The 72,089-nt window shown below is 38.2% G+C and overlaps 1 protein-coding gene and 1 long non-coding RNA gene across 4 annotated transcripts; one reads left to right on the forward strand and one right to left on the reverse strand.

Moving 5' to 3' along the window:
• The first annotated feature begins 1,022 nt into the window (after positions 1–1,022).
• On the forward strand, positions 1,023–27,053 carry LOC127161554 (stonustoxin subunit beta). Of its 2 annotated transcripts, XM_051104298.1 has the most exons (4): positions 1,023–1,073; positions 13,498–13,671; positions 24,667–24,713; positions 25,416–27,053. In XM_051104298.1, the coding sequence occupies exons 2-4, from the start codon at positions 13,511–13,513 to the stop codon at positions 25,931–25,933; spliced, it is 726 nt and encodes a 241-aa protein (XP_050960255.1). In that variant the 5' UTR covers positions 1,023–1,073; positions 13,498–13,510; the 3' UTR covers positions 25,934–27,053. The 2 variants fall into 2 exon arrangements, with proteins under 2 accessions (XP_050960255.1, XP_050960254.1); XM_051104297.1 differs by lacking the exon at positions 1,023–1,073 and having other exon boundaries at positions 13,496–13,671.
• Positions 27,054–62,250: 35,197 nt separating this feature from the next.
• On the reverse strand, positions 62,251–66,282 carry LOC127161558 (uncharacterized). 2 transcript variants are annotated; one of them, XR_007827086.1, is made up of 3 exons: positions 66,201–66,282; positions 65,930–65,984; positions 62,251–63,633 (listed from the first exon to the last, which is right to left on the reverse strand). It is a non-coding gene; the product is annotated as an uncharacterized LOC127161558 (long non-coding RNA). The 2 variants fall into 2 exon arrangements; XR_007827087.1 differs by having other exon boundaries at positions 65,930–66,016; positions 66,201–66,236.
• Between the last annotated feature and the right edge of the window lie 5,807 nt (positions 66,283–72,089).

Raw genomic sequence — 72,089 nt, forward strand, 5'->3', positions numbered from 1 at the left:
GCTCAATGTGGAGTTATCAAGATTACTCTTTTTCAGAAGAGGCTTAAAAACTGCAGTTTTCAGGGAGTTTGGTATAGTCCCAGAAAGAAGTGAGGTGTTTACCACTTCTAAGAGATCTCCTTCTAGACAGTTAAACACACTTTTGAAAAAAGATGTGGGAAGTGTGTCAAGGTTGCAGGTTTAGGATTTAAGATGCTATAATATAGCTGTCTTGCTGTGGCTAGTTTTAAAGAGGGCAAACAACTCCACCCCCCTTGCTCATTTATGACCCCCTTCCCCCTCTCCCCCTCTCCTCTCCTCTTCTGCATCTCACACTTTTACCCCAAAAGATTCCACTGAAAGTCACCAAGAACATCCATATACTACCTGTGTTACATCTTGTGAATATGTTGCTCTTCCCCTTCATGTTTGGTATCGTTCTAAAGGTCTTTGGGTGATTGGTAAAATGGTCTCACTTTCACAGCAGTCAATTATATTATGTGGAAGATCGAAAACTTTTGTTGAATTGTGTTTTGCTGCTGAAGGGTGTGTTTTCCCCTTAGGGTCGGGTGAGAATCTCCAGCCAGGTGTGACCCTGGGTCACGAGATCTCCTGGCAAACCAAAAGGTCTTTATGTTTTTACAACTGATTTTACATCTGGAGCTTTGCCTCCAAATCTCTCACATGCTGCTGTGTATCTCTCTGTGGTCAGGTATGCATCTCCCACTCTTAGATTTATCCTTGAGTAATTGATGTTATGTATCTATTTGAATTGGAACTGAATTTAATTCTGAATTGGATTGTCATTGTAATTGGCATGATACATTTTTACCTGACAAATAAAATGTTGTATTTGATTTATTCTAATCTCTTCTGAAATCATTATTACTAGTAGAGTATGTGGAGGCTGATGCTACCGCAAATCTATAACCAGGATAGAGCAAACTGCAGGCTCAGGATTGAATGGAGCAGTTGGCACTTCATCTGAGACCTCCTGATTTCTGTCTATCACTGATGTTAGCAAGTTGTACGGGAGAAGACTAAAGCAAACTACACTTTTTGTAAAGGCAAGCAGTTGGCGGCTGGCAAAAAGGGTATTAGTCACCTACATACCTCTGACTCAACATCAGACTGGCGAGTTTGTGATCGTGTGATCCGCGGAAAATGGCCACCGTGAGATATTAAGCGTCCTCGGGTCCCTGACGAACGGATAATTAAAAGTATTGGATTTCCAGAATAATCAAATAATTAATAATTCATATTTAATTGATATTTGTGATCAGCGTAAATTAGAGTAAGCGCCTAAATTTTAACGATCATATGAAATTGGAGTCAGATTAAACATGGAGCTAGATTAAAATTGAAACTAAATTCTGATAAATTAAGTGAATTTTGCAGAAGCACTGTGAAAAGACCAAACATGCATTAAACCTTCAACCAGGCCACTGACATCCGCGTTTGGGCTGGTGGATGGATCCTTACACGAAGGTATTATGACTGTTGCAGAACTTGCAGGGATGCAGTCATTTCACCAACAAATAGAAAAAACCTAACAACGCCAAAGATCAAAGTTTTGACAACCCTCAAATGGCAGCTCCTTATGAATGCAATAAATATTTTAATGAGGTTAAGGATTTTAATCTGCAATAGCATAACAAGGTTATGTGAAAACATTATGGTCAATTTGAAAATAATGTCTGTTTACCTGTAGCAGTTGTTTGTCGCTTGAATTCTGCAATCTCTGCCTTTGCCTGACTTTGCAAAGAATACAAGCGCTTTTCACAGTCATCTTTGCTTCTGGACAAAAGTGGGAAAGCTGCATTTATTTGCACACATATATTTTCCCCCACATCTTTTTTAGTTTTTGAGGTTATCCCAACTCCAAATTTTCCCTTGATTATATCCTTGTTTTCTTGAACAAGTTGGGCAAGAAGTAAGAGTTGTTCTTGCATCCAGTTTGGTTTTCTTTTACGTTTACATGCCTTACTATCAGCCATGATTATTCTACTCTGTTAATTAAAAGGCTGTTAACCCTCTGGGGTCTGAGGGTGTTTTGGGGCCCTGAAGAAGTTTTGACATGCCCTGACATTTGTACTTTTTTCAGTATCTTAAAAACATATTAATAGCTAAAGTCTGGTTACACTGTAATCAGCACAAACTGGGCTACAATAATATGTAAGCAACATGAATGTACATGTTTGTGCTTTTGAGAAAACAACATTTATGCGTGGTTAGTGAAAATCTATTTTTTTAAGTCACTGAAATAAGACCAAGAAACGCATTCAGAACATTTGTTCACAAAACTTTTGAGAACTGGATGTGGTAGGCTAGAGTTTTTTCTACAAAATTATGTGAAAATCATCTCGTTCAGTCCTTCACAAAAAAAAAATATACTTATTTAAATTAAAATTGTTTTGTGATCGAAAGGGAATATGCGAGGGAGTGACAATGGCCATTGAATATTTAGTGATTCACTTCGGCCTCCGGATTTCAGATGGGTCTCTCTCAGCTCTTTGCTGTTCTTCACTTTCCACCTGGGAAGAAACTCCCAATCACCACAGAGTCAGATTAACATCTTTGGAGTTCATCACTCTCAGACCTGGAAGAACGTGATCGCGATTCCAGCACCACCACTGCTTCAAACCATCAAGACTTTCATCCGAGACTGCCTTCGGATGCTCGATCCACGACAATGCAGCCAATGCAAGTATCGTACATTTAACTAAATGAAAAAAGGTTTCCCTTCAGAAACTCGAGCTGCGTCAAAACGCATTAGGAATGCCTTCAGTGTAACCATGCTCTGAAACACGTGTGTAAACAGTATAATAGAGAAGCGAGATGTCATAGGTGGGGTGAAGTAGAGGCCAGAAAGCTATAAAGCATGTGCGGTGAAAGCTTCATGTGTAGGAAGAGAGGCTGTGTGTACTTTACGGGCTGGTGCACCAGGTCCTTGTGTGGTCGCATCCTCTCGCTGAGGGCAGTTCACATCCCTGGGTATCTCAGTATAGAAGCAGACGTCCTGTCGAGGCAGGAGCCAATGCCCAGAGTTTGGAGGCTTCATCCCGAGGTGGTGAAACAGATTTGAAGAGCTTGTGGTCAGGCTCAGGTGGAATTGTTGGCAACTTGAGAGATATCGCACTGTCCCCTCTGGTTCTCTCTGATTCATGTGGCTCCTCTAGACTCGGTGCCATGGTACAGACCTACCTGAGGCTACATCTGTACACCTTTCCCTGAACACTCTGCTCCCAGGATTTCTGTGTTTTTTAATTTGTGTATGGTTACTATATCAACAAACCTTTGTGCTTTTTTAAAATAAGGAAAATATACAGGGTGTCCTTTCAGTCTTCTCAGTGTCGGTGAATATCCTGTTGAAATGCGTCACTAAAATGAACTGAAACTCTGCAAATACATGACACACAGACATGAGAGATACATCTATAGAAAGCTTAAAATGTCTACTTTTAAATGATCTTATCAAAAACAAAGTAATCCATATGAAACCAACGCAATGTCCTCTTTTTCCCCTCTGAGCTCATTACTTCTAATTAGGTCACGCCCATGCGCTGTTCGCACTATTGATATTACAAACATCCACGTGAGAGATGTGCCACATGTAAATGCCCACATTAACTCGTAAACAAAGCAGCAACATTTTCATGTCAAATACTTTCGTTTTTGGAAGAAAGTGCTGAGAGGAATAAGCCTTGTTTTTGACGCGCCGAGAGGAATAGGCTGCTTGTTTATCTTACAAACAGAACGCGAACGTGGCTACAGCCAGCAGAGGATATTCTTTATACAGTGAAAGTAATATTTTTTTACTGGTATTAGATGTGTTGTTTCTGACTAAAATGGATGAAATTGAGTGCAACATTTTAAAATATGACCTTTCAATGCATCTCTAAGGTGTTAGGATGGTTTTATGTTTCATAAACAATACAACACAAAAATTGCCTTAATGTTTAGATGATATAAAAGTAATGTCTAAGAATGCTTTGACCAATCTTTACTGTTGCTCTGTCTGCAAATATCTGCTCAAACGTGTTTAAAATATGCTTAATAATAATTTGTACCAACATCAGATGTTCAACTACACTGATATTCTATGGTAAAACAAGTTCCTTGAATACTGATGAGTTTTGCAAGCACTTGAATACAGTGTTGGGGGTAACGCATTACAAGTAATGCAAGTTATGTAATAATATGAATATAATATAATATCAGTACCAGAACCCATGAAAAATTGACTACTCACAGCTAACACGAACAAAAAGCAATCAACACCTTACATCTGGATTATGTTTATACTGCGGCAACAATGGTCACTTCATCTGAAACTGTCCAGTCAAGCCCCCACACCCCATGAAATATCCAATTTATCCTTAATACCCGTCACTCTCCATTCCTCAAGAAATTCTCTCTCCGTCTCTGCTCTGATCGATTCAGGTTCCTCCGTCAACTTCATATCCCAAGAGTGCTTAGATCAGCTCCAACTTACACAACAATGACATAACCATAAATATGCAGTAAAGACGATACAGGGAAAACCACTGGGGCGTGGTAAAGTGCGGTACTCATCACCCCTCATCACGTTGCAAGTCGGCCTCTTTCACAAGGAACAGTTACGGTTACTGGTACTGGAGGATTCCACTGTCTGCCTCATCCTGGGACACCCGTGGCTCCACCTCCGTACCCCCGTACTCTGTTGGGACCCCTGTGATATCCTCCAATGGGGTAAACTATGTCATGACCAATGTCTGTCTGAACTTCCTCTTCCACGATCCATCTCCATACCTTTAGCATCCACCAAGATTGAAAGTCCTGAACCTGAAATCACTCCTGAAATACCAGCAGAGTACATGGCGTTCCAGGATGTGTTCAGCAAGCAGGCAGCCACTCTGCTACCACCTCATCGGCCATGGGACTGTACCATTGAGCTGCTGCCTGGAGCGCAACTACCTAAAGGGAAAATTTACCCCTTGTCCATCCCGGAGTCCAGGCAATGGAGGAGTACATCGCGGAGGCCCTACAACAAGGTTTCATCCAACCATCCACCTTGCCAGCCGCTTCGAGTTTCTTCTTCGTGGGCAAGAAGGATGGAGGTCTCTGTCCCTGTATCGACTATCGCCAGCTCAACTCACAGATCATTCAGCAGCCGTATCCCCTTCCCCTGGTACCAGCTACGTTAGAGGATCTCCGAGGAGCTCAAGTGTTCTTCAAGTTGGACCTGCGGAGTGCATACAACCTCATTCGTATTCAGGTGGGATACGAGTGGAAGACGGCATTCATTACACCTACCGGGCACTACAAGTACCGTGTCATGCCGTATGGCCTCTCCATCAGTCCCTCGGTCTTCCAAATGTTTATGAATGAGGTGTTCTGGGAGTTCTTCCATTGATTTGTCGTGGTGTACATTGATGACATCCTTATATACACCCGGAACTTGACCGACCATCGCCAGCACGTCCAGCAGGTCCTCGAGAAGCTCCGAGAACATAGTCTCTACTTGAAATTGGAGAAGTGTGAGTTCTATCGATCCTCCGTCCAGTTTCTGGGTTACGTCATCAGTGCTGAAGGAGTGCAAATGGACCAGGACCACCTACCGGCCGGGCACCAAGAACACCAAAGCTGATGCACTCTCTCGTCAGTTCTCTGCAGACTCTCCAGCCGAACCTGAGCCCATCTTACCACCCAGCGTGATCGTTAGTCCCATTATTTGGGACTTAGAAAACAATATCCGTCACGCCACCCTCCAGGAGCCTGCTCCGTCAGGGTGCCCAGAAGGAAAGATCTACGTGCCAAGCTCCCAACGTCTACACCTTCTGGGCACCGTACATGAGTCTCCGGGCTCTGGACATCCAGGCAGCAGACGGACCCTCTCGCTCCTTCAAGGTCATTACTGGTGGCCCAGTATGCACCGCAATGTCACCAGGTTCGTCCTGAGTTGCTCAGTCTGTCCTATGTTTATTACACCTCGTCATCTGCCTACAGGAAAGCTGATACCACTTCCCATTTCTCAGAGGCCCTGGTCCCATATTGGAGTCGACTTTGTCACCGACCTACCCAATTGTGAAGGTAACACCTGCATTCTAGTAACTGTAGACGGATTCTCCAAATCCTGCAAGTTCATTCCGTTAAAGGGACTCCCCACTGCCCTGGAAACTGCTGAACATCTATTCCAACACATCTTTCAGAAGAGATTGTCTCAGACCGGGGTCCTCAATTCATCTCTCATGTATGGACAGCTTTTTTCAAACTCCTCGGCATCTCTGTTAACCTTTCCTCTGGTTATCACCCACAGACTAATGGCCAGACTGAGAGAAAGATCCAAGAGCTCGGACGTTACCTCCGGTCATACTGTCAAGAGGACCAACACAGCTGGAGCAGGTTCCTCCCGTGGGCCGAGTATGCACAGAACTCCCTTCGCCAAGACACTACCGGCTTAACACCCTTCCAGTGCGTACTCGGTTATCAGCCTCCGCTGTTTCCCTGGAAGGAGACCAGCTGTTGACCACTGGTTCCAAGCGAGTGAGAGAGTGTGGGACTCAGCTCATCACCATCTTCAACGAGCCATCCATTGACATAAGAGGTTTGCAGACACCAGAAAGAGGGTCACTCCCCAATACCACCCCGGGGACCTATTCTGGTTGTCCACCCGCGACCTACGTCTTCGGTTACCCTGCCGTAAGCTGAGTCCCCGCTACATTGGTCCTACCCTCGTTAACTGGGAGGGGTATGGACCAGAAGAACGATCCTGGGTGGCCAGAGACGACGTTATCGATCCCGCTCTCTTGCTCGACTTCCATCGTAGCCACCCGGATCGTCTTGCCCCTCGCGGTCGTGGTCGCCTTTGATGTTGTGTTAGGGCCTCGGGAGCTGCCCCTGGAGGAGGGGGTAATGTCAGGCATTCACCTCAGCCACCCTCACTGTCGACGTCACAGCACACTCGCTCGCTCTCACCGGAGTACTGATTGCCAACACCTGTTCCCACTCAGCCCCGCCCTATATAAGGGCCTTGCAGTCAGTACATCATTGTCTGGTCTACCGTTCACAACCTCATGTTAGCTCCAGACCTCTCCTCACTCTTCTCCCCAGATTTCCATCGCTACAACCAAGACTCTGTGCTGTGCTTACTACTTGGACTCTGCTAATATCAACTAATATCTGCCTCTGGTCTCATCCCTCTGATAACGTGACAACTATTTCAAAACTTTGTATTTTATATTTGTTATTAGAAAATAAGAACAAAGATATACATTACAAATACACATATATACAAATAAAACAAACAGTGCTTTCCATAGTATTTTCCCCTCTACTATCAAATGTGTACCAGCTACTGTTTAGTTATCCACATTATTCAAAATATCTTCTTTTGTGTTCAGCACAAGAAAGAAATTAATACAGGTTTGGGGCAACATGTCAGTGAGTAAATAATGACAAATTTTATATTTTGGTGAACTATACCTTTAATGACAAACGGCACCATGTTTAGTTTTGTCGCTTTAAGAGCTGCATGCATCCATTTCTCTCTCAACAGTTTACTTTCATTTTAAGACGTAACCTACTGTGTTTATATGTAAACCCTATGCTTTTTTGACAGTAGTCTGTTAGATGTGGAATCAATCAGATGCGGCAGTAATCAGTTGCTGTTTAACGGGTGTGTGTGTGTGTGTGCTTTAGGTAGGCAAAGCGCAAAAAAGTTCAAGTCAGAACGGCATGTAAATTAAATGTTTAACCGGCATGGCTTTAAAACAGATGCAAATAATGCACTTTTGTGATTGTGAATAAGTGTGAATACGTCCTGTGAGTGTAACTCTACAGCTGAGTTAATATTTGATGTGAACGTATGTTGCGCTATACAGTATATTGAGGTGGATGCGCCAGAACTGCAACTGAATGTGCATTGTAGCACAATACTATGATATTTCTTCAAAAGATTGTGGAAACATTTTAACTGTCCATGATCAAAAATCGTCATATCTTGCTCAAAAAAATGTTGCGGCCTAAACTTAAACTTTAACTAATTCAACTGCATGCAAATTTTCCATCCATTTAGATTACATAGTTTTAGTAAAAACAAATCAATAAACTTAATAACACACAATGTGACATTCAAAAGTTGCATGCTGGCTAACAGGAGAATAGAAAACTCCCCCATGACTCCCAGCATGCAGCTTTTGAATGTCACCATTGTTGAGATTCATATGCTGATTCTTGATGTCTGTGTGTGTCATAGATTTTAAGTTTTGTGCATAAGATGAACATCCATAATAGTTCATACAGTTACTGTGAATATTATGAAACTAAAAGATTAACCCTTTCACACGTGAGCTTAAAATACTCTAGTTGAGCGCCCCAGTGTGAGATTTTTTAGGCAACTGTTATTTTAGAATGTATTGCCTTATTGTTTCCATGGCTACGCATCATGCTTGTCACGTGGCACAACGCTACAATAATATGTAAGCAACATGAATGTACATGTTTGTGTTTTTGAGAAAACGCTTATGCGTGGTTAGTGAAAAACTACATTTTTTCATAAAACTTTTGAGAACTGGATGTGGTAGGCTAAAAATATTTTCTACAAAATGATTTGAAAATCATCTCGTTCACTCTTTCAGAGAAAATAATATATTGGTGTACATTTTCTAAGACATGTTTTGCGATCGAAAAGGAACTTGACGTCAGATCATATTTGTAGGATTATTATTGCCGATTCCATAGACATCAGCATGTGTTTTTACAAAATATAAATTTATGGTTTTGCTAGTACTTATGTCTATTTAAATGTCTGGAACCTAAAATAAGCATTATATGGTTGAAAACAGTGAATAGTTGTGATAATATGACAAGATCAGCACGTCTGATCTGGCTCAGCACCAGCCGAAGCGCGGACACAGATTTGAATTCAGTAGCTGATCACGCAATGTGCTCAACATTCTAATCACACTGGTGTGATTGTAGCTTCAGGGACCAGCCAAGAATGATCACACCAGTGTGATCGTACATGCCAAAGCGTTAATCACTGAGATCAGTGAATCAGGCCACTAGATGATGATTACACCACCAATAATAATTAACCAAAAACCTTTAATCAGACTTTTTTTCTTGGCTTTTTTGCTATAACAAATGTGCTCTACAAACACAATTACAGCAGCCAAAAAAAAATTATAGAAATGTATATAAATAATTACAATTAATTATGATTAATTACAATTATTTATATCAGCTGCCAGTAGTAACTGCAGCAGAATTAATTTTCCATCAACTAATCTGTTCGCCCAGGGAACATTCAGTATCATTTTTATATCAACTTTAAGAAATGGTATTTTCTTGGCCACAGAAAATAACTTTCTTAAAGTAGCATTGCATTAGAGCATGTAGCTTGAATCAGAATCGTAAAGGGACATTAATTTTCAAAGCAGAATCAGAATCAACACTCATGTAATTTGTGCACAAGAGTTTTATTAACGAACACATAACTAATCTAAACAAACAAACATAAAATCACTCATACATGGGAGAAGGGCAAGTGAGAAGCAGTTAGAGAGATGAGAGAATGTAGCTATGAAAAGAGTTAACCACCAGAGTAAAACCATCAGTGCTGTCTACAGCTTATACTAAACCTCTGTTTTGTTTAGTTAAATGTACAATACTTGCATTGCCTTGGTCGGTGAACAAGTGTCCGAATGCAGTCTCGGGTGAAAGTCTTGATGGTTGGAGCAGTGGTGGTTTTGGAATCGTGATCAAGTTCTTCCGGGTCTGAAGAGTGATGAACTCCAAAGATGTTCTGACTCAATGGTGACTGGGAGTTTCTTCCCATATGAAAAGTGAAGAACCAAGAGCTGAGAGGCAGCCAGCTGAAGTCCTGTGATGTTTGGGGAAATGGAAAGACAAGGCCGCAAGGCCTGGCACATGCTTAGGGAAGTCCTGAAGAGTTCTAGCTCATCCTCCTCATCCTTGTAGGTTCTAAAAGAACCACTGACTGACTGAGGCGAGTCATGAAGATGAATTCCAGAGTTGAGTGGAAATGTCTGGCTCTTCGTGGTCAAGAGCCACAGCTCTGAATGCTGGCGCCTGTCGGGCCCGCTGGGCACATCTTGTGCCAGCTCAGGCTCCCCGTTTGTTCCTCTACACGGGCAGCAATCGGAGAGTTTTCCACAAAAGAGTGAAGAGAGAGGAAGGCGATCAATCGTTTGATGCCTTTAAGCTCTCTGGAGGCTGTGCCTCCAGGAGGTCCAAAATGGTAACTTTCACCTTTGGAGGGAAAGTTTATGTCTCTTTGTCTGTGAGCATGGTATTTTGCATATGTAATTCGATTGGGTGTTGATGCAAAAACTACTAAGGTTTCTTAAAACACTAATATGTTGCATAGGTATCAACATCTAATTTACACCATCTTTTAGATCATCAAAATATGAATTCAAAGAGACCAAACATGGCATAGGTGGGTTATACGACTAGTCATCTATCATAACATATGCATAAAGTAGTAGAAAGACAAATACAAGTACAACAGACAAAATTAAAATACAGGGCAGTAATACTGTACATAATGACCTGGGCTATGTGTGATAGGAAGGTCAAAGAAAGGTTTGTCTGTGAATGAATAGGAAAGAGTCCATTTCTATAGGCATTGTGTCTTTCCTACAGGGAAATGTAGTGTGCTCTCTTTGCATTCCTTGAAGCAATAAAACCTGTGATATCAGATGGTCACCCTGGCAACTAAGCCCTTTTGGGGTGTTAGTTGCTTTGGGGGGTTGTCTCCAAAATCCAGCATATAGCTGGGTTGTTGGTTTTAAAGATTATTTGTTAAATGTAACAAATAACTGTATGTCTGATTGGTCCAGATGCTACAGAACTATCTATGGCTGCTGGTTTAAGCTGGTCATGTGCTAGTCCTAAGCTAGTCTTGAGCAGAAGCTAGTTGCTTAGGACTAGCACATGACCAGCTAAGGACCATAAGGAGCTTAAACCAGCAGCCGTTAATAATCAATAAAGCTCCCTACCCTTCACAATTAATCTCTTATTTACAGCCTGTCTATATTTTGTTTTTTAATGAGAGGATTTGTGAGCTTGCATAACTCAGCACTGAAAAAAAATGTTTTGAGCAGTAAGTGGATTCTGATTAACACTGCATTCAGGGACTGAAATATGAGATATGAGAGTTATGTCTGTGATACTTTACCTAATGCTACAAAAACTTGTTTTAAGTAGAAACATTTGAAGCTCCCCTGAGCGCAAACACAAATATGCTGACTGAGTCAGTCGCACTGGTGCTCCTAAATATTTTTACATGGTCACATGCAGTAGTTTATAGTTGTGTAGCGTCTGGACCAATCAGACATACATTAATTGTTACATTTAACAAATAGTCTTCAAATACAACAGGCCAGCTACATGCTGGAGCTCTGGAGACAACCCCCCAAAGCAACTAACACCCCAAAAGGGCTCAGTTGCCAGGACAACGATCTGATATCACAGGTTTTATTGCCTCAAGGAATGCAAACGGAGCACACTGCATTTCTCTATAGGAAAGACACAATGCCTATAGAAATGGACTCTTTCCTATTCATTCACCGACAAACCTTTCTTTGACCTTCCTATCACACATAGCCAAGGTCATTGTGTACAGTATTACTGCATTGTATTTTAATTTTGTCTGTTGTATTTGTATTTGTCTTTCTACTGTTTTATGCATGTGTTATGATAGATGACTAGTAGTATAACCCACCTATGCCATGCTTGGACTCTTTGAGTTCGTATTTTAATGATCTAAAAGATGGTGTGTAAATTAGATGTTGATACCTTTGCAACATGTTAGTGTTTTAAGAAACCTTAGTAGTTTTGCATCAGCACCCAATCGAATTACACATGCAAAATACCATGCTCATGGACAAAGAGTCGTAAACTTTCCCTCCAAAGATGAAAGTTACCATTGGTTCATGGACCTCCTGGAGGCACAGCCTCCAGAGGGCTTAAAGGCTTCAAACGATTGAACGCTCTCCCTGTTCTTTTACTCTTTACTCTCTTCACTCGTCTGCAACATCTTCCGATTGCTGCCCGTGTGGAGGAACCCACGAGCCAGACAGTTCCACTCAAGCCTGGAATTCATCTTCATGACTCGCCTCAGCCAGTCAGTGGTTCTTGGAGAACCCAAGAAGATGAGCTAGAACTCTTCAGGACTTCCCTAAGCGTGCGCCAGGCCTTGCGGCCTTGTCTTTCCATTCCCCAAAGATCACAGGACTTCAGCTGGGTCCCTCTCAGCTCTTGGTTCTTCTTCACTTTTCACATGGGAAGAAACTCCCAGTCACCAACGAGTCAGGACATCTTTGGAATTCATCACTCTTCGGACCCGGAAGAACGTGATTGCAATTCCAAAACCACCACTTCTCCAAACCATCAAGACCTTCACCAGAGACTGCATTTGGACACTTGTTCAACGACTAAGGCAATGCAAGTATTGTACACTTAACTAAACAAACAGAGGTTTAGTATAAGCTGTAGACAGCACTGATGGTTTCACAGCAGGTGGTTAACTGACTCTTTTCATAGCTTCATTTCCTTGTCTCTCTCTAACTGCATCTCACTGACCCTTCCCCCATGTATGAGTGACTTTGTGTTTGTTTGTTTAGATTAGTTATGTGTTAGTCCTTCGTTAATAAACTATTGTGCACAAATTACATGAGTTTTGATTCTGATTCTGCCTTGCAAATTAATGTCCCTTTACGATTCCGATTCGAGCTACATGCTCTAATGCAACGGTACTTTAAGAAAGTTATTTTCTGTGGCCAAGAAAATATCATTTCTTAAAGTTGATATAAAGATTATACTGAATGTTCGCTGGGCGAACAGATTAGTTGATGAAAATTGATTCTGCTACAGTTACTACTGGCAGCTGATATAAATAATTGTAATTAATCCTAATTAATTGTAATTATTTATATACATTTCCGTTTGAGCTAAATCGCGACAGTTGTAAATGAAGTACAAAAGCTCTGTGTTTCTCTTGCATGTGCAATGAGAGAGAGAGAGAGAGAGAGCAAGAGTGTCTTACATACCACATAGAATTGACAATCTACATGTAAATAATATGCACTGTTGCATTTGCATGTCAGAATTACAGCTATTTTGGAATTGTTTAACCTTTAAGAACAAACAGAAACTGAATTCTTCAGTAATGGGTGGAAATAATACACTAACGGCAATTTCACTCTTGCCTATTAGTCCCTGTTTTATGTGATTAATATAAATTATGGTATTATAGTGTAGAAAATGACGTCAAATAGATTAAAACAGAAGTGATGTTAAATTATGTTTTTAAATGATATTTTTCCAGTAACACCAGTGACACAACTCCACTGGACAGCCATTACTATCATCTAAGTTACAATGTGTACATGGCATTTAACATTTTTTTCATATACATTTACCATAAATGAATAATTAATGGCTGAAAATGGTATGAATGTGTGAAAGAGATTTGTCTGATTGTCACGTGGACTATTACTGTGTTTTCAGATTGTCTGGCTGTATGGTGACAAAAAAAGGCTGTTGTTATGTGTCTTCAGCTCTGAGTTCAAACCACTCACACCTGAGAGAGCTGGATCTGAGCTACAATCACCCAGGAGATTCAGGAGTCAAACTACTCACTGAAAAACTGTTGGATTCAACCTGTTCATTGGACAAACTGAAGTATGTCTAGCAAGAAGATTTTACATTTTCCTATTTCAACTACTCAGTGGCTATGTGCTATATACTGTACCGTGATACTCATATATACATATACACACACACACACACACACGCACACACACTGTAAGGAATTAGGTCAAGTTTAAACTGTTCAATTAGGAATTAAATACAAAGGATTCAGAATCAAGTTGATTAAACTGAATCAACTTTTTCAACTATTTGTCCAGCAAAGAGTTTAACTTAGTATATCTTACCAATTCTGGATGTTTCTATTATTTTTGTGGCCTACGATAATAATACAAAATATAGCTGCAAGCAGCAATTGTGGCAGAATGAGGACCTAAGCACGGCAAGGAGCAACAGATCGACTACAACAAGTAACTAAAGTCATTTTAGAATAATATCAGCTGAAATGGCTGAAAAATCATAAATACAACCAATAATATAATTTTATGACTTGTCACTTTTGACCAATATGTGGTGCTGTTTTCAAATTGATGTGATGCATTCTGTGTGAGGTGACAATGACACACAAATTATGGTGTCATTATGCCAAAGCTTTACAGAGATACAGCCTCAGAATTATTTTGGCATCAAGCCTAAAATTTGTAGTGGCGCTGTACGAAAAATTGATTTGTCTATCGACACGAAATCCATAACTTTGAGTCAGGACAGTCTGAAGATGATCTGACTCAATTTTGGTGAAAATCGGACCAACGGTCTAGGAGAAGTTTGAACAAGTAGGTTTTGCACATTAATCAAAATGGTGGAAAGGAAGTTTGGCCAACTATGGTATAAGTGGTATGTATGTTGTTGGCATGACCCAAAAAATATTTTGAGACCAGTTTTATTATATTAGACTAATGCAATCACAAGTTATTAGCATTTTTGAAAATTTCATTATTAATGTTTAATAAATGGTGCATTACTTCTGACCAGTAGGTGGCACTGATACCAAATTGATGTGGCATAGTCAGTGTGACGTGACAATGGCACATATAAAATTTGCTGTCAATATGTCAAAGCTTTGCAGAGATACAGCCTCAGATGTAGTTTGGCATCTTTCCAGCAAATTCGTTGATGCGCTAAGCGAAAAGGGTTTTGTACATTGACACGAAATTCATAACTTTTTGCCAGCATGGTCTGAAGATGATCTGAGTCAAATTTGGTGAAGATCGGACTAATGGTCTAGGAGGAGTTCGAAAAAATAAGTTTTGTACATTAATCAAAATGGCGGACAGGAAGTTTGGCCAATTTTGGCATAATGGGTATCAACGTTCATAAAATATAGCATTTTTGGACAAAATTCAATATGGCCGACACCAAAAATAGCTGACATGGAAAAATTTGTGCATGATACACAGAATCTAAAGAGACCAGTTTCGTGATTTTTGGCCTAACTATTCAGAAGTTATAAGTAAAAATATCCATTTTTCATATCTCCTGACCACTAGGTGGCACTGTGCCGAAACATTGCAGGTAGCCTCAAGTCATCCTTGTTATAACACTCGCCAAGTTTGGCCTCAATACGCCAAACCGTTGAGGAGATATATCCTCACTGTAACGCCAAGCCAGCAGAGGGAGCCCTCACCCTAGTACTGCCTGCACGCTCCCTCTGCTGCTTCTACCGTCACTTCCTGTTTGGGACTATTTAAAGACTGACCATGTGCTCAATACTTTGCGAAGTATTGCCAGTTTCACCTGCCTTACCGAGCGTTCTTAATTACTCTGTTTGATTACCTGTTGCTGTCTTGCTCTGCCTCTGGATTATCGAGTTTACGGATTACCCCTGTTTGGATTGTTTGCCTGTGTGGACTGTTTGCAAGGTTTGACCCTTTATCTGCCTTTTGACTATCGCTCTCTGGATTACCCCTGGTGCTACGGTTGCTCTATTGGACTGTTTGCTCTGTATTTGACCCACTGCCTGCTTAAACTCTCTGCTGCTTGGATTACATTCGTGTTGTGTATGCTATCGGACTGCCTGTCCGGTATTGACCCTCTGCCTGCTTTTGTGTACTCTGCTTCCTTTAATAAACACCCGCATTTGGATTCTACCTTTGCCTCAGCGTCCTCGTTACAGAATACTTCGCCTACCAAGAATCCAGTGGAAATTACAGAACACACGAACTTAAATATGAACCCAGCAGTATCTCGTCTCCTCTGCCTTCGTCAAGGCGACAGGGCGATAGAGGAATATGTGGAGGACTTCTGTGGACTTTACGACCTAGTGGGTTTTAATGACACTGCATTAAAGGACATTTTTCGCAATGGTTTAAATGATCCCATTCGTTTGTGGCTACCTGGAGGAAAGATTCATTGGTCTCTGGAAAAATATATTGATCATGCCCTGCTTTTAAGTGGATCCTCATTTACTCTGGGGATTGCGGATGAGAGACCCCGTGATCCTCCAGTAGTCACCATACCACAGCCTGTTCAAGCCACGTCCACCAAGCCAAAGCCCGCTCAAGTCATGTCTGCCGCTCCAAAGCCTGCTTACGCCATGCCTGCTGCTCCAGGGCCTGCTCACGCCATGCCTGCCCGTCCAGAGTCTGCACCTGTCATGGCCGCCCTCCTACAACCAGTTCACAAGATGGCTGCCATCCCCGAGCCAATCCACAAGATGGCCGCCATCCCCGAGCCGATCCACAAGATGGCCGCCATTCCAGAGCCAGTCCACAAGATGGCCGCCATTCCAGAACCAGTCCACAAGATGGCCGCCATTCCAGAGCCAGTCCACAAGATGGCCGCCTTCCCAAAGCCAGTTCACAAGATGGCCGCCATCCCAGAGCCAGTTCACAAGATGGCGCCGTCTCCAAGCCACTCCACAAGATGGCCGCTGTCTCCAAGCCACTCCACAAGATGGCCACCATTCCAGAACCCGCGGCCAACTTTCGGAAGCCGCTGCCTGCAGTCAGCTCTCGCCTATGGTCATGATGGCCCACGTGCTGGACTCACCCCTAATATCTGTATGGGCAGCTAAAATGGCGCTCCATCATGTCACGGCTGCTACCTCAGGGTCAAGTCAAGCTCCAGGGTCAAGTCAAGCTCCAGGGTCAAGTCAAGCCTCCAAGTCCGGTCAAGCCTCCAAGTCCGGTCAAGCTTCCAAGTCCAGTCAAGCTTCCAAGTCCGGTCAAGCTTCCAAGTCCGGTCAAGCAACAGAGTCAAGTCAAGCAACAGAGTCAAGTCAAGCCAAAGCTGCTGTTCTCCACGAGTCAAGCCAAGACACAGCTGTTCCCCATGAATCAAGCCAAGTCACAGCTGTTTTCCATGAGCCAAGCCAAGATACAGCTGTTGTTCTCCATGAGTCAAGCCAAGATACAGCTGTTGTTCTCCGTGAGTCAAGCCAAGACACAGCTGTTGTTCTCCATGAGTCAAGCAAAGATACAGCTGTGCCCCACGAGTCAAGCCAAGTCACAGCTGTGCCCCACGAGTCAAGCCAAGTCACAGCTGTGCCCCATGAGTCAAGCCAAGTCACAGCTGTGCCCCACGAGTCAAGCCAAGTCACAGCTGTGTCCCACGAGACAAGCCAAGTCACAGCTGTGCCCCACGAGTCAAGCCAAGTCACAGCTGTTCCCCACGAGTCAAGTCACATTACAGCTGTTGTTCCTGAGTCAAGTCACGTTACAGCTGTTATTCCTGAGTCAAGCCATGTTGTTCCTGAGTCAAGTCACGTTACAGCTGTTGTTCCTGAGTCAAGTCAAGTTACAGCTGGGTTGTCTATGTTATGTCAAACCACAGCTGATTTCCATGAACCAAGCCAAGTTACAGCAGATCTTCACGAGTCAAATCAAATTGCTGCTGTCTTCCCTGAGCCAAGCCAAGCCACAGTTGATCTTCATGAGCCAAGTCAAGTTACTGCTGTCATCCATGAGCCAAGCCAAGCCACGGTTGTTCTTCATGAGCCAAGTCAAGTTGCTGCTGTTGTTCCTGAGCCGAGCCAAGCCAAGCCACAGTTGATCTTCATGAGCCAAGTCAAGTTACAGCATATTTTCATGAGCCAAGTCAAGCTGCCGCTGTTATTCCCGAACCAAGTCAAGCCACAGCTGACCTTCATGAACCAAGTCAAGCCACAGCTGATCTCCCTGGGCCAAGTCAAATCACAGCTGACCTTCACGAGTCAAGTCAAGTCACAGCTGGACTGCACGAGCCAGGTCAAGTCACGGCAGGCCTCCCTGAGTCAAGTCAAGTCACGGCAGACCTCTCTGAGTAAAGTCAAGTTACGGCAGATCTCCTTGAGTCAAGGCAAGCCACGGCTGTCCTACCAGAACCTCACCAGGTCCCCACTGACCTTCCTAAGTCTCATCACATATCAACAGAGCCCACGCTCCCAAGCCACGCAGAGCCCACGCTCCCAAGCCACGCAGAGCCCACGCTCCCAAGCCACGCAGAACCCACATTCCCAAACCACAAGTCCACAGCATCCATACCCTCAAGTCCAACAGACATCCCACTATCTACTGTGCTGCCGGTAATGGCCGTTGCCATATTCAGTGTGTGGGCTGCACACTGTGCTCCAGAGGCCTCGCCTGACTGCGAGTCTACCCCAGAGGCCTTATTTGATCACGAGCTTACTCCAGAGGCCTCGTCTGTCCACAAGTCTGCTCCAGAGGCCTCGTCTGTCCGCAACTCTGCTCCAGAGGTCTCGTCTGTCCACGAGTCTACGCCAAAGGCCTCTTCTGTCAATGAGTCTGCGCCAATGCCCCCAGAAGTGGCAGCTCCAGCTGCAGAACCTCCTAAAGGGGCAGCGTTTCCCCACAGACTCTCTGCCTGTCCTGTCACGGCCATGAAGGCCATTTATAACTTCCCTGCCATGCCTGCCCAAGAATCTGTGCCCATGCCCCCAGAGGGTCCCCCGTCCCACCCCCTGTTTTGCCTCTGTTTCCCCACCCACCTGGACTATTGTTTTTTGAGCGCCAGGAGTCACTCCTGGGGGGGGGGATTCTGTAACGCCAAGCCAACAGAGGGAGCCCTCACCCTAGCACTGCCTGCACGCTCCCTCTGCTGCTTCTACTGTCACTTCCTGTTTGGGACTATTTAAAGACTGACCATGTGCTCAATACTTTGCGAAGTATTGCCAGTTTCACCTGCCTTACCGAGCGTTCTTAATTACTCTGTTTGATTACCTGTTGCTGTCTTGCTCTGCCTCTGGATTATCGAGTTTACGGATTACCCCTGTTTGGATTGTTTGCCTGTGTGGACTGTTTGCAAGGTTTGACCCTTTATCTGCCTTTTGACTATCGCTCTCTGGATTCCCCCTGTTGCTACGGTTGCTCTATTGGACTGTTTGCTCGGTATTTGACCCACTGCCTGCTTAAACTCTCTGCTGCTTGGATTACGTTCGTGTTGTGTATGCTATTGGACTGCCTTTCTGGTATTGACCCTCTGCCTGCTTTTGTGTACTCTGCTTCCTTTAATAAACACCCGCATTTAGATTCTACCTTTGCCTCAGCGTCCTCGTTACACTCGCATCCATTTTTGCCTGCTTTTCGTAGAAATCGTTCGCACGTCATTCGAAAACGGTTTGACTAATTGACTTGAATTCCATAACTTTTTGCCAGCATGGTCTGAAGATGATCTGAGCCAATTTTGGTGAAAATCAGATGGACCGTCTAGAACGAGTTCGAAAAAGTAGGTTTTACAAACAAAACTTTATAGAAAAAAACTAAATCTTAGGATTTTGGAATTTTGGACTTCATTCAACTCGGCATCAGCCAAGGATTCAGAAGAAAAAAGAATTTTGATTCTGTGCCTTACAGTTAAAAAGTTATTAGCATAAAATTATTGAAATTTTGGACAGGTGGTGGCGCTAGAGAGTGTGAGTTGGAGACTCCAAACTTGCTATGGTCAATGATGGGACTGTCCTTTATCAGTGTGCCAAATTTCACAACTTTCCCGCAATCGGTTCTATGGGCTGCCATAGACTTCCAGAGCGGAAGAAACGGAAGAATAAATATAGCTGCAACCAGCAATTGCGGGGCCAAGCACTAAAGAGGCAAATTGAGGAGCTAAGCACAGCAAGTAGCAACAGACCGACTACAACAATGAGTAATAAAAGCCATTTTAGGATGATATCAATTGAAATGGCTAAAAAAATCATAAATACAACCAATAATAATACAATATATTGGCTTATCATTTTTGACCAATAGGTGGCCAATAGTTTATCAAATCAATGTGGTGTGTTCAGTGTGAGGTTACAATGACACACACAAAGTTTGGTGTCATTATGTCAAAGCTTCACAGAAATAGAGCCTCAGAGTCAGACTCAGAGCATCAAGTCTAAAATTTGTGGTGGCGCTGTACGAAAACAGTTTTGTCTATCGACACGAAATCCATAACTTTGTGTCAAGACAGTCTCAAGATGATTTGAGTCAAATTTGGTGAAAACTGGACCAACGGTCTAGGAGAAGTTCGAACAAGTAGGTTTTGTACATTAATCAAAATGGTGGAAAGGAAGTTCGACCAACTATCGTATAATTGGTATGTATGTTGTCGGCATGATCCAAGGGATGTTTTGGGACCAGTTTCATTACAATAGGCTAATGCAATCAGAAGTTATTAGCATTTTTGGAAATTTCATTATTAATGTTTAATGAATGGTGTATTACTTCTGACCAATAGGTGGCGCTGTTACCAAATTGAAGTGGTCAGTGTGAGGTGACAATGGCACATACAAAGTTTGGTGTAAATATGTCAAAGCTTTGTGGAGATACAGCCTCAGATGCAGTTTGGCATCTTTCCAACAAATTCGTTGATGTGCTAAATGAAAACCATTTCATCTATTGACATGAAATGCATGGTCGGAAGATGATCCGAGTCAAATTTGGTGAAAATTGGACCAAAGGTCTAGGAGGAGTTTGAAAAAAGTTTTTCAATATTAATCAAAATGGCGGACAGGAAGTTGACCCAATTATGGTATAATTGGTATCAGTGTTCTCGACATGATCCAAGGAATATAACGAGACGAATATAACATTTTTTATTAGAGTAAGCCAATGTACACTAAAGTTATTAGCATTTTTGGAAATTTCATTATTAATGTTTAATAAATGGTGTATTACTTCTGACCAATAGGTGGCACTGTTACCGAATCTATGTGGCATAGTCAGTGTGAGGTGACAATGGCACATACAAAGTTTGGTGCAAATATGTTAAAGTTCTGCAGAGATACAGCCTCAGATGCAGTTTGGCATCCTTCCAGCAAATTCGTTGATGCGCTAAGCGAAAACCGTTTCCTACTAAGCATCGACACGAAATCCATAACTTTTTGTCAGCACGGTCTGAAGATGATCTGAGTCAAATTTGGTGAAAATCGGACAAACAGTTTAGGAGGAGTTCGCAAAAGTAGGTTTTCAACATAAATCAAAATGGCGGACAGGAAGTTCATCCAATTATGGCATAATTGGTATCAATGATCTTGGCATGATCCAAGGAATATATCAAGACTAGTTTCATTAGAATAGGCCAATTAAAACAAAAGTTATAAGCAGATTTCTAAATTTCGTTATAACTTTTGACCACAAGATGGCGCTACATCCAAATTTTTTGAGTACTGTCAGGGCATGGTGCCGAAGACACATACAGAGTTTCGTAATGATATGTCAATGTGTTCATAAAATATAGCATTTTTGGGCAAAATTCAATATGGTCGACACTCAAAATGGCTGACATGGGAAAATTGGATATGGTTGGACTCAGCATGAAAAAAAAGCCATTTTACATATCTCCTGACCACTAGGTGGCACTGTGCCGAAACACTGCAGGTAGCCTCAAGTCATGCTTGTTATTACACACACCAAGTTTGGTCTCAATATGCCAAACTGTTGCAGAGATATAACCTCACATACATTTTTGTGTGCTTTTCAAAGAATTCATTTGCGCTTGCTGTGGTTAATGATGGGACTGTCCTCTATCAGTGTGCCAAATTTCACAACTTTCCCGCAAGTGGTTCTATGGGCTGCCATAGACTTCCAGAGTGGTGCTTGGCCCCTAACTAAAGTGATATTTTATTTTATTAACTGTGAGCTAGGTTAGCTAGATCTGGGCACAGACAGAATTTTATAAGCATAAGATACACAAGACAGTGCTCTTTGCAATTAAACAATGATTTGAATTACTCTAAGATACAAAAACTACAACTATTGAAAACACACATACACACACATTAACGCATACAGTTCAGGGAAGGAGAATTATGGAGTTTGAGCTCTTAAATCGAGAAAATTTACAAAAGCAGAGATTTGCCTTTTAACCCTCGGGGGTCCAAAAACGCTTTGTGACGTTTTTCTGAAAACGCCAAAAAAGACCTTCAATTACTCCGTCATTTTTGATTGTACAGCTAAGAGCAATACATTAATGGAATCTGTAAGGAGTCTCCTTTTATTTGTGTACACTCATAATAACAACAACACTCTGTGGTTTTGTGAAATAAAGCAAACAAACAGGGTATGCAGTCTGCTGCTTTGTTCTCTGTGATCGTCATTAAGAAATGCATCACTAAAATGAACTAAAACTCAGCAAATACTCCACACAGAGACATGAGAGAGATATCTATAGAAAGCCTGATATGTTTACTTTTAAATGAAGGGAAAGGTTCATGAGCTGGGATTCGAACTCAGGACGCCCGCAGTGCAATGGCGCTATATGTCGGCACGCTACCCACGAGGCTATTGGTGCCGAAAATATATTTTTTATATTAAAACACATAACAAGAGACTATGCCACATTAAATTTAAATAAAACGAAGGAATTTCACATTGACCCTGCCTGTCATAACAGCTTGTTGTCTTTCTTATGACGATTAATGTGCCAATCCATGCCTTTGTTTTTTTGTAATTATTCATGAGACTTAACACTTACCAAATGGTTACGCTGAGCCTACCTCATCTGGTATATCTACCTTTAAGGAGGAGCCAAAAAAATTTGGCTGCAAGGGAGAAAGTATTAGAAGAAGAACGTGGTTTATATAGCAGCAGCAGGTTCATGGCACTGAGACAGTTTCTTTCAGATTGCGATAGGGCATTTCAGGAGTGCACCCGTCTGGCTCAAACCCATGATCAGGATGCTATTGAAGCAGAAGTACTTACAAGGTAAGTGCTCTTTTTTTTAACTTAAGAAGCTTTGGACCATATTCACAAAGCATGAGGGCCTATATTCACAAAACATCTTAATGTTAAAGGTAGCTCACAACTTGCCGATTTAAGAGAAACTCTTTAAAATAATGGTTGTGTCAATCCTAATTTTAGGACTCCTTTAGGACTTAACTCCTGTTTTACTCTGTACTGAAGCCTGATTTTGAGTGAATGCTCTATATGATATATATGGGTGGGTGGGTGTGGGTTCATGCTCTATATAATATAAAACAAAATACAATATAAAAGTAATTTGAGTGTTCACTGTAACATGATGACTACTGCGAGTCTAAGAATGTCTAGATCATGTTTATTATTAAGGATACTCTGTTCACAAATAGAGGTTTGTAACATGCTAAACAATAACAATTTGTGTCTCAGATATAAAGTGTTTTACAATAGTACAAAGCATGCAAAATCATTATATAGAGATGCTTCTGAAATTAACATGCTCAGAGAATTTTTCTGTTGCTTGTTTTTTAGTGATCTGATACCTGCATCGCAGATGAATCCTGCTGACTTTCACTCGAGTCTTTCAAACTGTTTTCCTCTGAAAGCGCTCATCAGATGTTCATCTATACTGATATTCTATGATAAAATAAGCTCTGTGACTACTGATGTTTTTTTTTTTTTTTAATCTTGAATCCATGGAAAGAAGCCGCAAACACTTAAATATCAGGTATGGTTTACTAGTTTCACTTGCTTAACAGGAATGATACAAGGTCTGTTCACATCTCTGTGGTTAGGTCAGTGAATACAATAATGTGTCTTTGACCTTCATTATGTATGTTTTGATTATATTGTGTTGTAAATAAAATACAAATGACCAAAACCCCCATTGTCTTACTCTCCTCACATTCTTTGTTTCCTGCCTCATAGTGACAGTCACACTGATGGGCCATTCTCACTTCCTCGCATATTCTCTTTCAATCACAAAACAAATCTATATATTGTTTTCTGTGAAAGAGTAAGCAGGATCATTTTCACATAATTTTGAATTAAATAATCTAGCCTACAAGAGTGGAAAGCCTTGTTCAAGGCTATACATTTTTATGTAGTTTTATGGCCTTATTTCAGCTACATTTATTTTCCCAAAACCTACTAATCAAGCATAATCCTTTTTTTTTTTTTTTTTTTTCTAAAAAATGCAAACATGTACATCCATCTTGCTCACATAATAAGCACAAGTGTCAGGGCAAGTCAAAACATCTAAAGGGACCCAAAATCACCTCAGACCCCAGAGGGTTAAGAACACTTCTCTCTCTTTTTTTTTTTTTTAAAGGTAGAAAGTGTTTTAATTTGTGCAGTGATAACCTACCAACAATGTAAAGATGATTGTATTAATATATTAGCTCAATTGTCTGCTCTGCCTGTAGTTATCACTGATCCTACAGTATTCAGTGTGTAATAAACAGCTGTTTCACTCAATTCTGCTGAAATTCACTGCAGTCCCGTATCCAGATACACAGCCCTACTAGCAATCACACCATGTACCCTAACAACTGCACAGCAACACCCTAGCAACCACCTTGTGTACCTTGGCAACCACATAGCAACAGCCTAGCAACCACCCAGAACACCCTAACCACTACATAGGAACACCCTAGCAACCACACTGAGTGCCTTAGGAACTGCATAGCAACCACCCAGAACATATTATCCACATCACTGCAGCCACGCAAGTACCCTAGCAACTACATTGAATCAGCCTAGCAACCACCCCAAGTCCCTTAGCAACTGCATAGCAGCCACCCAAGTCTGCTAGCAACTAGATAGCAACTCCCTTCCAGCCAACCACCCTCAGTACCTTGGCAACTACATAGCAACAGTATGTTTTCTGACTGAATGTGTCTGTGTTTTCTAGTGTGGATCATGGAGGAGAATCCCGGATTACAGCAGGACTAAAGAAATGTACGTCTCCAAACGCATGCACACACACACACGTCTGGTTTATTATCCTTGTGGGGACTCTCCATAGGTGCAATGGTTTTTATACTCTCCACACTGTATTTTCTATCCCCTTACCCTACCCCTAAACCTAACCCTTACAGAAAACTTTCTGCATTTTTACTTTCTCAAAAAAACTCATTCTGTATGATTTATAAGCTTTTGTACCCATGGGAACCTCAATTTAGGTCCCCATCGTGACATGAGTCCCCATTAGTATATGTGTATTCAGGTTTAAGTCCCCACCAGGATATATAAACCAAAAGCACATACACACACACACACACACACACACACACATTGTTGTTTTTACATGTTTTATGGGGACATTCCATAGGCGTAATGGTTTTTATACTGTGCAAACCCTATTTTCTATCGCCCTACACCTACCCTACACCTAAACCTAGCCCTCACAGGAGACTGTGCACACTTTTACTTTCTCAAAAAAACTCATTCTGCATGATTTATAAGCCTGTTTCCTCATGGGGACCTCACAAATGTCCCCACAAGGTCAAAATTTACTGGTATTACTATCCTTGTGTGGACATTTGGTCCCCATAACGTGATGAATACCAGGTGTGCACACACACACACACACACACACACACACACATGCAGCTGTAGTGATTGTTGTTGTGTTATAAATGTGTCTGTTCTTGTGTTCAGATGCCTGTTTTCTCACACTGGATCCAAACACAGCAAACAAATATGTCAGACTGTCTGAGGAGAACAGAAAGATGACACGAGTGTATGGGAATCAGTGGTATCCTGATCATCCAGACAGATTTGGTAGTGTGTATCAGGTGTTGTGTAGAGAGAGTGTGTGTGGACGCTGTTACTGGGAGATTGAGTGGAGTGGACGTGTGTTATTATCAGTGTCATTTAAGAGCATCAGCAGGAAGGCATTGGGTAATGAGTGTGTGTTTGGATATAATGATCAGTCCTGGAGTTTGTTCTGCTGTGACTCCAGTTACTCATTCATACACAATAATATAGAAACTCGTCTCCCTGTAGAACCCATCAGTCATAGAGTAGGAGTGTATGTGGATGTGAGTGCAGGAACTCTGTCCTTCTACAGCGTCTCTGACACAACAAGACTCATCCACACAGTCCAGACCACATTCACTCAGCAGCTCTATCCTGGGTTTAGAGTCGGTAATAAATCATCATTGAAACTGTGTTGATGAACCAGAATAGACTGATGAGAGATTCTACCCATAATGCTTTGAGCTGCATGATAAATCATTAAGAGTGAGATGTTATTGAGTCTCTTCATGACATTAATACTGCAGCTCAACTTCTGTCAGAACAGTCAGAATAAATGTGTCAGAAATCCTTATAAAGACGGTATGATCAGTGTGTGTGTCCATATTTTTTGTAACATATTAAATGTTATAAATATTATGTTTTTTACAATTTCTAGGACGCATTTTTCAATACTTTTCCTCAATAAGTCACTTTTTCAAAACTCTTCACAGTTGTCTTGAACATCTTTCAACTTGACACAGCAGCTTATTTCACATTCAAAATGCACTAAAACTACCAAAACACTTCATTAAAGTCTCAAATCAATCATTGTTCCATAACTCTAGCAAAGGTTTTTACAAAAAAAAAAAAAAAAAAGCACACTTTATCACTCAACAACGTAAAAACACTGACATGTAGAATGCTACAATGTTTTCTTTTGTAAAATTTCTTTACAAAACAAAAATGATACTCTCTACTGTTTAGAATTCACTGCAGTATTGAAGGAGTGGAATTCTGGATTGAACTGGGACTTCATAATAATATGAATTATTATTTCTTGTGTTATTATTAACCTCCTAGATTGTTTGATTGAATAAAGTTAGCAGGTAAAACATATATTAGTAGTTACAGACTATGGTAAGTTTACCATGGTGTAGCATCTCCTCTTCTTTTCAAAACGGTTTGAAGATGTCTAGGTTTTGAGTTTCTGGAGTTTTGGTGTTAGAATTTGGTCCCATTCTTGCCTGATACAAGTTTCCAGCTGCTGAAGAGTTCATGATCATCTTTGACATTTTTTTGTTTAATGATGTGCCTAACTCTTTCACTCTATAGGTGAAAGATCTGCCTTCCAAAACATGCAAGCTGCCCATACCATATGCACTTATGCACCCTGATGATGTTAAGAGTACATATGCACCAAATAAGAATGTGTATTTTGTGCCTTTTGCATTGATTTGCCTTGATATTACGATGGTGTAATTGTTGTAAGAACAATTTACATGTATTGAAAACACTGAATGTGAAATCATTTTGTTGCAGGGAAAAATATTTACATTGTTTCAGTTTAAAAATAAATTGTAAATAAATGTATGTGTATTGTTTTGTAGGTTTATTTTTGTATATTTTCACCTGAACACTGGTGCAGTGTTGACCAGCAACCAGTGGTGTTTTCATCATCCATTCTGGTCTTAATATTTTACATTTTAAGAGTTTGTTAGTAACACTGTCAGGGTGTTAATAATGTTAACTCTTCCAAAAGTGTTAGTTTAACACTTTACCAGTGGTAACCATATACACTGGATAAGTGTTAATGTTAACTCTGAGGGAGTTAAATTCACTCTTTAATAATAATAACAATAATAATAATAATAATAATTATATATAAATATATAGGACTTACTGCTTGAACGCATTCGTTTACTGGATTCTTGGACTGCAAAGTTTACAGGGGTTCATTGGTTAAAGAAATTTCTGATCATAAAAACCTTCTTTTCTTTTTCAAGGTATTGTTTTAGTTATAAATGTAGTGATTCAAATTAGTAATTAATAATGATTATTATTTTACCACTCTGCATGCCTCTCCTGACATGCTCTTGCGTATAAAAGACAGAATGGGGTAGGGGACGGAGCGGGGATGAAGCGGGCAAGGGCCCATCGGGCGCAATAATTAAACGTGTTTCAAAGGAAGCCAGTGTTATGGTTTAACTGGTTACCGTGTTATCTGGTGACCAAGTTCCTGGTTCAGGTCCTCCATTCCAGATGTGATGAAACGACCGCAGCAGATTCGCCAATTCTGAAAACACGAACTGACGTGATATTAAGAATACCAAAATTGATATGATTTTGGTATTCTTGTAAAGGTTGCAAATTATTGGTATGATGGTCTGTAGCAGCTGAAATACGGAAAATAAACAAAAAAGCTTGTTTGGCATGGGTTTCGAACACGTGCAAAAAGCAACCGCATTGTGAGGCGACAACAATGAACGCATTGAGCTACTGAACTGCGCTGATTCAACCACAGATTTCTGGATTCAAGTAGGATTTTACTCTTAGCGTGACATTATGCAGCTGGCTGAATCAAGAAAATGTGCCCGTGTTAACTTGTGACCCGTGTTTACTTGTTATGAAAATGAATATTATAGTAAAAGTATTTTACATTTTATGGTTTATGATGGAGTCTCAGACAACTGTAAATTTGTGGTTACTGTGGTTTAATTAGAAACACCATTGTTATATTACTATAGTAAAAACATGGTACGATGAGACCTGATGTCATCGTTTGATTAATATAAAAACTTAATGTTATTTCCACGTTCTTGTTCTGTTTTTCTCATAGAAATACTTGAGACTTGTGACTTGATTTCTTGATTGAAATCAAATCATAAGCATCATTTCAACTAGAATGTTACTTTATAAACATGTTAACTTGTAATTTGCGTTCAATAGCTGGTATTTTATTCGATCATAACATTATATAAAATATAGCCTTTTTTGTAGTCGAAAAGCTGCATATTAATGCTACACGTTGTAATGTGTTACTTTGTGACTTGTGTTCACTAGCAGAATATCAATGAATCAATCTTTTATTATAGACTCAAGGTCCAAATTTAAAAGACCACGGAACAAATACAACCCATAACATCAATCACACACAATAAACATTTACAAAATACAGCAATACTAATGTCTCCACAACTTTGACTGATACCGTATAGTACTAACCCTTATATTTGATAGACCCACAATAATCTCATTATTAGAAGCATTAACCTGGCAGATAAATCTATACATCAGATTTTGTAATAATGCTTTAAAAGTGATTACTCTTGCACTCACAAACATTTCACTTGCACTATGCCATCTAGGTCTTCTTGGTAAAATTCTCAATGCATCATTATAAGCTACTTGGAGCTTCTGTAAACTAGATGTTCTATAGTTAAACCACAGATGAGCAGTATAAAGTGTTGTACAGTATGCTTTAAACAGTGATAACTTCTGTTAACTATCCTATCCAACAGGATTTTTTCCAACACTTTAGACAGAATACTAGCTAGAGCTATATGTCTATAATTAACTAAATTACCTACTGTTGTGTCTTAATAAGATGAATTTACACTAGCATAATCCTTACATAACTTTTAATAGCAGTCCATAAACAGCACTGGAACAGATCGCACATGCACAGCAATGAAGCACACTCTCAGAACTCTGTTCTTTGTTCTTAATATCTGATACTAATAAAACGGACAACATTGAATCTGGTAACACAACATGAATCAAAAGACTAATAAAACAGAAGGCTAATAAAGGGGCTATCCTCTTACTTCCATATTTAAGATGTTCAGCAGAAATATTATCTAGACCACTAGCTTTATTTTGAGGCAATTTGCTTATAGCTTGATCCACTTCACATGACATAATTACTATTGGATCATTAACTTGAATATTTACACATTATACAATTCATTTTGGGTGCAATTAAAAAGACTAAAATTATGCTGTCTCCATAATTCTGCAATATTTTCTACCCCAGAAACTCCATCTAAAGTACAAGGAAGAGATACTCTACAACTATTAAGAGTTCTGGCTTCTTTCCAAAAATCAGTAATATTATGATTTTAACAGCTTCATAGCCATAGAATCAGCCCTTAAAGTTTGCTCATTTTTACAGATAAAATTAATGGCATACTTAAATCTTGCATTTGTAAGCTTCTTAAACTCAAGCTCAGGCCCTTGCCTTAGTCTACCTGCCATAACCCATGTTTTAAAAGTTTCCTGGGCTTCAGCATGATATTCAGCTACATATTTACTCCAGCCAGGCCTAGTCTTATTCATTATACCCTTCAGCTGAAAAAATGGGTTACTACATCTGTTCAGGGCATTAACTATATCATTGCACATTGAGCAGATATCCCTCTGACGATTAGCATCTTTACAATTAGCATCGCTACACATAAATGCATCCTTAGGTAAATAAATATTACTCAAACATTTATCCGTACTTACATAATAAGCTAAAAAGCCCACCTTTTTAAGTGCTGGCCAATCCATTTTTACTGCAGTAATATTATTTTCATTGTTAGACAATGCTATAAAATACTCCACATTTATCACCATAGAAACAGTTATGTGATCAGTTGTTACTGTATCATATAAAATACTCATAACCCTCAACGAGGCATGTGCATCTGGTGTGCTAGTACAATGGTCCAACCATGATGTTGTGTTGCAAGCCTCACTAACATCGGTATAGCTATCTACAGGCAAAAACACTTCACTTGACAAAATTAGATTATCTTGGCAAAACTGAACAATATGACTAGAGAATAATGAATTACTGTCTGCGATGTCCGCATTCATATCCCCAATGACATAAACACTAGAAATTGGATAACTTTCAATAAAAGAACTTATAAAAGTTAGTCTATTTAAATATTTATCTTCATTACGATGACATTCGTAAGGTGTATACATTTCTTATCTTGATGAGTAATCTGTATTGTAATAATTGTTACTATAATATTAACATCAATTAACATTCAGTCTAACCACCTTAACCAGTAAGTCTGTTTTTTCCACAGTATGGCCACACCCCCAGATATCCTACCTTAAATTAAACCCATACCAAGATCTCCTGTGGATTCACCACCGCCATGAAAATGATCATTAAAAGAATTCAGTTTGTCCAAATCTTGCATTGCTAAAAATGTCTCTTGCAAACATAAAATGTCACAGTTCTCCAAAAGACTGAATATTTCATACTTTCAGAATAATTCTGAAAGTATGAAATATAAACGTTGTTTTCTGCTTGTGCATAGCCTATATTCGCAGTCGACATGTAGACTAAATGATAACACAGTTTAATCATACAAACATGAAATAACTAAAAAAAACCTTGTTGTACAAAGGCAACTTATGGTCATCTTAATAGGTTGTTTGCACATGACGTCATTGCTGTGGCGCGAAATGCAGCTGTAGGGCAGGAAGTGATATTTCTCCATAGGAATCACTAGCAGAAACTCAAAAATGCCTATGTTTAGGTTGTTTATGGATGCTCAAATCGGTCAAACCAAGAAACCACAAAATATATTTTATCATGTCTGAAAATTTGCTGTTCATAAGGGGGGAAAGGCAAGAAATTGACTGAAAAGCACAGGGAAAAGTGGCTTGTAAACCTCCGCCTGTGGTTAGGAGGAGAGTCGGATAATGCTTGTTTGTGCAAATGGTTAAAAGATATAATAACATGTTAAGATATTAATAAAGAAATAAATAAATATATACAGGGTGAGACAGTGAGAATTCACCTAATGCTAAACGCCACACGTAGACACAATGTAAGATATTATATTTGTAGTTTCGAGAACGTCATTGATTATAATGGAAGAATGTGAGATTGCAATAAATTGAAGTGAGTGACTTGAGCTTTTTAGTGACCATATGGAAGCGCTATTTGCTCACTTTCTATAATCAGGTCGGAATTTGAATAAAAGTTTTGCTTTACGTGTTGCTAACAGGACCAATAGCCACAAAACCCTGCATATGCAGCGAACTTTCAGGAGTGACTGAAAAAGCAGAATGGATGATATGGAGGAAAGTCTGTACTGTACAAGAGAAACATATAAACAGAAAATCACATATGTTGGATGTGATCCTTATGTTATGAAGAGGAGTGATTTTTCAACTAAATTCAAATAGCTGCCTCAGTTGCCCGTCATGGAGGCGGTGGAAATAAGCTACGCAAGTAACCCTGATAGCAAACACACTCTTTTGAAAGTGATTCCCACATTTATATGAAGGATGCAGGGTATATGTCACTCCTAAAACTACTGCTGTACAGGGTTTTTGGCCATTGGTCCTGTTAGCAGCATGTAAAGCGAAACTTTTCAAATTCTGAATTGATTATAGCCTAGAAAGCGAGCAAATAGTTTTTTATATCACTAAAAAGCTGTCACTCACTTCAATTTATTGCAATCTCACAAGGTTCAATTGTAATCAACTGCAAATATAATATTTTATTTACATTGTATCTACGTGTGGCATTTAGCATTGAGTGTATTCTCACGGTCTCACCCTGTATATATTTATTTCTTTATATCTTAATATTATTATACCTTTTATTAACCATTCGCACACACAAGCATTATCTGACTCTCCTCCTGACCGCAGACGCAGGTTTACAAGCCACTTATACCTGTTTTTTCTTTTCATTCAATTTCTTGTGTTTTCCTCCTTATGAACAGCAAATGTTCATACACGATATGAAATAAAATTTCTTGGTTTGACCGATTTCCATAAACAACTGAAAACACAGTCATTTTGAGATTCTGCTATTGATTCCTGTACAGAAAAATAACTTCCTGCCCTCCATCTGCATTTTGCGCATCCTCAATCACGTGATTGCAAACAACCTATTATGACCAACAGCTCATCTCTATTCTTTGCTCTTATGAACTATAACATGCGTTACGGACGTGACCGTTATGGACGCTTAAATGTATATGAAGTGCATGGTTTCATAGTTTGCTTTTCAGTCTAAAAGATCGAGGCAGAAACAAGAAAACTGTTCCATTATAATAACATTTGGCAATTCAAATTTGATTAATATACAAGTAATTTGGTATTATTTTAGAATACTGTTCCATCATTAATGATTAAGTATAATAATGTTTTCCAGCTTACCCAAATCATAAGTAATTATTATAATTATACATTGAAAAATCTTGCACACGTGCTGCCACTGAAGATGTAAACAACTCTAGAGCGCATGCACGCTACCTCAGATGTGCCGTGCATCCTTGTTTATAATGACTAAATACATAAACTCAGCGTAAATGACATAAATAATACTAATTAGCAGTGATAACAGCGAAGTACAATCATGTAAACAATTCTGAAATGTAAACATTTATACAGGCGGAATAGCATTTATCTATACAATTGCTGAGAATGCTCAATAATTATGTGGTTACTTATGGTGTGATGCACGCACACGCACAATCGATGAAAACTCCTCCGATTTTGATTAGATGCGTTACTTTAAACTACAAACCATCTATAATATTTAAATAATCTACTTTACCCGTTATCATACCGAATCCACTTAAAACAAATAAATAAATTTGATAGCAATCTTACCTGCATTAATTGCTTTGAGCTTTGGTAGCTCTGTAATTCATACTTTCGAGTAATGCTGCACTGTATCAATATTATTATTATCTTATTTTTTTTATTATGAAAAAGTAAATTATTTTAGCGAAAAGACTTCTATTTTGGTCTGGCGATGTGACACCATGAAGCTGCGTCGCGCTCCCGCGTCTGTGATTCGGCTGAAGAAAGGTGTGTGCTATTAATCATATGAACTGTTTAAATCAACAAAACATGTTTAGAGAAGTGTATATAAAACCGCGAAATTAATTAATTATTGTAACACTGTGATGCAAAAAGGTGCATCTTAATTAGCTCCCAATATAGTGAATCAGTTTATCTTGGTAATGAAGAGACGGAGCTTTTCGAAACTCCGAGTCAATTGAATCAATGAATCAACTGCATCGCAAAATGATTCACTGTTTTGAATCGCTCAAATCAGTGCACGCTGAGAGACCTGCTGCTTAAAACAGTGTAAATGCAACGAGAACAACAAACACAAGCATGAGTAATGACAACTTTTACAAACAAACTGCAAATGTCTTTTTGTATATTATATTTAATTAATACTAAATATAACTCTTAATACACATGTGAACCTTTGTTTAATTTGAGTCTTTCTGTTTATTTGAATGCCAGTTTTGGTTGTTTTTTTGCCTTCTCAAGCACATCTATCACTCTGACTCCCTTATGAGTGTGCTGACTAGATCTTATTTGTTACAGCTAGTACTTATTGATTAGCAACAAGTAATTATTCAAAAGATACTAGTACACATTTATTAGATACTAGTACTTATTTGAAATGTTATTAGTAAGATTTTTTTATTTTACTAGTAAAATGTTTAATTGTATTCTAATGTGGCCATTCAGACTAGTCATAACATAACACGAGTAAAAAAACAGATCTGACTAGTAAGATAAAAATTGTTTCTAGTAATAATTATGAAAGACACTAGTGTTTAATAAGGGAGTCAGAGTGAGAGTTACTGGACTTAAATGACCTGATTAAAATATATTACAAATTATACATAGTATTTAATAGTATTTGTTTATATTTGGTTTAAATTACTGGTACATAACATGAAGCAGACTTACACTTTCATGAAAACATTTTCAGTTGGTTTGTAAAAGTTAACATTACACATGTTTTGGTTTGTTGTTCTCTTTGCATTTTCACAGTTTGTCGTCAGCATGAGCTGATTCGAGCGCTACGAGTCACTGAATCATTTTACAAATGATTTGTTTCAGATGATTCGGATTCGCAGTTTCTCTCAACTCTTTCCCGTACTTGAACGATGTACTGATTCACATATACGGAGCGAAATGAGATGCACATTTTCTGTTATTAATATGACAATGTGCTCTAAAGTATTACAACCTTGTATTTAAGATTGATTCATTTATTTTACGTAGTTTGTAAAACAGAACAGTTTGTGTTGAATTAAAAACGTAAAAACCACAAACCTTTCTTCAACCGAATCAGAACAAATGCAGGGCTAGAAGGGGCGTAGCTTTATGACATCAAGTCGCACGACCAAAATAAAAGTCCCGTTTACAGAATGGTGTCTATTTTATATATATGATAATGCTTTTCCACAATTATTAGCATGGTAGATTTAGATTATTATTTTTTTTTAATTAATGTATATTTACAACACTATATGCAAATTTGACATCTTTCATTCTTTTGACTAAATACTTGTTATCTTATTTATTTATTCGCTTTTTCCTCACTTGGAAAGCAATTAGTTTTTTTTATTTTTTCATTTTGCTATTGTGGCAAATAAGAACAAATAAATACATTTCTTGCGTTTTCCTTTACATAACTATGATTACTTTAACTTCTGAGAACCCCAGAAATGTGCCAAGGGTCTATACCAGGGGTGGCAAACGTCAGTCCTGGAGAGCCGCAGCCCTGCACAGTTTTGCTTCAACCCTAATCAAACGCACCTGAACAAGCTAATCAAGGTCTTAAGGGTTACTAGAAAGCAACAGGCAGGTGAGTTTTAATTAGGGTTGGAGCGTAACTCTGCAGGGCTGTGGCTCTCCAGGACCAGAGTTTGCCACCCCTGGTCTATACAGAGACAAACACACATTATCTGTTGCATGATTTTTATCAGTCACCAACAAAGTCAAGAATTTGGGATGAAGGATGTCCTAAATACATTTTTATTTGCCAGAGGGACAGTATCTGAATTAAATAAATAAGTCTGCAAGTCTGACCCCAGAAATGACCAGTTGATGTGGGAGAAACTAGAGCATGTGTGTTACTCAAGATCCACTCACGATGGGATCTTCTTTATGGGATCATGTGATGGGATCTTCAACAACTGCTGCTCTCCACTTCTTCAAATCTGTGTCAAGCACCAACTGCTGCTCAGCTACTGAAACAGTTTTTATGCTACAACAGGTAAGTACAATTGAGGATTAAAAACTGAATGTTAAAATCCAAATATTATGACATAAAACAAAAAGTTCTAATATCCTCAGACTTCTCCAACCAGCTGGTTCTTCTGACAAAGGTGTCACTGCACTGCAGCCATGTGTCTCCACTGGGGTCACGAATAACTGATGTAGCGTCCTGTGAGACAGAGGAACTTAAGTATAAATTTGTGACTGGACAAAACTACAAAGGATCAATGGATGAGCAAATAAACAGACTGAAAATGTACAATGAATTCTTACAAAAAAACAAAAACAAAAAAAACAATAATGCTGCTGTGTTTCAAATGTTCCTGAATTGCATCCATCTATCTATCCATCTATCTATTCCTTTCCTGTGGTGTTGTTGCTGCAACTGTTCTTTTTCCCAAATATTCTTTGGAGAAATGATCAACCTGCTGTGCTGCTTTTCTGTGATGATTTCTGCTCTCTCCTGATGATAACAGATCAAAAAAGAAAACACTTATTGAAAAAAAAAAAAGTTTGGCTAATTTCTTCCTATGTTTGTAGTGCAGACTAATTGGTTGAGCTTACTCAGTGTCGCTGAAGGAAATCATGTCATGGTGCAGAGGCTGGAGGGAGAACTTGAGTAATTATATAGGGTAATTTGTAATTTGTCATCGTTTGCATTAACAGTACCAATAAAACACCACATAAATAATATCTCTACAAACATTTCCTAATTTAAGTAAAACACAATTATTATTAGTAGCCGTAGGTAAATATATATTTGCATTTATTTACTAGTGTTTATACAGTTAATTCTATGGTATTGAAGGATGCAGTTCTCTAGCTTGCTTAAGTATAACATCTAGTTATTTATTTTCTTCACACAGGCACTATATTTTCATTATATGTGTTAAAGATACCTCTCTTGTTAAATTAATGCTCATATGTCTGACTGTACACCTCAGCCTTAATAAACAAATCATACCATAACATAACATTGGGATGTGATTCATTTATTTGTAATATTTCTTAACAAACAGGCAGCATATTAAATCTAAAGTAATCAAACAGAAAACTGTTGAGATGACTAAAAAACTCAATCATTACTCAATCTGCCTTGGGAGATGCTTGAGGTATGAAAAACTGTGAGACACTGCTCTGATTTCTGTGAGCACCATAGAGAACACTCATGACGAACTGTGCAATTGGCTTGATACTCATTTCTGCTGACATATTTGATTGCTACTTGTTGGTACTTTTGGATCCACTTCAGTTTTAGCTCTGAAACTTTCAGAGATCTGCCTCTGCCATAATTTCAAACTTAAAGAGTCGCTGCCAAGAGACCCTCCATTCTCTGACCTTGTTTGGCCCTGAACCTGTTAAAAGTAAAAAAAAAACAATCAAACCAGCGATGGCAGTGAGTATAACCCAAATCAGGGGCACAGTAGAATAGGGCAAGTCTTCACAGAATGCAGGTGGGATGATTTGCATCGGATGGTGCTTTAAAGACAAAACGAGATAAACCCTGTTCGTTTTAATTCAAAAGAGGACCCACTATTTAATTCTCAAATACAGGACAATTCCATATTTTAAGGGACGCGTGGCGACCCTAGTATCAGTAGAACCTCCTTCTGCAGTTCCTCCACTTCTTCCCTTGTAGCTGCAGATGTTGTTTGCAGTTTTCTGAAAATCAAAATGTTTCAATGAAACTGAGAAATAGTGAAAAAAAATACTATGTTTATTATAAGTCAAATTCACAAACACAATTATAAACGTAGACTAATAAAAGCTACCTCAGCTGTTGCTTGAGTTTGTGCTCAGACTCTCTGGTAGTTTTGAGGCTGCTTTACCTCAAAGTCTTGGGGCCTCATTTATAAAGCATGCGTATGCTCAGATTTGATCTTAGAGTGTGTGTGCATTTAAATCCACGCCAGTGCTCATATTTGTAAAAACTGGCTTTGATGTGGAAAAGTGCTTAGCGTCATGTCAGGGTCCAAGCAGATGTATGCACTTTCTCTTGTTGGAGTACTGCAGGTTCTGGAAAAAGTAAGCTGTGCTTGCAGCTCGCTGTTTTAAATTAAAGGATTTGGATGATGATAGCTATCTTTTATACGTTAATGACATTAATTAGGAGTCGTTTACAAGGTAGAGAGCTGAAACTATACAGTTGCGATTCATAGATTTCACACCCGAAGGAGATGTGTACATGCATTTTCTGTATGTACGTTCATGCACATATTTGAGAAATTATCATAAGATCAAATTTGCAATGGTTTCTTCACAACATTTTATAAATTAGGCCCCAGGAGAGGTCAACGTGTCAAAGCGATTTCAGTTATATAATTATGTGACAGGCAGTGCAGAGCCAAGCCCAAGCTTTTACCCAATAAGAAAATCTGAAAACCCCAATTAACAAATTCAATCAAACAACACAAATTACAAACAGAAAAAAGGGTAATACTATGAACTAACTTTATAAACCTGTAACAATTAAATAAACAAAACAATAATCAGTACGGCAGGATACAAGATGAAGTTTGGTTTTACACTTCCACGCATACACCACCATGCACTCAGATCACACTACCAGACACTGTGTTACACAGCACACAATAAAGAAGAACCACCACCACAAGGAGGAAGATCCATTCACCTGTGGGACCCCAGCTCCTGCAATAAATCCAAAATAAATGCATAAACTAACAAATTTAAGGCAGAATACAATATGGATACAAATTAATTGTATGAGCAATTCCACTTAAAAGTGGATATCAATGTCAATCAAAATAAAGAAGAAAAAAAAAACATTGGTAGGATCGAATAATTGGTACATGACATTATTACAAACAATGCCATCAAATAAAGATGCCAGGACAACAGCCAGACATCTCTTAGAGGGCAAGAAGAAGACCTTTGGTACAAAGCCCAGGAAGGACAGAACTTCCTATTGGTCAAAATGCAGTTTGTGCCCTTCACCCACCTTGAGACTGATTCCTAAGGGTTTGGCCTGCGACTGACCATAAAAATTCCTTAGGACCTCCAGTGGGTGAAACAAAGAGAGATCATGGAGATCCATCCAAATCCATTCATAACTATGTTTTCAAACCTTAAAACTGATGCACACTACAACACACACATCTTATACTTATTCAGAGAAATAAGTATTCCTTATAGTGCACAACGTGTAGTGCAACAAACTCAGTTGTTAATGGATAAATGAATGCATGACAGTTCAATCTTTTCCTATCATGTTTGTATTTATTGTGTTCGTAACATTGCCAAATGCATTCTGGTTATGGTTTGAAAAGTGAGAAATGCACCGGTAAAACTTTAGTGACACTTTTCTAGGTTTGTGTTTGGACAAGTAAATTCCACAGGAGGAAAGAAGGGTGGGCCACCACGTGTGCCCCTGCTCTGATGGAACCAGACAATCATAGCACGGAAATGAAGAAGCGCCAAATTGCAATCTCCTCCTAATCGGAAATGGATAAAGGTACTCTTCCAAAAGACACTCAGAAAGTCCCCAGCCTGTGAAGGTGAGACAATAGCAGAAACACCAATGTTCTGAGTCTGCTACCCGTGAGAGTAGGGACTGTAACAGAAACACCCCGTTCTGAGTCCTGTAGAGGAAAGGACAATAACAGATCAGCAAAGTTCCCCATTTTTCCCCAAAGTTTCCCATCCGATCCGTTAGCAGATCAACTTTGGTTCTGAGTGTGAGTCCTGCGAGGGGAGGGACAACAACAGTTACACTAGTTCTGAGTCTGTGACCCACAAGGGTGAGACAACAAGAGATTCAAAGTCTGAGTCTACAGCTTTTGAGGCAGCAACAGATACGTCCACTTTCTGAGCCTCCAACCTGTGAGGAAAGAGATACTCTACGTTTAGAGTCTTTGTCCAGCGAGACAACAGATGCAGCACGGGTCTCCATCCTAGAGAGACTAAGTGGATTGACCAAGTTCTGAGTCTCTAGCCCAGAGAGGCAGAAGATGCACAGACATTTGCAACAAGGTTACTCTGGCGAGCAAACCTTCACTTTAAAGTACATTTGCTTGCGTGTTCCAAGCTAAGGATCTTCAGCACCTACTCCAGGGCCACATCTGCGTGTTCCAGATCTTAGGACCCCTTGTGCTCCAGGAGATCAGCATCCTACAGCGCTTCATGTTCAAGGCTGTCGAAACGGATTTCTGCTCCTTTCCTCACTGTACTGCCACCAGCGCAATCAGGGGAAGTCATCACCTCCCCCGGACTGTTCACTCAACCGCAGCGAACATGAATATTACTTCCAAACCTCTTCCAGAGACCTTGGCATTGTTGTATATTATCAGTATATGATTTTCTTATTTACATTAGATATTATATAGTTGATTGCAGTTGATAACAAATCTTACACGTATTTGTTTGATGCATAATAGAGTTCTTCACCTTATTTGTTTCAGAGTAGCAACAGTTTATCTTTGCAGATAATGTAGCTCTGACATAGCAACACCCAACATAATCACTTGCATTTTATGCATGTTATGCACTTTATTGCTTCTTCATTCATGGTATTCATTTAGTAGTTGTTGATTACTCTTGTCTATCTTTTGTTAATAAATTTTATTTTATTACAACTTGTGTCTTCCTTGTGTTGATAATACAGAAGAGGTTCTACAAGTTAGAGATCCCACCAATCTTTCTAATGTGATGTACTCATAACCACACATTAATTGACACGTGATCCAAGAATCATGACGTCAGCTGTGACATGAGTACCCATCATTACCCTATTTCACCTCCCTAGGTTGGCAAAAGCAAAATTCACTACAATCTCAAACGGTGGCAGAGTTTAATGAATTTAACCCTTTGACGCGTACGATCACACCAGTGTGATCATTCTTGGCTGGTCCCTGGAGCGTACGATCACACCGGTGTGATTCGAACGTTCAGCGCGTCACGTGATCAGCCGCTCAATTCAAATCCGCTTTCCCGCATTAATTTGCGCTGATCCATAGACTGACGCGTTCAGTGTTTTTAAGTATGTTTATTTCATTTTCCTTACATTACATAAGCACATAAACAGTAGGAAAAAACATATGTATTGTATAATTGCACACTGCCCTCTACAACAGAAGCAAAATAACTTTTCAAACATAACGCAAGGTTTTATTCACATCAAACACACAATGTTTAGATATAGCTATGTCTATTCCTTTGCCAGTTAGCCAGCAACTTGCATGTTTTTCGGAAAAAGTGGGTGATTTTGTGTTGTATATCCAGCAGGCTTTTACCTGCTTATTTGTAAACAAATAATGGCGGCGCCCATAGCCCGTGAGAACTTACCGATCAACTAACAGAACTTGACTTGCATATATTTAACAGTCCTAATGCTAAATATTTAACAATGTATTTAAAAATTTGGAAATGTTTTGTAAAAAAAATAAATAAAATAAAATAAAATATATAAAACAGTCATGCATTGCAGTCTTTTTTTTTTCACTAAGGAGTGACGTCACTTTTACCTCACACTCGCAACGCCTTATTTGACATCGAATTTACATACATTCAAAACAGTTTTTTATTAATTTAATAAGAAAAAATGTCTACCAACCAATTTAAAAGAAGAAAACTCACAAACGAGGAAATTGTGGAGATTTTTTTTAATTCTGATGAGGATTTTGACAGTGAAGCAGACAGTGACAGCGATGAGGACCTTCCCGCAAACCTTGAAGCTCTTGACAGGACAGAAGATGAAGAGACTTCCACAACATCAGCCCATGTTTTTGCTGAGGCAGATGGCACAAATTCATCATCCTGGAAGGTAACAAACCTTTTTAATCCTCCAGGCCCAGGGGAGTTCAGTAACCAACTGTGTGGAGTGCAAAATCCTCCAGAATCCCCCAGTGAGGTGAACTGTTATAAAATGTTCCTCACGGAAGATGTCGTCAAAGAAATTGTTGAGGAAACAAACCGCTATGCCTCAGAAATTCAAGAAGAGGAGACAAAAGGGAAAATGGTTAAATGGGCTCCTACAAGCATACCTGAAATGTACACATTTCTGGCATCAGTTCTGCTAATGGGAATGGTAAAAAAGCCATCGCTCCGTGATTATTGGAGCACAGACCCCATGCTCTTGACACCATTCTTCCGGTCTTTATTTTCACAGGACCGCTTTCTCATCCTCCTCCGCTGCCTTCACTTTGCAAACAACACAACAGAAATGTTTAATGACCCTCTGAAAAAAATCAGAAAAGTATTCAGTGCCCTCACCTCCTCTTTTCGTCGCAACTTCTTGCCATACAGAGATCTCTGCGTGGATGAGTCCCTGATGAAGTGGAAAGGCCGGCTGGCATTTCGTCAGTTCATTCCATCTAAAAGGAACCGATTTGGGGTTAAATTTTTTGTTCTGTGTGATGTGCTCACTGGCTACGTGCAGGACATGATTATCTACTCTGGATCTACCACTGACATCCAACACTACCAAGGGCTTGGAATTTCTGGGTCTGTCGTAATGACACTGCTAGCACCATACCTCAGAAAGGGCCATGTCCTTTATGTGGACAACTGGTACAGCAGTCCCACACTTTTCCAGCATCTCCTGTCTCTTGGCACTGGAGCCTGTGGGACTGTGCGTCCAAACAGGAAAGGGATGCCAACGTTCACCAAAAAAATGACAAAGGGAGAAGTAGATTTCAGAGAAAATGGATCACAGTTGGCAGTCAAATGGCATGATAAGAGGGATGTTCATGTCCTTACCACAGTCCACCCAACTGGAATGGCAGCCACAGGGAAGATTGATCACATCACTGGGCAACCAAAGATGAAGCCAGTGTGTGTGCTGGAATACAACAAAAAAATGGGGGCTGTTGACAAAGCTGATATGATGACTGGTTTTCTTGAGTGCACCAGAAAGTCCACCAAGTGGTACAAGAAGGTTTTCTTTCACCTGCTTGACACAGTTGTACTCAACAGCCAAATCGTCTACCGGCAACTTACTGGTGAGAAATGTACACAAATTAAAGAATAACTATAAAACAAGATAGATCTGTGTTAATGACATCAAGGTATTTTTATTGTTGTTAGCATTACTGTTGCAAAAAACATATATTTTATATTTTTTAAAAAAAGGCTATATAATATATAAAAATGTTTTCAAATATAAAATGCTTTGTTTACACATTTACACCCTACTGTCAACTGATGTAAACTAAACTGTAATAAACAAATTCACAATAATAAATAGAATATGTGACCCTGGACCACAAAACTAGTCATAAGTGTACATTTTTCGAAATTGAGATTTATTTAAGCTGAATATGTAAGTTTTCCATTGATGTATGGTTTGTTAGGAAAGGGCACTATTTGGCTGAGATACAACTGTTTGAAAATCTGGAATCTGAGGGTGCAAAAAAAAGAGTCAAAATATTGAGAAAATCTCCTTTAAACTTGTCCAAATGAAGTTCATAGCAATGCATATTACTAATCAAAAATTACGTTTTGATACATTTACGGTAGGAAATTTACAAAATATCTTCAAGGAACATGATAAATAAAATCCTAATGATTTTTGGCATAAAAAAAAAAAAATCCAAATTTGACCCATCGGATGTATTTTTGGCTATAGCTACAGATATACCCGCGCAACATAGGACTTGTTTTGTGGTCCAGGGCCACATATACTGTCACATACTATTATACCCTCCTCGCGCAACATTGATGTGCTTTACTATTAACAGGGAAGGAAATCACCTCCATGCAATTCAGGATTAACCTAATGAGAGGGCTGCTGGAGGAGTACAGCACATCCCGATGTCCATCCAAAGGGGGCCGTCCTGCTTTGGACACTCCTCTGCGCCTTACAGCCAGGCATTTTCCATCTGAAGTACCTCAGACCACTTCCCAGGGCAGCCGGACCAGGCGACACTGCAAGGTCTGCCTGTCCAGTACACGCAAGAGCAAGCAGAGGCGCCTCACCAAATACATGTGTGTGCCATGCAACACTCCCTTGTGTGCTGTCCCATGTTTTGAGGAGTACCACACACTGAAGCATTATTAAGCCTGTAAATAAAGAAAAGATTGTGAAGAGTTAGTAATTAAATTTGTTTATTTTTTGTAAATGTTATCAATTTAAAAAAACAAAAAAACATTATATATACTTTACAAACAAGAAGAATTCTAGATTGAAAGAAATGTAATAAAACATTTATGAAAAGTGTACATTTTGTTATTTATAAACAACATGAATTCTAGATTTAAAGAAATATAATAAAATATCTATAGAATGTGTACATTTTGTGATTTACAAACTACAGGAATTCTACATTGAAAGAAATGTAATAAAACATTTATGAAATTTGTACATTTTGTGATTTATAAACTACAGGAACTCTGGATTGAAAGAAATGTAATAAAACATCTATGAAATTTGTACATTTTGTGATTTATAAACAACAGGAATTCTAGACTGAAAGAAATGAATGAATAATGCTAAACTTATACACATATTTCTTAGTAACAAAGCAGAAAACAGCTACATTTACATTTCACTTATTATCAACAACATTCGAGCAAGCTAATGGTAAGTTAGGTAACGTTATACAGCTTTACATGCAAAAGGGGCAATGTGCTAAACAGTGCTGACATGTGAACATCCACATTATTGCACATATTCACTGCATGCTTGTAATTAGTTAGGCGCTTCAAAATCAAGAAAAAAATAAAACTCAAACGTACTCACCAATTGTGGTGCAGTGTTGTGCAGGGTCTACAAAGTTGCACGTGCGCGAAAAACTCAAAGCCGTGGAAAAAAATAACAAAATAAACATGTCAACCTAAAGTTTACTATAGTTGAACATGCTAACAAGTAATTTGAGAGTTTTTTAACGAAAAATTCAAGCGAAACGTGTCCTTGACTACTAACCTGCAAGCAATGATCCATCCAGGCGCCATTGTAATAGCGAAGTATCACGTGGCAAAGCTGATGCGTTGCCATGGAAATTAGAACGCGATTCAGGAATAACAACGGTCGCATTAAAAAAACTCACGCCAGGGGGGGCAGTCTGAGCATTTAGAATTTACGTGCGAAAGGGTTAAGTGGGTCATAAAACATTTAAAAACTATTAATTCAGTATCATATAAAAATAATAAAGGTACAATCAGAAAAAAAACAAGCCTTGTGCATTATAGGAAATAATATTATGAATATTTACAAATTATGGTTTGAAGACTTTATCTCAAATGGTGGCAAAGTTTAATGAATTTAAAAAAGTTAAGTGTGTAAAACATAAAAAATATGGATTCAGTACCATAAAAATCAAGCCTTGTGCATTATAGGGATTAATATTCTGAACAGTGCTTCCTTACCTATTTATCTATGTCCGCAGACATCCCAGGGCAGAAAAACATTTTTGAAATGGCATCTCTTTTTTTTTTCTGACCTGTTGGTCTGTTGTGAAAATCCCTGAAAATATCATTAACCTCCTCTGTCCCTCTCACAACTTTAGTTTTGGTGACCTTTCCGGGGCCTTTTGGGTAGTACAGTGCTCCATCTACAAAAAAAAAAGATTAATTTATATATAACATTTATATTATATATAACAAATATGTAACATCACAGAATCAGCAAATAAATATGACCCTCAGACACTACGTCTTTTCTATCTACTTTTTATTTTTTATCTTTTTAAACCTTGCTACATGTACTGCATTAGGCTAAAATGTTCTAACGTGTGTGTTAGGCTAACATGTAAATCTCTTTGGATAAAAGCGTATGCTAAATAATTATAAATGTAAATTCAGAACACGATCACTTGGCCTATTCTTAGGCTAAACCTTAAATCTTCACCAAAACTTACCTTCCAGGACTTTGAAGTCTTTTGTGTAATTTCATTGTTTTCTTTTTTTGTAATGTTTATCAGATACTGCCCTTTAGTTTTGTAATCCAAAATAGTTGTATACAATATTGGATCCATGTTCTACTGTTAACGTGCTGCAGTTGCCTGCCGCTATTGATTTCCAGGGTCTTAATGGGGATTCCCCAAATTTGTTTTCACATTACTATAATCAATTTCTGCATTTTTTTTTTTTTAATAATTAGTTTTTCTTTTATCATTCCATATCTGCCCTATATGAATAACAGATACACACTGAAAATAATCAATCAAGTCTCAAGTCTCTGAGCTAGAGTCCAAGTCAAGTCTCAAGTCTCTGAGCTAGAGTCCAAGTCAAGTCTCTTTATTATATTAAGTCTCTGGTTATAATAAGTGTTGCATCACGTACAGCGACCCATCCAACACTGCATAGCTATACATAAGGATGTAATATGTTATAATGACTCCTTTATCTATAAGCATACAGTATCAGCTTTGATTTTGGTATATGATCAGTGTAAACAGGCTATTGCAACATGACAAAAACACCAAGAATGCTTTACTTTTAAGTTAATATCTGTATTTTGCCTTGTAGCATGAACACACAGTACAGTACAGACCAAAAATTAAGAAAGACCAAATATGGTCAAACATCACATTGTAGCTAAATGCAAAACACTATTGCAACAAACCAAATGATGTGAAATATATGAAGAGTTCAGATGCAAAAGCCTCTAAGTGCCATCTGAAATTTTCTTTAGAATGATCATTTTTATCAAGCTTGTATATTTAAGTTCAATAATTTCACTTAAATGGCAATGAAAATGACCTATTAATTGTCATTTAAGTGAAATTACTTAAATTACTTAGCCAGCGGCACGTAAATGATTACGTTAATCGACCACCACAAGTTTGGCAATTAACCCTTGTATGGTGTTCGGATCTGTAGGACCCGTTTTCATTTTTTATCAAGAGAAAAATGATACAATTAATTATTTTTTCAAACTCATTGGCCTTGGCTCATTTTCTGTGAAGAATATATATCTGAACACATTTTCAATGACCACACTGGTCACACACTCTCTCACACGCACGCACTCAAGCACACACACACACACACACTCACTTGGATATGTGGTTTACGGGACTCTCCACAGGCGTAATGGTTTTACTAATGTACCAACTGTATAATCTATCCTCCTACACTAACCCTACCCCTAAACCTACCAATCACAGAAAACTTTTGGCCTTTTTTGAATTTTAAAAAAACCCCCACCATTTAGTAGGGCTGGGTATCGATTCAGATGTTCCAATTCGATTCGATTTCGATTTCGATTTTCAAGTTCTTAATTCGATTCAATTTTGATTCTCGATTCGATACTCGATTTTCGATTCTATTTCGATTCTTGATTTCAATTCTTGATTTGACAAGAGATTTGTAGTATCAGGGCTCTACACTTACTTTTCTTGCTAGGAGCGCTTGTGGTTCTAATTTAAAAAATTTAGTAGCACAATCAAAATTTTAGAAGCACATTCTAAACAATAATCCAAAAATCTGATAAAAAATTTGCCTTCCCATTATGAGGTGATATTTGACTCCTTAAAGTGATTTACAGGGGAATTTAACCTTTGTTTTTACCTTTTCATATGTTTAATGGGGCTCAGAGGTGGCAGGAGTGCAATCATATTCCTAAATTCACTGTTGAGATTAATGTTTTAAATCAAATTTTTTTAATAGAGAAATGTTAAATGATTTAAATAACTGCCAGCAGGTGGCGGCAAGAGACTGATTTAATTACTGAATCATATCATTCATTTGATTCGTTCGAACTGCTGCTTCATTTAGGAATAAAGAGTGACTGGCTGCGTCCGAAACCGCCTACTTCTCTACTATATAGTAGGGGAAAAGCAGTAGGCGACTGAATAAGTACGTCCGAATCCTTAGTATTCATAAAAGAGTAGGCGAGAATTAGTAGGCAAAAGCATTAATTCTCGCAAGATTCAGACGTACGTCTACTTAAAGTGCGTCCGAATATGCCTACTTACCTACTATATAGTAGGCAAAAAGAGTATGTTAAGAAAGAAGTACATTCGAAACCTAAAAGAGTAGGCGAGAAATCCCCGGATGTCCTACTGCTTCAGCCCAGATTTTGGAGTGTTCATCGATGGATACTTTTCAATCCCAAGAATCCACGGGAGAGCAATACGTCATCATCGAACGTGATTGAGAACCGCGACGAAGGTGTTTACAAAGGTGAGTATTACAAACCAAAACACGGTTCCTTGTGTTAAAATCGTATTTGTTTATCTACTGTATAGTAAGGTGTAAAGACGTTAAACAGCATAGTATATTTGTGATTTTGCTGTGAAAAGACGATTTATATGTATATCGAACAGTAGAGCTCCAGTAAGCACACGTACGTCTACAAAGTTGATTTAAACATCATATACATTTTAAAGATGATTACTAAATGTCTATTTAACATCTGACAGGAAAATGTTCTAAAAGAAATTGCAGATGAGCACATCACAACATAAAAAACACATCTGAGTGAGTGATGTACCTTATGTGTGCTTATTATGTAGAATTCACTGTTGCCAATACTGCTTTAGTTGAATGGAAGTGATAAACATACATACATGAACTAAACATGAGTTATGTAGTTCATTTGTCCATGGTACTGTTGACATATTGAGGAGCAATTGTGTTGGATAAAAAGTCAGTTAACACATCAGCAACTACCTAAACATGTAAATGTAGTAGAAATCACAGGTAACTGAATCCTGTCTGAATGTTACAGGGACAGATGAGACACGTCTGTGTACCCAGTGTAGAGTGACTGATGAAGGAATGCTGCCATCAAGGCTTTGAGTGAGTATACATTACATAAATTAATTAAATATTTTTTTTTAAATCTTAAGCTGTAGTTTATTTGAATTGTTGTAATTTCAAACAGAGCTACTACGTCACTTTTCTGATACTTGATTTCTGTGCCTTTGCTGCAGATCTTCTGTAGTGGAGCAGGACCTACAATGATTGGTGACTGTGATTGTGGGGAAAAAAAGGAAAACATGATATAAAAATATTAAGATTATTTTGGTACTTCTAATACAAAGATCAAATGATATTGTGCTGTGACAGTTTTGTATTATATTTATATTATATCATCTTTGTATGATCTGAAATGTCTGCAGACTGGTGTTTGGACTGAGAAAGGAGAAATCCACAGCAGCATCCTGGAAATGGTCTGGTGCCATGGATGAGACCCTCCATCACTCCACCTGCCCTTGTTCCTCATCTGGACCAGATGTTGCTGTGGCCTCTTCATCATCAGTGAGCTCAGAGTCAGTGAGAGCATCTTGAAAAAGACTAAAAGAAACTGAGGATGTGATTTTGGTCAAGTTTGTTCTGCTGGTTTCATTGATCAATGAAGCCTGAGTTTCAGAAGCTTCAAAAGCATCATCAAATAATGTCATGAAGCTTCTGAAACTCAGGCTCCATTGACTGATGTTGCACAAACAGAAACCAGCAGGACAGACTTAACCAAAATCACCTTGTGTGTTCAGAATAAAACAAAAAACAAGAACAGATGGAAAGTGTGGAGGCGAGTAAATAATGACTGAATTTATATTTTTTGATGAACTAACCTTTCAAAGCCCCAAATAAAAATATTATGAAATGTATGTAAGCATTTATATAATAGTAGTACCTTGAAGAAATAAACTGTAAGAAATGAGCAGCTTTATTGTGCGTTTTTGCCCAAGACATAAAAAAGAATGTACAAAAATATTACATTATATATTACATAATATTATGCATTTGGCAGATGCTTTCATGCAAAATGTCTTACAGTGCTCTTATTACAGGGACCCCAGCAAAGACAGGTGAAGGTGGGCACGGTGGTCAGCTGCAGAATTGGCACAGCTGTGTTGAGATGCAGTAGGATGTGGGTTCACTGAGTGTAAATACATGATTGTCAGAACAATAAGTTTGAATAAAGCTTTGTTCCATGTGTCATTATTTATTGTCATGGTTACTTTTAATTATTCTTTTACTCATTTATTCATGTTTTCTGTTGTTGCCAGTAAATAACATATAATTGTTTCATTAACTAATAATTTATTCATGACTTGACTGAAAATTGATATGTATTTGCCTTGGCTGAATTTATCTATTGTGTAGTCATGCATAGCTATGGCACATGACAAAAACTACATTTTGCTTGTTTTACTCAAAAATATAATTAATTATTGGTCAGCATTTGTCATTATTATTGTTCATAAGTGTTGGGGTGGGCTAGCAATGCATTCAGAGGTAATTTGAAATTTTTAACTTGTAACGCTTACATTTTTGAGTGTAAAATCAACAGTCTTCTCCAATGATGAGATCTTCCAGCAGCTGCCTGACGTCTCCTTTTGTGCAGATATTGCAAGCATTGCAAACATGAATGAAAACGTATTTGGTAGGGTTGTTGTGTTACTGTCTATGAGGTGTTTGTGCACCTGTTGCTCTTATTTTCTTTTTATTATTATTACTGCAGACCTTATAATTGCATACAAGCTCAGGGAAAGACGGTAGTATGTCTAATGACAAAAAAAGGGTTTTCGTACATCATAGTATGAGATTATGTACATAGAAAAAATTACAAAATCATTATATTTATATCATCATAATGCATTAAAAATTTTATTGTTTTCGTTATTTATAAGCCTCTGTGATGAAAGGAGAGAGAAATTCAACAAGAAAAGGAAAACAGGAGATTAATGCCAGTTTTGCCTGTGAATGAAGAATTTTGCACATCAAATAAAGAAATAAATATTTTACAAACACATTCCAGAAATAACGTTTGGGTTTTTGTAATAAAAATAATTATCGTTAAGGATTAACCTGTGAGTCATATTAGTATTATATATTTCAAAATATATAAACTTCCAAAATCAACTTACAAAAATCAACCCAAAATGTATTGGTTATACAATAACAATAAAAGGGCAGCTGTTTCTTTAGCAAGACCACAAAATGAGCAAATTTTATAAACGTCAAAATGTGGCAGGTGTATGACGTCACGCCACCAGAGCAAAATAAAAGTCCCATTCATACACTGCTGTCGAAAATCACAAAATGTTTTTAGAAGCAGTCATTTTGAATTGCTGCAAGAGGAAAATAAACATAGAAATCCTTCTATGTTCTCTTTATTTATAGTAGACTCAAGATTACATAGAGAACATAAAGGTGATATATTCACCTTATATTAATTAAGAATGAACGCATGAGTAGGGCCAGATGGAATCTGTGGACATTTCTGGCAATTTCTGTGCAGAATTTTTGGAAAAAAAATTGTAGAAATGTGAGAAATGATTTTGAGAGTATAAAAAAGACAGTACAGAAGCAAACAAGAAGAAACATTACAAATAACATAAAAAATATTAACTTATTAACTTTTATTTATGTTTATAATACAAATCATATTGGAACAATTTGTTAAACAAAGCTAGGTCTGTTTTATAGTAAATCCACTAAAAGGTGCAGGAAATATTTCTTAATAAATTGTACACAAATCATCAAATAAACATTTGCATATCATCAAAGAAAATCAAAATACTCTGATATCATTCAACACTAAATTAAAAAAAAATGCACACACAAATAAATAAATAAATAAATATAAATAAGGTACTTTTAACATCTCTAAATAAATAAAACAAAATGGCGTGGCAATCAATTCAACACTTCAATAAATGCAGTACATTAGAAAACTAATTTAGAAGTAATTTATAGTAATTTCCTGGCAAAATTAGTCATTTACTATCAGTAGTATTTTTGCATCAGAAAAAAGTTATTTACATTATTTAACATCAGAAAAACTACTGAATGTGAGTGGAGTTGGATTTGAATGCGAGTTAATCTCTGGTGTTAAGTTTGGCACTCAGCATCATTTTAATATTTTCCTCTGTTAGGCTGCATCTGTGAGAAAAAAAGCTTCTCCACATCCACTGAAGTAGTAGAGAGATACAGGTACAGTTGTTGGCATTTGATCGTCTCTGGCAGACCACCACTCTACTGCACTAACCTCACCTGCTACTGATCACAAATGTTAGTCTGGAGCCCTGTAATCCTTTTATTTTTTGTTAGCAAGCAAATTTCAAGGATTGAGGTTATTTGCTCTATTGGAATCTATGATGAGGATAAAACAGGAAAAATTAAGAAAGTAAAGGCTTCTTAGAAGCCTTAAGAATACAGGCCCAGAGTTGCATTGTCTTTTTTTTTTTTTTGGAGTTAAATGTTACACAAATTAACTGTTTTGTTTAGGCTACTTATGCATTTTTTTCCCCTTATTTCTATTTCTGTAGTGGTTGACATTGTAATAGGGATTAAATGAGTGAGTTCAGATTTAAAAATGAAAACCAACCTGTTTGTTCCTCATGTCCTATATCATAGGTATTCACTAAAATCAGAACACTAATGTGACATCTATTTTTTTCCTGACAGATGTATTCTAGAGTTTCTGATAAAATAGTTAAGTACTTATAGTGAAATAACAACTGAATATGTTGTCATATATATATATATATATATATATATATATATTTGGTTAAAGGAAAAAGTAAGGCTTTAATCAATAAGCCATATTCCTTTATTCTGCAAAAACTGTATTTTAAACAAAATTACAATCATAAAAGAACATTACCACTGAAATCAATAAGATCAAAGACATACCATATTATCCTGACATCCAAGAAGACAGATTTGTTCTTTTTCAGTGTATATCTGATATTCATAGAGGGCAAATATGAGGATATTATGTTTTTAAATGAAATTAAATTATGTTTATAAATCACTTTCCAATAACTGAAATCAAGGAGCTTAATGGTAACTTAATAATCACATTTTAGCACAAATTATATGATGCCAATTTTAATAAAGATAATCTAGGGAAATCACATTTCATTACAATAAATTATAATTTTGATCTACAAATTCTTTATAAGTTTGTCATTTTCAGAAATTCTTTACAATCCTGTAATGTGAAGACCAAGATACTGGAGTTTATCCTTGATTAAGACGTTCAGAAATGCTCTGTATTTTATCGTGGACGTAAAACACTTTACAGTTGATTAAATTTAGATAGATATAAGACTAGATATAAAGCTCAACTGTATTAATAGTTTTGGGTTTAATAGCACTGCAATTCATGCCTTCAATTCCTCTTATACCCTATTATTTCGATTTGTTGGTAAAAAAAAATGGTATGTTTTTGTACATAAGACTTTTATTTTGTTTTGGCGATGTGACATTATGAGCATGCGCCGCGCTCCTGCGTGTTTGATTCGGCTGAAGAAAGGTGTGTGCTTTTAATCACACTGAAGTGTTTAAAATGTGAAATGAATTTATAATTACTTATCTGCTGACATAAATTAATGTTATTTTGTGTGATTAAAGCAACAGAAAATGTGCGTTTGTTTTCGCTTCCTATATCGTGAATCAGTTCGTCATAAACACGAATTCAGTCACTGGCAAGTAGTGATGGAGAAACGGATCTTTTTGAAGTCAGCTGAATCAATTGCATCGCAAAATGATACACAGTTTTGAATCGTTCGAATCACCGCACACTGACGACACCTGCTGCTCAAAACAGGATAACAAACACAAACGTGCAACGACAAATTTTACAAAAAAAAAAAAAAAAACACTTAAATACAAATATGGTCTTTCTTAATCATTTTCTTAATTTTGGTGATAGAATTTTTGTTTGTTTTTTGTCTTATCAGGCCATTAATGATCACTGCGACTGACTCCCTTTTTAGTGCACTGACTACTTAACTAGGGAGCTGATTGAGATGAACCTAGAGATTTAGTTTGCATTTATTCTCTTCTTAAACAGGGAAGAGTGTCCAAACAGACAGAAAAAAACTCCTGGTAAAGCAATTGAGATCCTTGTGAAACACTTATAAAAATGGCATTTATTAAAGAGGAGCATGAAGACTTGAAGACTGAAGAAACATTCAGAGTCAAACATGAAGATACTGAGGAACAAACAGGTTGGTTTTCATCCTCAAACCTGAACTCACTCATTTGATCCTTATTAAAATGTCCAGCTCTACATTAGATACATTACATATGAGTAATATTATTATTGAAGAATGTCACATGAGTGTCATCTTTAAAGTGGTTCAGTTTGTCATGGAGCGGATCACCTCATGTAGACAAATATGTTGAGATCACATGACCACACAAACACTAACGCTGCCTTCAAATGAACCTGAGAAGATTGTACTTAGACATTTGTTATTTTTGTCATGACACACATTAAGTTAGGAAAATATAATGCAGAAGTAGAGTATGAAGTAGTGTAATATTATATAGTGTAATAATTCAATCTCTCTTATTTGAAAAAAAAAAAAAAAAAAAAAAAAAAGTAAATTTATTTCAGTCACTAGCAAAAAAAATATTACGTAAGCTGTGAAACATGACAATCAACTTTTCATTTGTCTTTAGGTGATTTTTTTTTTGTCATTCTCAACAGCACTCTCTGTATTATTAAATTTAAACACAACTTTATTTCCAGGCAGATAAAAACTTGGAAGTTAACAATTTTCAGAGCTTCAAAAACATCAGTCTACTAGTAATATAGTCTGGCATGTGTAAGGCTGGGAAAGGCTTATCCTTCCCCTGGCCATGGGGACCTGGGGCAAAATTGCCACCAAATAGGACAAAAATGCCCCCGCATGTCTGTTGCTAAAAAAGTGAAAATTAATGAAATGTGTAGATTGTGGCATTGCACTTTATTTTTATTTAGGCGTTTTACAGTGTTGCACATTATAACCAGTCACTTACGATTCTGATGAGCTTAGGAATGCAATGGTCAGTCAGAGTACTTTTTACTCTATATAATTTTTGGTAGTTAACAGACTACAACTAACATTAAGCTACTTTTAGCCTTACTCTGGAGTTGGTTAACCCTGGTTGCCCATACTTGAACTGGTAATCAGCCCTGGTGAAGAATATAAAATTTACCATGCTAATGTTTGTCCACAAATGCCAAAATAATTCTCAAGCTATCCACGGGAATGTTATAGTCTATGTTGTCATAAGATAGCTCCTCAGATTCATTTTTTTATTCAGTTTATCACATCTCAACACATGTGTATTTAATCAATCCAATTAATGAATCAATAACAGACCATTGTCACAACACATGTAAGACGAACGAACGAACTCACAAAGATGAAATCCAAAAGTCTTTAATATAATCCACAATGACAATACAGACTGCCAGCAAAACACACATAAATAGACAAGACCGTACAACAAACACTGAACTGAATGCAACTTATATAAGGACAGGGATACAGGTGAGAGGAGTTAACTAATTAGGACACAACGAGAGCAGGAAGAACCAAATATGGGCACAAGAGGGAGAAACCAACATAAACAGTCCACAGGGGTGTGTCAACCATTTACTTTGTTCGCAATGACTGAAAAAAAGGAAAAGCCCCGCACACATTGTAAAAAAGTAGACAGATTGAAATATTAAACTATTTGGTTGTGCAGTGTTAAGACGAAAAATCCATTTACTTTCAGTTTGTAAACATTTAAATTCCAAATTCGTATGGTAACACATCGGAAGTACCATATTTATCCCAGAAAATGACAATTCATCAGCTGGATGATTTAACTCTGTGAAATGTCGGGCAACTGGTGATTTACTATCAGCTCTATTTATAGCACTTTTGTGTTCATTAATATGAAATCTTAATTGTTGATTGGTCTTCCCCATATATTGAAGACCACAAGGAAAGTAAAGTAAATATATTATATATAAAATACAACAAGAAATAAAATGTCTAATTTCAAATTCTTGATTCCTAAAATGATGCAAAAATGTATTCACTTTTTTAGATTATGACAAGCCAACACAAACAGAGGTCCATTATTAAACAGTTCTTTGCATTTTTCATCTGTTCTTAAAATATGCCAATGTTTTTTTAATAAAGTTTTCGAGATCCTTACTAATTGGTGTGTTCGTAGTAAAGCATACAACAGACAATTTAATTTTTTTTTTTTCAGAATTCTTAATTGAAAGTTCATCCAAATTATTTTATTTTTCCAAGGCCAAATCCAGCCATTGTCTTTTATATCCTCGTGCTATAAATTTATCATACAGTTTTCTTGACTCAATATCAGAGTTTGTTCTATTTGAACATATACGTTTTATTCTTAAGGACTTGCTTAAATTCTGATGTAAGTTGAGCTTGATCATGAGGGGTTTGATAACTGCCAGTTTGAAAAATAATTTGGAGGATTACAGGCAACACCTCTTTCAGTAGTTTAGTGGGTAGTATTTGACATTCTTGTTGTTGACAGAAAGTAATTTTTATCTTGTATTGGTGTCTTTTTGCTTTAGACCTGATGCTGCTGAAAGAGAAAAGTGAAGAACTAAATATAATGGAAGACAAAGTACATTATGACAAACTTGATTTCACAGAAGAAAAATTGTTTAGTTGCTCACAGACTAAAAAGACGTCTTCACAAAGCAGAGCTCAAAATACAGGAGCTGGAAGTAATTTTACCTGCCAACAATGTGGAAAGAGTATCACTAAAAAAGAAAACCTTAAAATCCACATGAGAATTCACACTGGAGAGAAGCCTTACACCTGCCAACAATGTGCAAGAAGTTTTATTATAAAAGGAACCCTTAACAGACACTTGAGAGTTCACACTGGAGAGAAACCTTACACTTGCCCTCAATGTGGAATAAGTTTTACTCAAATAGGAGTCCTTAACAGGCACATGAGAGTTCACACCAGAGAGAAGCCTTACACCTGCAAACTGTGTGGAAATAGTTTTGTTCGAAAAGGAGGCCTTAAAACCCACATGAGAATTCACACTGGAGTAAAGCCTTACACATGCCCGCAGTGTGGAAAGAGTTTCTGTCAACAAGGAAACCTCAATGCTCATATGAAAATTCATATAGGAGAGAGCTATTTCATCTGCAACCATTGTGGTAAAAAAATCACTAAAAAAGGATACCTTAAACTCCACATGAGAATTCACAGAAGAGATAAAACATCCATATGTCCTTAATGTGGAAAGGGTTCCGATCGACAAGGAAACCTTACAGACTACATGAGAGAAGCCTTTCACCTGCCAGTGGGTGTGGGAAGAGCTCCTCTCAACAAGGAAACTTCAATGTCTACACAAGTATTCAAACTGGAGAGAAGCCTTTCACCTGTAAACAGTGTGGATATGGTTTGAAGTCACATGAAGCATCACACTGAGAAGCTATTCACTTGTCTTAAAGGGACAGTTCACTCAAAAATAGCTGACCCTCAAGTTGTCCCAAACATGTATGAGTTTCTTTATTTGATTTATGACTCCCTAATTGGACATACAAAGGCGCACATGCTGATTTGTCACCTGAAGGCGTCCTCTGAAATATTCCAAGGATACTGGAGAGTGAGGGAGTGTTGAGTTGCTGTATTTGTTATTACGCTGTTATATTCTGGTATAGAGTGATTTTTGTGTGTTAATTTCTTTTGATGTTTGGTTTTCTGAGGTTCATGGCTGCATCACACATGGGTAAACAAAATATTTAATCTTTTTTAGTAGGTGTTTTATGTTAATGGTTATTTAAAAATTATAAATGGATACATTTTTATTTTACAATTTTTACAATTTACATCTTTATCTTTTAATTACTTACTACGCCTTTAACTCATGAAACCTGTTACGGAACGAGGGAGACAGGAAGCAGGCGGATCCATACGCAAAGCTTTGTTTAAGGGTTGAATCCACAACAGTCGAAAAGGTCCAAATAGAACTAGAGACAGGATACTTGGAAATGGCTCCGTACTTGTAGCTAACACTAGGTGAGTGCTAAACGCTCAACAATACTCGGTGAAGTGCAACAGTCTGTGTAATGTGGTGAACGGACCAAAGATTTGTTATATAGCCCCCCTCCCCAAAGAGCGGCTTCCAAACACTTCAAACAGCAAACAATCCAGGAGAGTGGTGGGGTGGAGGCGGGACAAGGCCACTGAAGGAGGGCCAGGTCCATGTGGAGGACCTGGGGACTGAGGCACCTGTTCTGTCTGTCCTGTTCTGGTGGCCCTCAGCCTCGCCTGTCCTGCCAGCTCCACCAGAACAGGACAGACAGACAGAACAGGAACCCTCCAGGGTGAAGCAGACGGAGCAGGAGCCCTCCAGGGCGAAACAGAAGATCTCCATGGCGGAGAAGACGGAGCAGGATAACACCACGGTGGGACAGACGGTGCAGGAGACCACCAGGCTAATAACAGTCTTGCTATGTCCATACCTTGCCAATATCTGCGTGAAAAGCTGCTGGATCCTTTTGTGGCCAAGTACTCTGTTATGGAGCGAGAGAGACGGAAGCAGGCGGCTCCATACGCAAAGCTTTATTGAACAAAGACATAGTCAAAACAGCAGGTAGGGTCGAACATCGGCAAACAGGTATATGAGGGCAAGACACAAGAGTAATGCGTTAGACAGGCGAGGGTTGATCAACAGTGAACGTAATCCAGGGGGCTAAGCAAACGGGAAATCCAAATAGACAGACTAGAGTTAATTCGAGGGGCGAACAGAGTCCAAAACGACAAGGCAAAGGGTTAAATTGATGACAGCCAAAAAGTCCAGGGCAAACAGAAGGCAGACACTTTGAAATAACCAGGCTAGGATAACAAGACTATAAACAAGACTAAACTACAGACGGGATACTTGGAAATGGCTCCATACTTGTGGCTAACACTAGATGAGTGCTAAATGCTCAACAATACTCGGCCCAGAATAGTGGGAAGGGCCTTGTATATATACAGCTTGTGATTGGTTGCAGCTGTGTGGGTGGTGAGTGAGGTTGAGCATGGGAAATGTAGTCCAGTGTGAAGTGCAGCAGTCTGTCATATGAATGAAAATGGTATAAGAGGGCGACACCTGGTGGTGAGCGGACTGAAGGCCACAGGCCAGATTCGTGACAAAACCTTTGCAGCTCCTTCATGGCCCCTCAGTTTGCAAAACCTTGGTGTGATATTTAATGCTCTTCATGTTAATAATTACACTGAATGGAATATATTTCCTTTCTCTTCTTGCATTTTTATATCATTATGGTCCAATATTATCTTATTAAAAATGTGATAAATGAGTTAGGTCAAAAGAAATAAAAATAGCTTGGTATTATTACTGTCATGAACCTGGTCCATGATATTCAGTCCACTCACCACCGGAGAGGTCATTGTGCCATTCTATTGACATTCAGATTACACAGACTGTTGCACTACACCCTGGACTACATTTTCCATGCTCCACCTCACACAGGTGTATCCAATCAGACTCACTATAAATACGAGGCCCTTCCCACTATTCTGGGACGAGTATTTAATTGCGTTTAGCACTCGCCAAGTGCTAGTTACGGAGCCATTTCCAAGTTTCCTGTGTCTAGTCTGGTTTTCTTTGTCTTGTTTTCCTAGCCTGTTATCTCGTCTTGTTTAATTAACAGCCTGCCCTGGAATCATCATCGCCTGTCGTTGATTTATCTTTTGTCTTGCCGTTTTGGACTCTGTTTGCGCCTCATATGAACTCTTGCATGTCTATTGGATTATCCTTTTTCCTATCCCCCTGGATTATGTTTGTCATTGATCGACTCTCGCCTGTCTTGGATTACTCTTGTGTCTTGTCTTCATATACCTGCGTGCCGATGTTTGACCCTGCCTGCTGTTTTGACCATGTCTTTGTTTAATAAAGCTTATGGATTCGCCTGCTTCTCGCCTGGTTCCCTCTGTTACAATTACCAAAATGTGTAATGTAATGGATTACTTTACTATAATTTTTGGCATGCAATTTTAAATCAATAATAGTCTACAATTTGTAGGCACTCTACCTCGCACTAATGGCTATGGTTGTTTTCCTTTGGTGCTGTAATTGCATTACTAACATTGGTTAAATTGGTATCTAATTGGCCACTACATTCATGTGCTTAAGGCTGAAAAAAAAAACATAAGCAGTAACCTTTAATGCAAATAAATATGATGTAATCAATAACAATTAGGTCATCATGGAAGCTGTAATTGTAATAATGATTACTCTTCCAATTGTGCAGCCCTGCTGAAATCTATAAAATCTTGCTCAGATTGTTCTTTACCTTAAATCAGATACTTCTCTATATTCAAGTTTGATTCAAGTTCGATGTCCAACCAGTGTTAGTGCACAAGTTTAGGTTCAAAACTTTGACAACTGTCTCATAGACAGGTCAGGACTTCCATTAGTATTCTCAGACCTATAGTGATTTTAAATAACCATTTTAAATAAACATTTCTGTATAGACCCTAAAGAAAGGTTCTTACCAATGACAACTTTCTTTAAAACCAGTCGTTGGAGACAGATCTTGTTATTAACTCATCTCAAATTCATACCACATGCCACAGCAGTTGTAAAAGTGGCTCTCAACACTCTTCACACTGTATCTTTCAGGTCAAAGCCCTCTTTGAGTCTTTAGACACCTTGCAATCATATTCTGTTTCTGTGAATATCAAATATGGGCATTTCAACTTAAGAAAAGTACTTATTAAAAAGTATTTCATTTAACAACATCAAATAATACATCACATATCAATAATACTAATACTAAATCAAAACAATATATTGTGTTAACTAAATATATTAAAACATACAAGCTAATATTGTGCAGTTACAAAATTCAGACAGAGCTCAAACAGCATGTACTATTATGAAAAAGTGTGTACTATTATGTAAAATTGGTGTCAGGGTACTGGATAATTTGTTCACTGTATGTGGACCCTTGTATATGCATAAAAATCAAAGTATACTTTGGGATTTAGCAAACATTATTAGTGGATATACAGTGCATTCATGAAAGTATTCAGACGGCCTTCACTTTTTTCAATTTTATGTTTAAATTCATTTTTTTCTCATTAATCTACACTCCCTACCTCATAATGACAAAGTAAAAACAGAATTTTAGAAATGATTGTACATTTGCAAATATATATACTATATTTTTATAATATATAAAAATATAGTGCTGTGGAACTATTAATCACAATTAATCACATCCAAAATTAAGTTTTTGTTTACACAATATGTGTGTACAGTGCATATTTACTATGTAAATATATATATATATATATATATATATATATACACACACATACAGTATATTTTGAAAATGTTTACAAAAAGTAAACATTTTCCCTTAATTTCCTAAGAATGAGGCTCAAGTCAGTGATCTCGCTGGTGGAATACACTGAGTCTCCCTCATGGCCGCTTGCTTGTGAGCCAGGGAGAAAGCGTGGAGAGTCATCATCTTCATATCGTTTCTCTGTAGGTTGTGACTTTATTGGTTTTGCACCTAGTTTCCATTTTACTCCCCTTTTATTATTATTATTTAGATTACTTAGCTAGTTTAATGATTTTAAGGAGTATATACATAATAAATATACACAATGCACACACATATATTATGTAAACAAAAACTATTCTTTTGGATGCGATTGATCACAATTAATTGTTGCTCAGCATTTATTCCTGCCTTGTAAATGCATTTAACCCTTAAATGCATGACTGTTTTGCCAAACACTACAACATATTCGGGTCTTTAGCGACTCAGACCTGTATATTCAGCACGGATGGATCTTTAAATTTATTACATTTTTAATAACAACAGCTTTTAATCTTCAGCAGAAAAGTGAATTGCGCTTACTCTCTCAAAAGTGCATCCAAATGACGCTTTGCTGATGCTCTCCATGTTCTGTGTGTTTGGCTGCACGTCACACTTTCAGATGCACACACTCCAGAGTTAATCACAAACTTTGGTTCAAACTCTGAGTTGACAGAGAACGTTTACATCAAGCTTTGTGAGCCTGGTGAATCTGATCTAAACCAGGCTGCCTTTATCGGGTTTTGTCAACTCAAATCTTACTCTGTTACTCTGAGTTTGTTCATCTCGCTTTGTGCTACAGGCCACTGGTGAGCCGTTGCCAGAACACAGCAGAGTTAGCCAAAATTCAGCTGCAATTGGCCCGATTACACTGGCATCCAAAAGAAAAGTTTTTGTTTACATAATATATGTTTGTGTACTGTGTATATTTATTATGTACACGCTTTTTTTCAGTCAGGTCAAATGTGTTTTCAGCTCCCTCTGGAAGTAGCTGGAAGTGGAAAGATCAAAACATTTGTATTTAGTGTGTGACACCCTAAATGTTTGGTCACGTGTTTATATGTATATATATAAATATATCTGTATATTTATTCCTTACAATTTATTATAGAGGTCTTTATGCATGTACTATCTGCTCATATTTATTGACAATTGTCTTTATGATTGTTACAACTAATGCTGTATGACATGAAATATCCTGAGTGGACGGTATGGTGTTGCGTGGTCCAGGGTTACTATGGTAACGGAAAGCCGCAAGGAAGAGACTGTCATTACTAGAGCGGCTCAGCTTTGAACAACAACGCAACTTTGACCGTCTCATTATTTCTGTCACTTAGATTTCACTGCAGTACAGCCAACTGGACGGTGGGCGTGCTACAAGTGCTGTCTACTTGTGTGAACAGGGCCAAGTACATTTCAAGGCTCTTTATCGTCTTGAACTTTGTCAGCACACCACACCCACTGAACACAATTTGTACATGTATAGGTTCAGTTTTATAATTTGGTAAACTCATGTTTTGTTTAAAGTGTTTTTTTCACTTGTTTTCTTAGTAGATGAGGAAACATCGCAAGTTGGTGCATTACATTACAAATGGTAACATAACAAAAACAGATCAGATCGAGCAGTTTATTTGTGAAGAACTCCAAAGAACTACAGAATAAAAAAAAAACAATAATAATAAAAAACAAGAACAATGCTGATCAAAATAATGGTTATTAAAATTAGACCTTTATAGCTGACTCTTCGCTTTTGCCTAAGCAGGAAAGAAGTGCTGTTTTTCAGCTCTTTATTAAACTCTTCGATAGCATCGTCTCTAGCATTGTTGATTTCATCTAGAGTCTTTTGAAAATGAGCAGCTGTTTCTCTCATCTGATGAATGAATTTCAAAGTGTTTGATGTGATATTTTTTGCTTTTCTTTTGTCTGCTGATTGATTCATTTCAGAGAGCTCCATTGAATTTTGAACAACACAAACAACATCAAGAACAAGGAACAGAGCTGAGATTACACCACTGACCGCCGCTGCTGAACGGGCAGCTTTTGCAGTCTGTGCAGACACACGGACCGTTTTAGCAGCCCCTGAAGACAAACGAGTGGTTTTGGTGACTTCTGAAGACAAACGGGTGGTTTTGGCGGCCTCTGTAGACAAGCGAGCAGTTTTGGCGGCCTCTGAAGACAAACGAGTGGTTTTGGCAACTTCTGAAGACAAACGAGCAGTTTTGGTGGCCTCTGAAGACAAGCGAGCAGTTTTGACAGCTTCTGAAGACAAACGAGTGGTTTTGGCAACTTCTGAAGACAAGCGAGCAGTTTTGCACCTTCTGAAGACAAGCGAGCAGTTTTGGCGACTTCTGAAGACAAGCGAGCGGTTTTGGCAGCCTTTGAAGTCAAATTAAAAGTTTTGACAGTCTCTGAAGATGAACTAATTTTTTTGACAGCACCAGAACAGAACTGGAAGACTTTTACAACGTTTGTTGGACTAAAGATTCTATCAAACTTGACTCTTGACTCCTTGACTCTTTGGGGGCACTTCAGCTTTAGGGAGTCCTAAAATGGCTGAAACGCCTCTCACTTTATCCACACCTGCCTGGATCATCCTTGCTGGTATATAATGATTCATTTCCTGCTGCACCAGCTGTTGAACGTCTTCTGTGCTATTAATAATTGTACTCACAATCTCAAACATTGCATTGATGGTGTTCTGGAAATCACTGGTGATCTTCTCAATAGTCTCACGTAGGTGTTTCTGCTGGGTGTCATTAATGATGTTGCATATTGTACCTGTTGCTCCTCCAGCTACTCCAACAACACTACCAACAGCAGTAAGAACTAAAGAAACACCTAACGTGACCGGGGCCAAAGCCAGACCCACTATGGATGCAATTCCTCCAGCTGCTCCCATTGCTGCTCCTGTCAAACTGCCCACTGTGGTGTTTTTGTGTGGATTCCAGTTCATCAGTAATGATATTAAGTTTCTTTACTTGACCACTGAGTGTCCGATGTTTTCTGTCAAAATCTAAGTTCAGTGTGTTTATCTTTGTTTTCAAGTCATCCAAAATGTGAAGTTTCCTGGAATATTAGAAAGTATTTTAAACTTGTTTTGTGCATTTTTAATAGATGCCTGTGTTTTGGATCAACTGGGGATCAGGTCAACTGGTGACATACTCTTAAATGCTATTAAATTTTACCTGGATTCCCATATGGCAACAAATTTATTAGATGCAATTTTTATTGTTAGTAGACTATCTAAGTATTTCACATGCTTTAAAGGGGTCATCGGATGCTAGGTTTTACATGCTGTTTGAATATGTGTATGTACAAATCTACCCTATAATGATAAAAATCCATGCAGTGGTTTTTAATTAATCTGTAAAAATAATATTCCCTTTTTCAAATCGAGCCAATTTCAGATGCCTGTCGTTGCATCACACCAACAGAGGCCGCTCCCACAATAGTTGAATGACATGAGCATCTTACCTTCGATCATTGTAACAGTCCAACCTCCATGTTATATAGACTTTTCATTAAGACCCTAAAGAATCATATCAACTTGTGGAAAATGGGCATCCAATGACCCCTTTAAGCATGAGCATAGTTTTTTGGGACTGTTTTTTTTATGCTTTTTGGAATATCACATACAGTGAATCTGCTGAAAAGCAGTGTGCGCATGTCCCCACTTGATCCAAAACACAGAGAGAACATGTTCTGGTAAAAGTACATTCTGTGACTATGTACAGTCATGTGAAAAAGTTAGGACACCCTATTGAATTCCATGGTTTTCCATATCAGGACATCATTAAAAAAAAATGGTCCTTGGCTGGTCTTAAAATTTCGAAAATAAAACCTTAGATGGACAACAACACATGACAAATTGCACTGTGTCGTTATTTACTGAACAAAAAAAAAAAAAGCCAAAATGGAAAAGCCATGTGTGACAAAGTTAGGACACCCTTACTGTTAACATTGGAATTAAGAGGGTAAATAACAGTCAAGCACTGCTAATCAAATACCTTTGATTAACTGATCATCAGCAAGTCTAAGCACCTCTATAAAAGCATGAGCTTTGGCAGTTTGCTGGTCTGGAGCCTTCAGGTGTGTGTTAACACATTGCCAAGGAGGTAAGACATCAGCAATCATCTTAGAGAAGCAATTGTTGCTCCCATCAATCTGAGAAGATCAATACGGCCATTTCCAAACAATTTGAAGTTTATTCACAAGTGGAAGACATTTAAAACAGACACCTCTCCTTCCAGGAGTGGACGTCCCAGAAAATTCACCCCAAGATCAGAGCGTGTGAAGTTCAGAGAAAATGGCAGACAACCCAAGAACTACACCTCAGACTCTACAGGCCTCAGTTAACATGTTAAATGATAAAGTTCATGACAAAACAATTAGAAAAATATGGGACAAAAATGGCATGTTTGGAAGGCTTGGCAGAAGAAAGCCTCTTCTGTCTACAAAAAACATTGCAGCACAGTTTAGGTCTGCAAAGTTGCATCTGAACAAAACACAAGTCTTCTAGAATAATGTCCTTTGAACAGACGAGACCAAAGTGGAGATGTATGGCCATAATGCACAGCGCCAAGTTTAGTGAAAACCTAAAGAGCATATCAGCACAAACACCTCATACCAAAAGACAAACATGCCGGAGGAGGGCTGATCATTTTGGGCTTGTTTTGTAGCCACAGGACCTGGGCACCTCACAGTCATTGAGTTGGCCATGAACTCCTCTGTATATCAAAGTATTCTAAACTCAAATGCGAGGGCATCTGTCCGACATCTAAAGTTGGGCCAAAATTGGGTCATGCAACAGGACAATGAACCTAAGCACACCAGCAAATCTACAACAGAAAGGATGAAAAGCAAAGAATCAAGGTGTTGCAGTAGCCCAGTCAAAGTCCAGAGCTCATCCTGACTCAAATGCTGTGGTGAGAGCTGTGCATAAGCAAATGCCCACAAACCTCAATAAACTGGAGCAACATTGAAAAGAAGAGTGGTCCAAATTCCTCCAGAACGATGTGAGACTGATAAAGTCACACAGATAATGAATGCTTCAAGTTATTGCTGCTAAAAGTGGATCTACAGGTTGAATTATAGGGTGTCCTAACTTTGTCACACATGGCCTTTCCATCTTGGCTTTATTTTTGTTAAATAAATAATGACACAGTGTGATATGTCATGTGATGATGTTTATCTGAGGATTTATTTTCCAAATTTGAAGACCTGCCAAGGACATTTTTTATTATGTCCTGATACAGAAAACCATAGAATTCAATAGGGTGTCCTAACTTTTTCACATGACGGTACTTATATACTCTTACATAATATACATTCATAAAGTTAAGTTAGATCAAGAAATACTTACTGTTTAAATGTCTCGTCTAGTTGATTCGCAAACACTGATTTGAAGTGGTCCATCACTGGCAGACAAAATATATTTCTGTTTGAGTCTCTGAGCAAAGTGAAAATGAACTTACTCTTTCATGAAACAGCAGTATGAGTATCACTCTTAGAAGTATTTACTGGATTCAGATTAAAAAAAAAAAAAACCAAAGCCTGAAAATAGTGCATGCATAGCCACTTACCTTAAATAATGTGGGTTTTTTTTTTTTCAAACAGAAAATAAAATGGCTTACCTTACGTTTAAGCGTATCCACTTTGTTTTCCAGTTCAAATGATTACGAAAAGAGAGAGGACAAGGCGGGTGCTAAATAGTTTCATAAACTGCTATTGTTGGTTTATAATTTACAACAGTTAAGCAATATAACTCACTATCATGCTGTTGACCTATAAACGTATATTAGTATCCTGCAGGATTCCTGTAAAGAGTGCTGGATCTTCCTGCATGTTTCTAAAACCTATAGGAATTGCCTGCACATACTGTCAATTTGTCCTGCATAATTTCATAATTCCTACAGGATACCAGCAGGTATCCTGCAGAAAAAATGAAAATCCTGCAGGATTCCTGTAGGTTGTTTTTGTAAGGGCAGGTTTCTGCATTTTAAAAAAACTCTGGCGTTATAAGTGAAGCTATGTATGTACATTGTATGATGAATAAATCTCTTACCACTGCGCACGTCTGAGGCGTGTTACACCTCCGACACGGCAACCGGAGTACATCACGACTCTGGCATGCGTTTCGACCCCTTGTACTGCACATATCTGCAGCGCGTTAAAGCTCTCCCACTCTAGTCAATGCTTGTGTTTATACCCACGCACTGCGGCTCGTTAAAGCGGCTCTCCACACTGCATTGCTAAAGTTCGGCTAATCCTCCACCTCATCCCTACAAACCCCCCAACAATTCGAATTTCCGTAGGCGGGATTTAATTTAATGACATTCTAATGGACTGCGTTGTGACACCATTGCTTGTGGAAAACAAAGGAGCCGTTCGTTGTAGTTCTTGGAAAGAAATTTTTTAAAAACGAATCTCTCCCTTTGAAGTGAACTTTGAGATTTGTAACTTTGTAGATCTTTTTATGCCCAAACACACTGCTCTACACCACACACTGACTAAAATTCAAAAGTGAAAAAGCATTGTTACGTTATGTGTTTTGTTGCTGTTGTATTTTGTAATTGTTTTTATGTTTTTCAGTTCTTCCTGTGTTTTGTGTCATTAGATTGCCGCTGATTTGCCAGTTGCGGTGCCGCCTGTCAGCGGTTATTGGGCGCTCAGCTGGCGGTCTTTTCTTTAAAACGCCTCTTCCGCTATCCAGAAGGCGGCTGATGCGACTTCGGGCCGGTCGCGCTGCTCTAGCCTCCTCGTCAACCGCCAGACCAAAGACTCTTCTTTCGTTTGTGTTAAAGTCATTGTTTATACCTAGTATGTGATTATTTTAGGAGAGACCTGCTCTTTTGTTTTCATCCGTTCTCTCTGTTTTTTGTTAAGAGTAGTTTAGGTAAGGTTTTTGTATTTTTTCTTTTATTTGTTAGGTTAATTATGTCATCTTTTATTTTCTAGTTTGATTCTGTTTGTTGTTTTGGGCCTTGGGTCTCTCTGAAGTCCAGAATCACCATGTGACTGTTCTTCTTTATATCTTTAATAAATGTTAATCATTAATTTATGGTATTTTCGTTTGTTCTGTTCTTTTTGTGTGTGTTTGGTCTGACGGTTTGATGAGGGTTTTTTTTGTTTTTTTTATTATTATTGCGTCTTACCCCTAGAGGACGTAATAAGCATAATAGCACCCCTTTAAATTGGCCTTGTATGTAGCCGCAAAACATGCTGCATTTTTCTTCCTTTTTTCCTACATGTGACTAAATTTTGTTGAGGTCACACTGGTCAGGGTTTCCGCGGAGTCTTAAAAAGTCTTAAATTCGCTGTTCAGGTCTTATTTTTCCGATGTCCATGTAAAGCTCATTTTAATTCTATTTCTGTCTTTGTTGTTGCTTGGCTGATTCCGTGGTGTTGTAGTTTTTTGTTTCTCTAGTCGAAGTATAATTCGCTGTATTACGACTACAAATGAGACCAACATGCAACAGCCAATCAGCTTTCTGTTATTGGCGCGAGTCTCTCTCGGGAGTGGATGTTACCTCAGACGTAAAACCGAGTTTACGTTTTAACTATGGGGAAGTGCAGGTTTAGCGATACTTGGCTTGAAAAAAACTGAATATAAGGATTGGTTAAGGCCAGTTGCTAACAATGCATTTGAAGCATACTGTTTATTATGCAAGAAAGCAATTAAACTGGGAACGTTAGGTGTACGAGCCCTATCGTCTCATGCAAAAAGTGAGAAACATCTGACTGCAGTGAAGGGTCTTAAGCAAACGACAGCCATCAGCCAATTCTGCCAAGCATCGGTTGGCTCTACGCTGCCGAGGCAAGGCCCACACTGCAGCTCCGCAACCCCCGCGAGCGACCTCCGTGTCGCTTTTGGATCAGAGCCAACGCTAAGAGCAGAGGTGCTCTGGGTCCTCCACGTCGTAACTAGACACCAATCCTATAGTGCGAATGAGGAAATCGGTGAATTGTTTCAGACATTGTTTCCGGACTCTGACATCGCTAAATCATTTAGGTGCGGGAATTTTATCAAGAGAGACCTTATTTCAAAAGTGACCGGATTGTTTGTGCTGATGTTCGACGAAAGTCTTAATCACACCTCCAAAATGAAGCAACTGGACTTGCACGTACGTTTTTGGGAAAGCGGACAGGTGCAGTCAAGATACTTAGGATCCCAGTTCATGGGGCATGCTACAGCCGAGGACTTAATGAAGCACGTGAAAGTAAGTAAATGTTTTATTTTGCCTTTTTTATAGTTTTTATTCTTTTAGAATAATTAGGGTTACCTTTTCTGTTTTATTATTTATTTTGCATATTGTTTATACTACTTTCCTTTGTTAAAACTATTTAAGAAATAGGAAAATCTGTCAAGGGTCGGTATTTGGATAGTATTAGGACAATACAGAACCATTTTTATCAATATTCGTTTAACGTAAAAGAAACGCATTTGAACTTGTTTTCAGCCATTTAGGTTAAATAAATTTGCCTACTTCCAATAACCCATAGTCAAAATGCCAGTAAAACCTTTACACTTAAGTCAAAACCTGCTATATACACACGAGAAGATTTGATTAAAAGCCCAAAGTTTCATAGACAAGAGCTCAATCTCTAAAGTTAGCCTACCTCATCTGTGAGATGCTAACGGACTTTTTCGAAGACATTAAACAATTTCTATAAAGTAAATATTCTAAAGAAACCTGTCAATTACAAGTAAGAAAGGAGTCAGGAACAGTTTTATGTAACATTTGTATAATTTAAAGCACGTAACTTACCTAAAAGCAGTGACAACATTAGCGAGAGACCGAGTTTTCCTGTTGCCGCCCCGTTTCCATGGCAACTCCTTAAAACGTCAAAGTCACACAATTTTTACATAAGTAAACGTCTAGAATTAAAACATTACATGAACAATTCACAGTCTCATTCAATCATTATCCAATAATGAATTTAAAACTTATTTATTTCAAAAAGGAACCGCAACAATAGCTCACTGTAGAGACGCCGTTACGTTAGCTAATCAGCTAACTTAAACAAGTTATCGTTAGTTGAAAATGAGTCAAAATCAAACAGGGCTCGCTGCAAAGCCTTTTTCCCTGTACTACAGTGCACCGAGCGCTTACTAGTTACTAAGTGTCACGTAATTCACAAAATAAGACTTTTTTTCCCCAATTTAACTCGAGTGAAAACTTACCTGAACGCCACAGATGTCCCGGATGAGTCGCCTTCTCTCTGGTGGGTTGCTAAGAGACGAATAACCGTCCAAATTCAAACAGAAAAGAGCGGCATCGGCCTTCGGTCGTGAGCAAACTCATGGGCCGACCTTTGATGAGCTGGCAAAATAGAGCACACCCGCCTATGCCTGACCGATCCATATTAGATCTTATAGTTTATGAGGCCGACGTTCTGCTCACGGGCCTGGGAGAGAGGTATTAACACATGAACAGAAATGATTGGTTGGCTAAAAATATTTTATTTTTTACAAACGTCATAATACCAATATGCAACCGTGCCAAAACTCCCTTTGTACGTGATGTTTGTTTTTAATTTAAAATTTTATAAAATAAATAAAATTTAATGTTTTGCTATAGATAGCCTACTTTTATTCTACACTGTTTATCATTTCTGGTATGTTTTAGGATTGGTATGTAGAAGGATTTGACTTCAAAACAAACTGTGATGTGATACTGTATGAGGATTACTAGACTGAAATATTCTTCATATTGTTCTCTTTTCTGCATTTCACCTATTTCACATATTCCAGTTTGTTTATTTCTAATAATGCTGACCATGTATATTACATATTGTTGGCTCTGTGACAAATTGTTTGTTTCTAACATTAGATTCTTCATGCTGATGGCAGTACTGCAGTAGAGTTGGAGCAGACCTCCTGTTGAAGAGCATCTCCAGTGTGCTATGAACCATCTGACTAGAAAGTAAAACCTCAAACATACATTACCATTTATTACGGTTTTTTTAAGTATATATCAGTTAAATATACTTTTTTATCTTGCATGGCCATCTCATTTAACTCATTGAGGACACTTGGTATACAGCAACCTACAGAGGGGCCCAACGTAATGAGAAAACAAGACGCAAATAATAAAATAAAAAAAAAAAAAAAAAAAAAAAAAGTACTGAGCACTGTGAATGTAAGAGACTCATTTTATATTTATAACAATCATTGTTGATGTTAAAATTGTATTTCAGGGCAGTTTGTGAAGACAGACGAACAAGAGATGCTGTGTCAACCTGGACAGAAGTCAGTTTCAGATCCACCTTCCACACCAGACGTCTCATATGGATTGCTGTCTACTAGCATATTATTTGTTCTCCTCAGAATTTAGTGCATGCAGACATTACTCAGGAACATGAACACGAATATTGCAAGAATAGGGAATGTGCCTTATTTCAGATATGAATATTAATTGCTCTTAAGCATTAAAAAATATATTTTTACTGTTTTTTTTTTCCCCCAAAGCACCTATAAGCCAATTCACACTGCCGTACTCCCAACTGGGGGAACACACTGACTCAACCAGTGTGAACTGACCATAATGCTGTATGGTGTGAGATTTGTTAAACCTTGTTTTCTATGATGCATATATTTAAGTACATCAGTGTGAAGCATAATTCCCCCCACATTTGCTGTATAATCAATAACTGATTTGTCAAACTATTCTTTCAGTGGTTAAGGGGATTTCACATAGGCGGCAGCCCTGGTCAATGCATTGATCTCTAAAAAATGAAGTGTAGATTAGACGTAGCATTGTTTTTTGGTTTTGTTCAAAGTTTATAACAGGGTTTCTCAACTCTGGCCTGCGTGATCCACTTTCCTGCACAATTCAGTTGCAACCCCAATCAAACACACCTGAACAAGGTAATCATTGTCTTCATGTTCTAATAGAAAGCTACAGGCAGGTGTGTTTGATGAAGGTTGGAGCTAAAAAATGGAAAGTGGATCTCACGAGTCAAGAGTTGAAAACCCCTGGTTTAGATAATTCAGTTCTTTACAACCTTGTTTCTTTTTGGGGTTGTACTGAATTCTGTGACCCACCAAATTTTGTGAACCTAGGCACTGCATTGAGCTAATCTGACATACTACCCCAATCCTCTAGTCCTCAGTCCTACCATTTTTTTTTTTTTTTGCCATATTGATTACCATTTGTATAACCATAGTTAAAACTGTTTTTGTAGCAAAACCATTTTTAATTTGTGGTTACCATAAAATATTTTAAATGTTTATAAACTACCCTCGGCACTAGAGTCATATAATTTGGTGGGTCACAGAATTCAGCAACTGAATGAATCAGCACTAAAAGAATGGTTTTCTAACTACGTCATTAAGACGGTCTCTTGCTGCCACCTAGTGGCATAACAATGTAACCTACAATGAAAGCACTGAATAATCGCTACCTACATACATTTCTCAAAATCTCAGGTATTCCAGTATTATAAAATATTATTAATTGAACAACAATAGCCAATATAAACTGTATGTATTATATATTATTTGAACAAGTTCTAAATTG

Source organism: Labeo rohita, unplaced genomic scaffold (genome assembly GCF_022985175.1).
Source record: "Labeo rohita strain BAU-BD-2019 unplaced genomic scaffold, IGBB_LRoh.1.0 scaffold_67, whole genome shotgun sequence".
NCBI lineage: Eukaryota > Metazoa > Chordata > Actinopteri > Cypriniformes > Cyprinidae > Labeo > Labeo rohita.

Coding starts and splice junctions, on each gene's coding strand:
- LOC127161554 (XM_051104298.1), top strand. CDS start 13,511: ATGGTGACAAAAAAAGGCTGTTGTTATGTGTCTTCAGCTCTGAGTTCA. Junction 13,672..24,666: donor TGTTCATTGGACAAACTGAA/GTATGTCTAGCA, acceptor TGTGTTTTCTAG/TGTGGATCATGGAGGAGAAT. Junction 24,714..25,415: donor TACAGCAGGACTAAAGAAAT/GTACGTCTCCAA, acceptor TCTTGTGTTCAG/ATGCCTGTTTTCTCACACTG.